The 60948-nt window shown below is 46.5% G+C and overlaps 4 protein-coding genes across 6 annotated transcripts in view; 2 read left to right on the top strand and 2 right to left on the bottom strand.

Moving 5' to 3' along the window:
• The first annotated feature begins 2896 nt into the window (after positions 1 to 2896).
• LOC142582908 (uncharacterized) lies at positions 2897 to 14830 on the top strand. 3 transcript variants are annotated; one of them, XM_075693031.1, is made up of 6 exons: positions 2897 to 3105; positions 7136 to 7223; positions 7318 to 7360; positions 8571 to 8639; positions 9639 to 9674; positions 14623 to 14830. In XM_075693031.1, the coding sequence occupies exons 1-5, from the start codon at positions 2912 to 2914 to the stop codon at positions 9668 to 9670; spliced, it is 426 nt and encodes a 141-aa protein (XP_075549146.1). In that variant the 5' UTR covers positions 2897 to 2911; the 3' UTR covers positions 9671 to 9674; positions 14623 to 14830. The 3 variants fall into 3 exon arrangements, with proteins under 3 accessions (XP_075549146.1, XP_075549145.1, XP_075549148.1); XM_075693030.1 differs by lacking the exon at positions 9639 to 9674; XM_075693033.1 differs by lacking the exons at positions 2897 to 3105; positions 9639 to 9674 and adding an exon at positions 4684 to 4852.
• A 1795-nt stretch (positions 14831 to 16625) lies between these two features.
• On the bottom strand, positions 16626 to 21839 carry LOC142582907 (uncharacterized). The gene is made up of 2 exons (XM_075693029.1): positions 21672 to 21839; positions 16626 to 18160 (listed from the first exon to the last, which is right to left on the bottom strand). The coding sequence occupies exons 1-2, from the start codon at positions 21726 to 21728 to the stop codon at positions 16904 to 16906; spliced, it is 1314 nt and encodes a 437-aa protein (XP_075549144.1). The 5' UTR covers positions 21729 to 21839; the 3' UTR covers positions 16626 to 16903.
• A 24258-nt stretch (positions 21840 to 46097) lies between these two features.
• Positions 46098 to 60948, top strand: part of LOC142582905 (beta-mannosidase-like) — a 301465-nt gene continuing 286614 nt past the window's right edge. Inside the window, exon 1 of the mRNA XM_075693024.1 lies at positions 46098 to 47417. The gene's annotated coding sequence lies outside the window, so the exon portion shown is untranslated. The remainder of the gene's footprint in view (positions 47418 to 60948) is intronic.
• Positions 48294 to 60948, bottom strand: part of LOC142582906 (uncharacterized) — a 197758-nt gene continuing 185103 nt past the window's right edge. Inside the window, exons 3-4 of the mRNA XM_075693028.1 lie at positions 55405 to 55729; positions 48294 to 50590 (exon numbers count right to left, since the gene is read on the bottom strand). Coding sequence (XP_075549143.1) covers positions 50499 to 50590; positions 55405 to 55729 — 417 coding nt within the window. The 3' untranslated portion in view covers positions 48294 to 50498. The remainder of the gene's footprint in view (positions 50591 to 55404; positions 55730 to 60948) is intronic.

Here is a 60948-nt window from a genome sequence, read left to right as displayed (position 1 = left end):
CACACTCTCGGATCATGGAAAAGCACCACCAGCGTATTGCGCACTGCGAAAGCGCTGCTGGTGCTTATACGTTCCACAGGCCTTAACGTGAGTGTGTGTGTGTTGTGTGTGTGTGTGTGTGTGTGTGTGTGCGCGCGCGCGTGCGTGTGTGTGTGTGTGTGTGTGTGTGTGTGTGTGAGTGTGTGTGTGTGTGTGTGTGTGTGTGTGTGTGTGTGTGTGTGTGTGTGTGTGTGTGTGTGTGTGTGTGTGTGTGTGTGTGTGTGTGCATGTGTGTCTGTGTATCTATCAGGCAGCACCTGTAGTAGCATGCGAGGCGATAAGCCAGGCTAACATCTCCAGTTTATAATTAAGGTCTCTCTCTCTCTCTCTCTCTGTCTCTCTCTCGTTTTTCTTTTGTACTTGTGTTGCATACACGCGTCCTTTTGTACCATGAGCCGAACAATCGTCGTTACGTATCCTCTCCTTTGGTTTTCCTTTGCTCTGGAAACTGAATAGAGCAGAACCCCTGCGATTTGGTTTCAATGCCACCGAATTGTTTATTGGACGGCGAGAGTGTTGCTGCTTCTTTGCCTTCCAGCGATGGCCGCATTACAATGTAGCTTGTGGCGCGAGACCAAGAGAAAGGGAGCTAACCTAATTAAACATGGTAATATCGCGCTGCGGCAGGATTGCGATCGAGGAAACTCAATTATCTTTGATGACGTGCAACGACGCAGGGAGCAAAAATGTGCTTCAGGCACAAAAACGCCAGAAAGATGAGGGCTTAACCATATTTGAAAGAGCGTGCAGCGTATGCTTCCCATCGCGGAAATCCAAATAAATAGCAAAGCTTGAGCGGGTTTTCGTGCTTGTACAGATTGCTTTGAGCAAGGTCAAAACTACTGTATTTTTTTGCCTATCTGAAAGACGGATCTAAGGAAAGATTCAGGAACCAAAGGTTCTTGATTTTTTTATTATGTGAGAAGGCCGGGGGGGGGGGGGAGGGAGTCCCGCTATTCATAGGGAAATAATGTCACTGGTGTTTCTTTAAACCATGGCTTTGGTGTTTTTAGAAAATTCTAAGAATCTGGTGAGGTATAACAAGACTGCAAGTGCGATCTTTGCGTGTGGGGAGAGCACTTGATTCGAGAACAGACGTCTTTTTCGGCATAGATCTCGAGCTGAACTCCGCTGAACAAGTGAAATAGGGATATCGCTGATAAGTACATGAAGCAAAATGGGAAATGGGATATGAGAGGTTAATAATCAAGACAGAACATTACACGGTTCCAAGGCATTATCGAACGTTGTTGCCTTTAGGATTCGTATTTCTTAAGTGATGATAATATATGGGTTTTAATGGCGCAAGGGTCAGGGATGGCCAAATAGCGCCAATTTCTTAAACCAATTTCTAAGATATGCGTACGTTCTTGCAAAACATGCCAAAACGTTAGCTGTACGTAACGGTTCTCTACTTCGATGTAGTGGACTGTGGGCTAATGCTCTTCTTGAAGATGTATCACAATGGCGTTGAAAACGTCTGGCAGCTTAAGCAGAAAATAAGTAACTAGTTCACTAACTCTGTCAGTGCTTAGTTACTGCTTGCTTCCACATTGTTTGGCGGCTTATAAGTGCTCTTCTTGTAATGTGCATATTGGTGACTGGCTCGGTGTTTTTCCAAGACAAACTGGCCGGCGACCTTTTCTTGTGGAGAGCTTTAGTACGGAATAAGCCGCAAAATAATAATAATACAACAAAATCTTCATTACCAAAGCTGATTCGAATATATCAATTCGAATAACCATGGTTTCTGTGTTTTTAGGAAATTCTAAGAATCTGGTGAGGTATGACAACACTGCAAGTGCGATCTTTGCGTGTGGTGAGTGCACTTGATTCGAGAACAGACAACCTTTTCCGGAATAGATCTCGAGCTGAACGCGGCTGAACAATTGAAATAGGGATATCGCTGACGATTACAAGAAGCAAAATGGGAAATGGGAGGTTAATAATCAAGATAGAACATTACACTGTTCCAAGGTATTATCGTACTTTCTTGCCTTTCGTATTCATTTAGCCATATTACTTAAGTGATGCTGATGTATGGGTGCCTGGCATATTGGCATGTTAGGTGCGAAGTATAGGTGTTTAAGTGTGATGTTACATCATCCAGCATTTGCTCACTTTCTTTTCACGTCAGTTGCCGTTTTCTTTAGTAATTCTGAACAATTTATAACGCTTTTCACAATATAGAAGTGAAATGGTGTGGCAAGAAACACATGCTTTTAAACTCTCCACTCGATCTCCTAGCTAAATGTATCTGTCTATATTCCTGCGTTCGAGCATTGAAAAACACTACTCGTCTCAAAGCTACCTGCAGAGACAACGACGACGACGACGACGACGACGACGACGACGACGACGACGACGACGACGACAACAACAACAACAACAACAACAACAACAACAACAACAACAACAACAACAACAACAACAACAACAACAACAACAACAACAACAACAACAACAACAACAACAACAACAACAACAACAATTTTTCAAGGCTGTTCGAGGTGTATTCCAAGTTTCAGTTCTGATACTGGATATTTAAGCATCAAGAGAACATTTTATGCGTACGCTTCTAGTATTATGCTAGCCAGCTGTAGGCGCACTATACAAAAACACACATGATCAATGATCTTCGCAGATGACACTAACGCGTATGTTGGTGGACCTTGAGCCCCACGCAGAGTTGTTCCTTTTTTAAATTTTTGTCATGAATCACGGGACAATATACGTTCTGAATAAACGGACCTCTCCATGACGTCCGCCCTTTATTGGCCCTGGTGCAGTGTACTCAGGTGCACGGGAGTAGGCTGAGCATCCGTCTTCTCGCAGAAAAAAAGAAAAGAAGAGAAAAACTATCCTGTTGGAGATGCGCACTTTCAATGTCACTGGAAAGAACGGCAGCCTCCTGTGCCCATGTTCGCAGAAGCTCAGAGGAAAGCCTGAACCTTGGCTGAAGGAAGGAAAAGGCTCGTTGCCTAAGCCCAGATTGCACGGCCCGGCATTTTCGGACGTTTCGGACGTCCCACTCAGCGACCATTGTTTCATAACAGCATTCCTTCAGTAAGTGTCATGAATAGCTCTTCCCGGAAATATGGCTGGCCGATTTGAGTATATTGACTCATAACTTTTTTTTTATTTACTCTGTCTCGGGGAGGCTTTCTTGAGCGCCTTCAAGGTCTGTATCCGACCAAAGCTCATAGTGCCAGATATAGTGCGAGGGTACACGCTATACGCTTAGGTGTTTCATCGCCGTAATCACCGATATTCTTTGCGTCACGAAAGTGAATCAGAGACCACAAATAAGTGACCCCGCGGAACGTTTGTTCGTGGCTCTAGATCAGTCCTTTATGAAGTTCCTAGAAATATTTGTGCCTAATTCTGCTGCTGAAATTCTCGTAGCGAAATTGTATGGCGGTATATCACTTCTGGTGCAGTTTTAGACAATCTTAGTCTCCTTTTGTGAAGCTTTGCCATAAAAGCACTCGACAATCGTTAATTATTACTTTTCAGACTGAGCTCATCAGCTTTACAACCAACTTTTCTTCAGTTTCTGATAGTTATTTCTTGTTGCTATGAATTTCATCGCAGAGTCAGCAACGCCAGCGGCATACATTAGTCCATGCTGTGATGGGCAGGGGAAGCTTCACTGAGGAATAACAGACATCATGAATTCCCAAAATTAGCGTAAATTATGAACTCCGTGATGTCATGCATTTCATGAATGACTGGCTTTCTAGCTCGAAGGTTTTATTTTTCTTCATTGAAAATCTTAGAGCGAGTGGTATTGCATGCTGTTTCCTTTTTCTAAAAGATTTCTACCTCTTGTTTGTGGATGGCAATACACATAATTCCTGCTTTTAACTCTATACGATTCGTTAGCTGATGGCGACAATGTGGAGCACTGCATAGAGAGGTTGTAAAACTTGATGTAATCTTATCTGTTGAGGCCGCTGAATAATTTATTCTGTGCACGTAATGCTTGTTCCAGTTCTAGCTACGTGTTTTGCGTTCGGACTGGCTTGTAGTTTGGCAAATGAGCATTACGTGGGACTAATTTCCGCCCATGTGACAAGAAAAAGCTATCACAATTGTCTGGTGCCAAAATATCGTAGCATATTCGGCTAAAAGAAAAGGAGAAATAGAGAAACTTCAGCGTTCATGGAACCTACCTGCAAAAGGCTTACGGGAATGTCAAGACAGAACGTCACAAAAATAAGACAGCCGAGAAAGAAACTCAGCATTTCAACTATTCAGCCTGTCGGAGAGGCTGCCTTACTTAAAAGACGCGTGTTACCGCCGTGGCTAAGGGCTGGGGCGCCTAGCGTGAACGACGACAGCACGACACCGAGAAACGCTGCGGGCCGGCTTTGCGACGTGTGGCTTCTTGTGTTCTTTCGGTTGTTTCTTTTTTCACAAGGGCGACCAAAACACATGTAAAACCGATGAACGTTGTACCTGGCACGAAAGGTGCTGTCCCTCTCTCTTTCTTTAGCCGTTCGTGTGCTTAACAGCAGCTGAAAAGTGCGTGTCCGTATGGCCGTATATTTTTCTTGACCCAAGTGTCTTCGCTGACATTTGCTATCCTGAGGGAGGGGTGAGATGAGTTGGTTAAAGAGGTGCGCGAAGAACGGCTTTATCTTCCGAGGTGTATGAAAGCGGAGCGAGGTGGTGAGCCACTAACAAAGATAGCACTTGAGAAGAGTTCGAGCTTGTAGCTTCTCTCTCTTGAGGGATACTGACGGGGGCTAGGCCCCAAAACGAAAATTCGTATATCTTGCCACGCTGCGACTCTCCTACGATCGTTCGGGTAAGTGACAAAACGTTTCGATAATCCCATTGAACGGTGTGCTTAAATTCAGATATCTATGACCAGGTGTGCGGGCATTCGTCCGTGAAATCAAATGCTCTGAATCCATTGTTTGTGAGTACGAACTCCCAAGAAAAAAAAAACGGAGGATACGTCCTGTTCGACCATCCACTAAGTTGTGAATTTTGTCCATTATATTAAGAAAGGCCTCGATTAACACTTTTTATACATTAGAGGGCTTTTGGCAGACATGTTCAAGCCACGGAAGGCAGCTCCTTATAACAATGAACAGGAATGTATATAATCGCGGTTCTGTGCCCGTACTAACGTAAATGTACAAACAGAAAAGAAGCAGAAAAAGTTCTCGAAGCGCCGCGAAACGAGCATAAAAAAGTGACGGACATAATAATAATATTAATCTTGTGGGGTTAAGCGTCCCGAGATTGTGCCGTTGGAATACACGAAACTTACGAACGGCATGTTAAAGAACGCCAGGTAGTCAAAATTAATCGCGAATCCCCCCACTAGGGCGTGCCTCGTAATCAGACTTGGGTTTTGGCATACAAAACCTTAGCATATATATTTTTTAAAATTGAACCACCAGGTATGATAACGTGGGTGGTGCGCCGCTCGGATTACTCACGAAACGCGGAAAAGAATAGCATAGGGATAGACTCGTCATCTTATCCCTGCCTTTCTTCTTCAGGCGATGGTACTCTCGATTGTCGGCCTTCATTGCATCTGATGCTGAAACTGAAATTTTAGTCTTTGCTAGAAAGTAGCTCGTAAACATTAGTGCGCATTCTATCTTTTTAGGTTCCTTTTTCATGAAACGCATTGACTAAGCTAAGGGAAACTTAAGAGTTCACGAAAGTAGCTTTTATTTGTTAAAGCGTTCAGAATATTAGGTCGAGAGTAAAATATCAATAGATGGATTGAAGCGAAAGATGGTCCCACATTCAAGCGCACCTGAAATCTTGTTCCCGCGAGGATGATGTATATTTTTCGAGAGAGGTAAACGCCATTAGTCGCCGCTTACTTGAACTAACTTGACAAAATTGGCAGCAGGCATGCATTGCCGGGACAATGTTACAATATTTATTGCAGTATAGTGAGCAAAACAATGAACTCCTTCTACAGGTGTACAGTGGCCATAGATATGAGAGGGAATAGCGAAATTTTGTAGAACGACGATAGCTCGTGATGCCTGAGTTCAAATACAGAAATTTGATACACAAACGTTTTCCTGTTGAACATTTAGTCTCATTGAACACATCATTGGAGAGCATGCGCGTTTAGCCCATACGGTGGCGCGAAAAAAGAAGGAATAGATGTTACCTTTCATGTTGATGATGACCGTATATTTTAGGAATGTACTGAAATACCTTGAAGTACCAATCTGAAGAGAATGTTACAAATAAATTTGCCAAATTGCATACTTCCTGTACACGCTATTCCCGCAGCAGATACTTCTGAAAAATTGTTTATTCTTCTACTTAGTACTGCTTGAATTCATTTACAGATCATTACGTTTGAGACTGGATTTCTAGCCGTCAAATAGCAACGAAAGACCCTGGCATGAGTAGCGAGGCCTCCCACAATTATCACATGGCTTCGAGCGCCTTTATATTGACCTTTTCACTTCTATCCTTTGCCGTTTAGTAATCCGGAAATTGAGTAGGATTTCCGGATTAACTCTAGCCTTTCTGCCTTATTCAAGGCAACTGACATGACACGCTGGCTGCTTCTGCACCAGAGGAGGAAATGCGAAACCATATTTGTTTATCAAGAGCCACCTTAGAGACTTGACCTTTCAGACAGCGTACTAGCATTTACTGTCCGTGGGGTGAAAAGACACATCAGTTTTGTAATGCGCTTCAAACAGGGTTCTCGGTTTATTCGCCTTTTTGGGTCCTCAGGGTGCATTCGCTTGCAGCCAAATGGCAGGAAAATGAAGATGTCCTGCCTCGAAAACTTGCCTTCTGTTTATATCAAGGGTGTGCTTGCATCTTACCGTTGTCACACGTTTGCAGCTTTGGTAAGAGGGATTTCGCTATCCACCACAGGTGATATCAAAAGAAAAGTGTCTGCGGAGCGAAGAAAGGTGGTGGCATATTTGGAACTGCCGTTACAGCTGGTATATTTCTTATTGCTTTGTCATTTTAACGAATTCGGAGAACACCCAGACTCATTTATTTACGTATTATTCGTCGGATCGCCTTAATAGACATCACCGGTGGTCATTAACTGATGCACTCGCGCTTAATAATCCCACTTTTACAGGTGTCATCACATCAATAACCTCAACATGCGGCGCTCTGCGTTGGTTGTGGTAATGGTCGTGCTGCTGATGACAGAATTGCTGTGGACGGTAAGCAGCTCGAGTGTGGAGCGCAATAAACGTGTCGCTTGAAAACACGGGACGAAAGTTGAAATTTTTGTCATCTGTTCTTCCTCGCGCACAGGTGCTGGCCGAGGACATTGAACGAGAAGAGCAGTACGGAAAACGTGCGTATTGTCTGTAACAATATACGAAGTTCTAATTTGAACCACTACTAGGTGGTTACTCGCGCTACGAGATAACGCTAACAACTGGACGCGTTCGAGCTTGCCGTCTCCATTAGAGACCAGCTGCTATTACCGTTCCTTTCGTAACGCAGCCTGTAGTTAATGTAACAGCAGGCCTTTCGCCACGACTGCGATGATGAGGCTCAACTTTATGCTCGTACACCTTGTGATATTAGGAAGTTTCTCGACGTTGCTGTCTTCCGCAGAACTGATTTTCCATATTCAGCCAAAGTATATAGCGTCATTCCAAGTTCTGATAATTTTGCTCAGCATCAGAGAAAACTACGCAGGCGTTCTCCCAGAATTGGTGGCCTCCCTCACATGATAGTGACTGTTCGTGAATGAAACAACCTGCGGTCATAGTGCAAAAATGATGATCGAAAAAGGCAGATACTGATCAAGAAAGATTTAGTCTATTGTTACTTTAAGTGAACAGCACGCACGGCTTCTTCAAGTTTGGTGCTTAAAAACAAAGCAGATATCTTAGCTTTCCTGTAGCTTGCGCATTTCGGAATATTTTGTAGGCAGTTACGTATTTCCATGTCGACAGAACACAGAACGATTGGGAACATTATTCAGGGATGTCATTAACAAAAACATGCGACCACAGCGCTTATTTCTGCTAGCTCCAACACCATCGTTCTGTCTAAAGCAGTGACTGAGCTAAGTGACAAAGAAATCTACCTGGCGAAGCTTCTTCAGCTTGAGGGGTGCTAATTTTTCTCTATTTTTGCCTGCATCCTCTTAGCGCGAAATACTATATCGTGAAGCAAGTAGAATAGGCTAAAAACACTATCTTTCTAAATGCGCCGCTTGAAACAGATTCCATATTTATCCGCTGTAGTGAATCGGCGGCTATGGCGTCCTCTTGCGGAGCATAAAATAACGAAGTGAGCACCCAGCCTTGACCACGATGCTCAGGTACCGATACACGGAAGTGCACTCCTGTTACACGAAGCAGAGGGTCCATTGCCTGTGCGCATATTTCGAACCTTAGAACGACCCTATCGATCAGTCAGGAAGATTCGATTTCACAGGCTGAGCAAGGCCGCTGCCAAGTTCTGGACAGTGAGTGATGGCAGTAGAAAAAGCTTCATTCTGCCTTGCCAAAACTCAGGCTGGCTGTCACATCGTGAATGTGGTTTTGCAGTTGGGTTCGGTGAAGATCAAGAGGAAGCTGGACTTTTCGGCAAGATAAAAGCGATACCGAAGAAGATCGGTAAGACTTCCGAGATTGTTTCACAAAAAATGCGCTGTATAAAGGTGTAACGCAGAGAAATAGACCAAGATCTGGATCTGTATCTACAAAAGCCTTTACAAATGCTATAACTGTTCGTCAGGGCTGGTGTCGGCGAGTCATGATATTCGGTATAATATTAGTGAAGGTGTTCCGGTCAATGGCAAACGACGAGAAATTCGGCTTCTGATTTGGAAACGTACAGGTGACTTATAGCTGTTCTTGGCCTTATAACGTGAAATTTTTATTTGCCTAAAGCATGTACAGCTCCACAAGAGATTAATGCTCTCACGGCAGCGGGCGTCGACCAACGCCATGGTCGTAACTGTGTCGCGGAGCGCAGCTACGAAACTAGCGATGGCGGTCGCATGCACACAGAGCCAAGGATCGTGTCCACGCATCTTGTAATAGGTTATTCCGGTAAGCTCTGCATCGCCCCTGCTGCCCACCCGCTTCCAACGCCAACAGAAATGCGGAAGCGTGCTCTTGCGAGCACAGGGGTTACAATAAGTGGTTGCAGACAATACATCAGCTTATAAACAGCAGGGGCTGTGCCAGGTTCAGTGGGACAGCGAAGCAGACGTTCCTCGGACATTATGGGACGCTGTCCGCGCATGCGCCGAACCTCGCTCCTTTCGCAAATACGCTTTGTGACGGGGCGTTGACTGACGTGCTGGTCAACACTATGCCGTGAGATTGTTAAAATTCATGAGAGCTGCACGTGATCGACGATGTGGGGGGAAAAAAAGGGAGAATACAAGAAATAAGATGCGAACTTTTCCAAAGCTGTAAACTTTACTGAGGTGTGTACGATCTACTGCATTGCAACATTTCTGATGCCGCGCCTAGCCTTTTCGCTACGCGTTTTCCGCTTACCTAGGATCGACCTTCAGGGTCAACTTTCTGTGCGATCGATCGGCGTTTCCTAGTGCGATGAACATTTGTTCACTTCAAAGTTTTGCGCTTTTGTTTGCGTTGTAGACTTTTCTAGGCCATTCGACGGATTCTTCTGAACACGTAAGTTGGGTTTTGACAGTCGCCTTTTTTATTCAGTGGTATGAATGTAATGTAGTCTACCGAAATTCTATTTTTCGTGTATACTGTTAATGCAGATAGAGATATAGATATAGAGAAATACAGCGCGGAGCTGGCGGGGGCGGAGCAAACTGGAGAGAAATAATAAGTGAAAAAGCAGTCTCAGTGCTTCTCTACCAAACGGTAACTTGGATGCGATTTAACGTTTAAGCAGCCGTAAGAACCCTGTACCTCGCAGCTAAAGGGTTCCAGCGCTCGACAAAGTGCACTTTCGTGGGACACGTTAGAAAAATTTGAGCAATTTGCTGCTGCCAACCACCTTTCGTCGCTGTCGTGATAAGTCCGGCTTTTGAATGCGGCGCAGTTTGCCTCAACGAGTTTCTCACAGGGTTTAATTTAAAAGTGCATGCAATCATTTACGTCTTGAAACGCTCTAAACGCAGTAACGCTTTATAAGCGTGGATATTTTCATAATTTGTTTGGTAAGCGGCGCTCTTTATGGCAAACAACGACGAAGTTTGCGCGGCTATGAATGTTTCGAATGGCTCTCATGAGGTGTAATCATCAGTGTTATAATTTAGGTTTCTGCAATATACGCTGAAACACCTGCGGTAGTCGCCATGTTATACATGATACGACATGAAATTGCTCAATTCTTGCTCCCACAAATTCTACAACTGATGTAAACTTCAGGCTTTGTTACACCAGGCCATTATCTATGGCAAACGGCCGTTACTTAATGCATATCAGTATTATTTAAGGCAAAGAGTATCGCTTATCGCTACAAATGTAAAATTGTGCACCTTTTTAAATGTTGCAGTGTGTAGAGCGTATATAATAATTGCCATGTTACAAACGGTAAGTCGACGCGGCATACAAGCGACAACAGAAGCTCGTCCCTCAGTTTGAAAATCGGACGACTTAGGCCATCGGTCGGATCGTGTTAGACAGCCAATTATTTTTCACGATCTAATACAGTATTTCTTGTTAGCCGGAAAGGTCAGGTCTGCGTGGAGGCTTTTGGGCAGGGTTTCCGCCTACGTGGATATTTTTGTTGCTGGCTCAATGCCAAATCGTATGAAATACGAGATCATTCTTGCACATTTTCCAGTAAAGAAGTATTGCCAGTCTTCGCAACGTGCTGTCCATTAGCGCAGCTTTTCGGCGAAAAAATCCTACAAGGTACTAAAAAAATAAGGCACATGCTACTATTAATTAGGCTTCTACATCGAGCAGCAGGGTATTGAGTTCTCAACTGAAGATTGTTCGAGAATATTAGCGAACATTTACTGTACCTGTTATTTACACTGATATTTTTGTGCTATATATTTTCACATGCCTGCGATCGCTGGTTAATTTGGTATGTAGTCTGTTTTCTTCATAACATGCGCTTAACTCTTAAAACTGGCGTGTTATTAGAATATAGGCCATTTGCCGCTGTCCGTGTTCTAGACAACGCATGTTTTAAATTTTCATTCTTCGTATGTCTGCTCATTATTATTCTTTGTGCCTTTCATGTAATGGGGCGAGCGCACGTCATTCTTACGTAGCTGGGAGAGATAATCGTATTTATTTTTACCTAACTAACCATGTTTTTATCGGTATGATGACCGAAAAGTAGAAGGACGCTTACATTTGAAGCAAGTAAAATTAATATTACGCATACCAATCAAGAAATATAATTTTCGTATAGATGAACATCAGGGTAAACTTTGAAAGTGTGACAATACACCGATGCATTGGTAAATTACTGCCTCATTCGACCGCTATTCGACATGATGTAATTCACCACAACGGCGCTCTGCAGTTCGAGCCGTTGTTGCGGCTGATTGTTACGTCACATAGTAAACAGACATCTGCTCATTCAAGCCTATTTTTGAGGCCCAAACTTAAGGGAGCTCTCCAGGAGATTATCCAGGATGCTGGCAGCCTCCATACTAAAAGAAATTAATTAAAGAAAAACAAAGAAACATAAAGGACTACAAAAATTCACCGATGATTGCGATACTCCCTAATGCGAAATTTCAGCGCAGCTATATACGTGTTTTCTTTTCGCGATATAGTTCGCAACTGTCTATTCATTTCGAGATCTGTATCATGTGGCACGTTGCAAACGGAGCGAAGCGTGGCGCGACTGCCCAGCTAATCTGAGGATCGAGAGAGCCAGCGCGTGGGTGACGCGTGGGCACGATTCACAGCAGCAGCTGCAGACAGGCCTCCCAGACGACGCGCGCTACTCTGGCGCGATCTCGTAGCCATCGTCGCCGCACTATGCTTTTCTTCTCATGCTTTCGCCATACCCTCCTCCTCCGCTTTCCTCCTCGCGTCTTTCATACCCGGCTGCGATCCACGTTCGCTCTTTCATCCTTCCCTGTGCTCGTTCAGTCGGTGGCACGGACGCTCGACGCAGCAACGGGCGCCTAAGAGCTGCGCTCTAACAGCAAAAACTCGGTGACACTGTTAACGTTCAGCTGTTTTCCTACTCTACTTGTAAGACCGACTACTCCTTTCTACGACTCATAGGGAACGAACAAGAGCGCGAAACGACGAGGACAAGTAAGCTACACACGCATGCGTTGTCATTCGTTCAATATAATTCAGAACCAACTAACGAAACTGATTTCTACGACTCGTCGCCATGACCAATTGTTATGAGTGCTTTGAGGCTATGGTAATCATGGAGGAAGGAAACAAGAGGAGGGAGCATGCCGCAGAGCGATTGAGACTGCAATCTGCTGGGCCAGTGATGGCCCAACACGTGATCACACGTCAAAGTGCGCGGTTGGTTTTAGGGTTCCTGCTATGCAGGCAGAGCCAGGGTAGGGCAGCTGAACAAGCGCGCACCGAATAAAAACTACTGGCATAGCTACTGGGAACTAAAGCCCCTCCATACACGTTTCCGCCGACCAGGTTAAGTACCGCCAACTTGCCCTCCTCCTCCACGCTCCTCTCCCACTCACCCCCTTAGCTTCCGGCGCCAAGCGGAACTTACGTAGCTGCAGCTTCCTGTTCCGAGTGGAAGTGACATTTTGTTTTTTAGCGTTGTTTACTTTCGCGTCGCCGGAGAGGCTTTAATTGTATCAGCTGCGGTTGAAACTGTGAATGTGATTCCATTCAAGAACAACCGCCTATTGTAACCAGCAATCTGCTCGTGTTCGCTGCTTCGCGTCAACCTGCGACCGGTTGTGGCACGAGCGACAACGTAGAGTGGAATGTAGTGCCTGGGCGCTTGGAGAACACTGCCGTTTTTCGTGCATTTGGAAAACAGTGACCGCGAACTACTACTTCAGCGGAATACAACAGCTTGTCTCCTTTGCATTCTTCTCATGGTGACTGCCGCAGCTCTACTAAGCACGCGCGGGCGTCTCACCATCGTCTAACAACAGTCAAAGCGGAAATTCCCGCAGCGCAACTCCAGGAAGCGGAAACGCCGGAACCGGAAATTTTTTAAACAGGAAATGCCGGAACCGGAAATACCGGAACCGGATTTGGTGTGAGGAGAAAAGGCGGCGCGCAACAAAGGTTGTCGCTACTTAAGAAAGCGGCGGTGGCGCGTGGATGCAGGGGCTTTACTGGGAACCAAACGTGTAAGCCAAATCTCAATTCTTGCTCCGTGATCTCGACACAGGAGGTCATGTATTGGGCCACCACTGTGGCTTCACGGAGCGTTGCTTACCAAGGCTGGCTGTGGTGACGTAATGCTCCCTGCTATATTTTTCCTTCCTCCGTGGTGGCAATCATATGCGAAGCTCGTGGTCTGTTAATGAAGATTGTAGCAGTTTTAATGGTAAATTATGGGTCGCCACACAGTGGGGAATCAGAGGTGATTTTTTTAAAAACTGGTTACAACAATTTATGAATACGGTATAGTTAGTGTGTCTGTCTAGTTCTGTATAGTACAGCACTTTTTTACAATAGGGACGTGTACGCTTGCTCTCGTTAAAGTTTCTGTCGGATCTTGTTACCTTGGAGTCGCCGTTTCGTATCCGTTTCTGAAGCTCTTGTACGGCGCCAATACAGGCCAAAATATCGCGTGTGAAATCCAACTTTGTGGCTGTTACGATGTTGAGTAAACAGACAGTGCCGGTATGGAAATTTCCTATCGTTACTGTTAGTGTTTTACAACTTCAGGGAGGGCTGAAACATTTGAACGATTTCCACGTGGATCGTCGAAACAAATATGAAGGACATCTTGTTATTGAAATGTTTATTAAAATTGAATAAATAATAATCAAGAAGTTTCCACACCCAGGAAGTGGATTCATCCGAGCGGTGAGGTTTCGTGACGCAACAACCCCTGTGAGAAAGATGAAAGAACGCATTCGAACACATCTTGTTCGAGCTTACAGTTCCGACACTTAGGGCGAGAAAGATGACCGCGTGGATTCGGATGAAATTGTCATCCTCATAATTAGCCGGTTTAAGTTCATTGCAGCATGAACGTGGATGACACAGAGGTCTCAGACTGGTTCCTTCTTGTTCCTGCCTGGGCCCATTCTATTCTTCCAAAATTTCAAGGACTTCATTGCTGAAGCCAGACCAATATTTTATGCCACATACTTTTTTCTGTGAAACTTGACTTGCCGCGGTAGCTAGCGGCTATGGCATTTTCGCTGCTGATGTCGAGGTTACGGATTCAATACCGGCCATGGCGGTCGCACTCCTATGAGAAGGAAATTCAAAAAAAATGCAAGTCTATACGCTTAGATCTAGATGCACGTTAAGGTACCGCAGGTGATCAAAAGTAACCCGACGTTTCCCTCTGGCGTGCCTCATAACGATCTAGTGGTTTTGACATGTAAAACCACGGAACGTAATTTTTTGTTTTTGTGTTATACTTGCTGAGACTTCCAAGGATGGTGCGAGTTTGTATGCAAGTATAGCATGGTTCTTAACAGTAACGAATTTATTATCTCTTCAAATTGCACAGGTGGCATGGTGGGTGACAAGATCAAGGCACTTCGTGAGAAGCTACCTGGATAAAGATAATATTATTCCTACTGTCGGTGATTTTGTCTTTTACGGCTTGAGGCCTCCTCTTTTCTCAAGTGGGAAAATTGTATTTCTATAGGGAAACGAAGCGCATGCTTCAATAAAATACGAATATTACGAAGAAAATAAATGTTCTACGCAAGTTAGGTACGTCGGAACGCCTATTTTTGTTGTCACATCATATTTCATAATATTTGTTGCACAGCAAGGATGCTATAGCGTATAAATATCCCAAAGTGTTTCTGTTCCATTTCTGTCATTAGCCCTCCACTAATGGTCAAATATTTTAGGACCGAGCTCACTTCGCCTGTGTGTCACGCGTCGTCATGAAAACTGCGTAACCTCCCCATGTGATGTAACAATCTATACACACTGATTTTATATGACCGTGCCAAACTAAAGAAGGAAGAAAAATCTTCTTTCCAATTCTATGCCTATTTCGCCATGAGCCCTCCGCTATTGGTTCAAATATTTTCGCACAGCGCCCGTCTGTCACGCGATGTCACAGAACCGCAAAAACTCACCACTTCCAAGTGATATGTACGCACTAAAGATGTATTAATACGCTGAGTAAAACTTTTTCGGAATCACCGGAAAGGGCCCCACTCCCAAAGGAATAGAACATGGCTGCCCGCCGATCACTCTCGCACTGACTATTTGGAGTTGCTGGCGAGAATTGATTGCTTTGCGTGTAATAAACATTTTTGCATAACAGTATAACGTTGTAAAGCCATTTCGGCACGTGTACGACATCAATCTGCTAACTCTTCTTCGCAGAGGATCCGTTTTAACGGCATTCTTAACCTTCCGTTGCACGCCGCCGCAATTTTTGACAGGCCGCCACTAAGATGAACAAGGGAAAGCGGACCAAGCGCATACACTGTCACTCCCCGTCTTACCCGATTATTTACTTTCACTGAACTGGCTCGGCCTCACCGAACCCTCTCCACTACTGCGCGCTCCTAGCCTGTTGTCAACCTCTTAATATAAAAGAGAGAGAGAGAGAGAGAGAAAAAAAAACTTTTTTGTTGCTCTGAAAAAAGGCTTCTCGTTGGGAGGAGTGTGGGTCGCTCCGGACATCCTTCTTCCAGTGCAGGGCCCCCACGGAGACGGACGCAGTGCAGGCTGTCTCCGCAGCCGTGCGGTTCCCAAGGAGTCCTGCATGTCCTGGTGCCCATAGTAGCTGGTGTACGACTCCGGGGCTCGCGCCCCCGTGTTGACGAATGAGTAGCATTGGCGTATATCTAATCCAACGCATGGCATTAGATAAAAAAAACCTGTCAAGGTAGGCAATGCTACTCTCTTTAAAAGTAAACGGAAGTGACCTACCATAAATGAGGAGAGTGTTTGATAGTTTAATGGAACGGTTCAAACAACGCTGCGGGTTACCGCCCAATGCTTGCGACGGCGGTTACGTAAATTTTAGGTCTGGATGTTGGAATAATATCAGAATGTAATAGTTTTACATTATTCGGCCCCCGTGCATGCACATTCAATGAGTGCATTTCAGTGGAAGATGTTCGATTTTACTCTCATACGAAATGAGGCGGCCGTATCTTATGCAGGCGATGTATTTATAGGAAACAACATTATTACCATCAAAGGCAATTAAAGTGAAGCAATGTGAGACTGACTGTTTCCTGACGTTGACGGCTGGTACTTTTACCGTCCACTAACAAAAGGTAATTAGTAGACACGTGGTAGCTTATGTGATAGATTTCTTGTTAGGCGTTGGAACGAACAAATTGTGTGTGGCCCCCGTCAGGGGCTGTGTCCTATGCAGTTGTCATACATATTTGCACAACGAATTCCTCGTTTTGCAATACCAGCTGTACAACAGAAGTAATGCTGTTGAGTGGCAGACGTTCCCCGTGTTTGTCTGCATAAATTCATGGAAATACCTAACAGTGAATGACCATATAGAAGCACATAAAATTACGCTTTCATTTTATTACTTCTTTATTTACTATACGCCCCAACAGGCAGTGCGTTACCTCAGTTTTCCATGCTGAGGTACCGGAACCCCTTTTTTTATTTCTCAAAAATACTCTTCGACAGGAAGAAAAAAAGAGACAATCTCTTCTTCCTCGTCTCTGGTTGGCAGGTATTACAGTTCGCGTGCACTCACAGCGGCCGCGATGTAGTTTTCTTTTCTTTTTTTTAAGGCTTGTGAGGCGGTGTTTTCGAACACGTATCGTGGTGGTGACTCACTGCAGTGGTTACGTCCCTCCGCTTTTTCCACTGTACGACGTCGTCACCTGGTGTTCGCTCATGGAAGAATCTCGCTTCTTGCGCAAGGACTCTGCATCCACGCCATGGTCGGTCGCGCCGCCGAAGGGGAAGCCCCTGCCCGCAGAATGGCTCGACGATGACGACACTTGCTCCCTTTTGCCTCCCCAGGGCCCGAACACGTCGTCATCCCTTTTTCCTCCCCAAGGCCCGAAGACCTTGTCCTCTTTCTTTCCACCCCAAGGCCTGAACACGCCACTTTCCCTCTTTCCTCCCCAAGGGTTGAAGGAGTCCTGCCTCTTGCCGCCCCAAGGGTTGAAAGAGTCGTCAGCACCGCGTTTGCCTCCCCAAGGGTTGAAAAATCCCTCCTTGTTTGAGCCCTCCCTCTTGCCTCCCCAGGGGTTGAAGGGTCCTTCCCGCTTTCCTCCCCAAGGGTTAAAACGGTCCTCACGCTTGCCTCCCAAGGGCGCGAAAGACGTATCCTCCTCGCTATCCCTTTTCCCTCCCCATGGGGAAAATGCTTGGTCTTCCGCGGCTCCCCTCTTTCCTCCCCAAGGGGCGAAGCTCCGCTCCTCGTCCTCCTCGCCGTCGCCTTGCCTGACCCTCGCAGCATCCTCGCTCCTGGCCAGCAGGCTTCTGCCAGTCCTCTTGCCTCCCCACGGGCTAAAGGCATTCTTTGTCTCCTGCTGCCGCTTGCCGCCCCAGGCGCTGAACGTTCCCCTCTTGCCTCCCCAGGAGCCGAAGCGGTCGCCCGCCGCCCTCTTGCCGCCCCAGGCGCTGAACGTTCCCCTCTTGCCTCCCCAGGAGCCGAAGCGGTCGCCCGCCGCCCTCTTGCCGCCCCAGGGGTTGAACGTCTGGTCTTTGTCCTTCTTGTCGTCCGCTCTTTTGCCGCCCCAGGGACTAAACGAATCGGCGTTCCTCGGGCTGCCCGTATGGTGAAGGCGGCGAACCTTGTATGACGCGTCCGCCGCCAGTTGGTGCCGGTGGCTCTGCTGATCGCCGGGCGAATCCAGCAGGGATTCGAACGCGGCGGTGTTCCGCTTGCCACCCCAGGGGCTGAACTGGCGCTTGAAGCTCTCAGAGCGCATGTGCTGCAGCGCGGCGGGCGATATATTCCAGCGGACGAGCGTGTCTGCACCTCTAGAAGTCAGAGAGTGCGCCTCGTCGCTGCTGCTCACCGCGTGCTGCGCCCAGGCATTCGACAAGAGCGCGATGACCACCAGAAACAGCTCCAGCATAAGCGTCTCCTGTGAAAAAAAAGAACATTTAATCATGGCAGAGCCGTAAAGGCGAGGACATGATGAAGCAACACAATGACGTACATAATGTCTGGTACAATGTTCCGCTGCCTGTTGCAAGCGGCGGTGGTACACAATATATGGCGTGAATTCGCTAGAATAAATATTTCGATGTTAGGTTTTTAGGTCTCGGAAACCCGCTTTAAGGATAAATTATACGCGGCTTCCGGGCTATGAAGGCACCGCTAATCAGGCGCACGGAACCTATCAGCACAGACAGAAGGACCAGCGTAAGGCTCAACGACGGGGTCATACATTGGTGATAGGAAATTGTGGCTAGTGGATTTGTGGAAATTGTGGATAGGAAACGATCCCGCAGGTGATGCGCAGTAAAGCAATTGCAGCGCATAAAACTTTTGCAACTGATGCTACAGGTGCGACTAGCTGTTGCCAGATGTAAATCATCATTTCTTTCAACGCTTCAATAGAAAATAAAGTAGGGAATGAAATTATGAAGCAGAGGAGCATAAAAAACAAAGTTGAATGGCACATATGGACAGATCTGTACCAATTATAAATTAAAGCAGCGAACATCGAGAACAACGAATGGCTTTGGCGTTATAGAGCGTGTAGCTGCTATTAACGTGTAATTTGCTAGACCAGCGCACTGAGTGAATGAGACGAGGCTAGTACGGTCTACTTCGAGACAATCGCAGTATTCGATGAGGGCTTTAACATATGTTCTTTATAGGCTATTCAGATTTTCGAGGAAGAAGTTGGCACTGCGATTCCTTGACTGTTAGGCTCATTTTGTGTGTACCGAGTGTGCGCCTAAATGCGATCACATTAGGGTAACATGACTTATTATTTCTGGAATTTCTGGAATAAATTACAGCACCATGTCTGGGTCGACCTGCTAGCTCATGTAGATTTCCGTTCCGAGCGTGCTTGCGGCTAAGTCTGCAAGCATCACGTCCTAAACGTATAACTTCAGTCTTATCTCTTTACTTGTATGCGAGTATATATAACTTAGCGTTTAACCCCTCCTGCGGCATGATCAGCTAAGGAACTTCGAAGCTCGAATGCCAAGAATAAATGAATAAAAGAACCTACTGTATAGCTTGTTACGATCGAATACACAAATACTTGCGCTAGTGAAACTCGTGAAATCATGTTGCAGTAGGAGGCTTATCGCTTCGAGCTGCCTGCACACTCGCATGGCAAGCATTACAACAGTGGCGACCGTTGTTGCAGACGAAACAGTTTATGGCTTGCTTCACCATGGACTTGACGGTTGAGCTTGCGTAGACTCGATATTATTTCCCTACACCAGGCACGCTCGACGTGGACAAGTTGAGCAATAACGGACGAGGTAAAAAACAATTTTTGTCACACGTCTAAGAGTGAAATGCAACGCTTCAATCCGAAACAATCTGACGCCCGCGCAAGGTAGGCCCGAAGACCGGCGTATCTTCCGTGAAGGGAGGGCGGGGCGGAGGTTACCGAACAGTCATGTAGCTGTACATCTGCGACAAAGGTACAACTTCGCCGCTTCTTAGAATCTTGTTGCAATGCGGTACATGTACGCACTCATTCAGCATTATCCGGCGAAGCAGCGTCCGCTCCGTACCTGAGGCAAATTTAAATGCATCTTGAAGCTTGCGTGCTTATGTCATGATAGTGTCTGAAAAATGCGCAACGGAATAAAGCGGACAAAAGTGCCTGAGTAGCACTGAGAATAGAAACGGCTGGATACAACTCAGTTTAATTATCGCGGATCTTCGACCGACAGCTTGAACTGGTGGACTGGGCGGAGAAAGCCAAGCAGGCCCAGGGCCTTACTCGAGCCCGATCCCTCAGCCACGTCCCCCTATACCCTTCCCTCTTTCAATAAGGTTTACCACCACCACCACCACCACCACCACCACCACCACCACCACCACCAGATCTTCGCATATTAGAAGCAACGAAGCACACAAGGTGGGACGCCGGAACAACCGAGCAAACTCCTTTCGTGAAGTAGTAGTGACTTTCCCCATACCGCGTGGTTTCCATGTATTACAACGGGACAACAACGGAAGTACTGGTGAGTTATTTAGCAGGAGTCTACATGGTATCTAACTACATTTCAATATTTCATGCATAGCGCACCACACTAACCCTACCCATGAAGTCGGTGCAGGTGCTGATTTAAGTAAGTAAACGTACTGCGTCGGTAAGTATGATAACTCTCTTAAGTCTAGCTACATTCGAGACAAGTAGTCACTAGGGCCTAAATTATCTGCCAGTACTCCATTTACTTTAGAGGGCAAACGTCAGCAAGATCGCGCTGCAACGTTACTTGACCAAAGTAAATTTCCCTTATCATGGGCAATCAGATCACATAATTACAAAGGAACAGGCGGGATAGTTCGTATCAAATAATTGTAACACAGTAGCACGACGGAACGCAAAACGCAGAAAAGACAAGGAAAATCTAAAAGCGATAGACACAAAAAGAATAGACACAAGCTGTCGCTTCAGTTTTGCCTTTCGTCAACGTGTCCTGTACAGGCACGTTCTTCAAGATTGCTAACACTGAAAGATAGCCTTTCCCTTAGACTTCAAAACTTTCTCCGATACGTCATCGCCATAGAAAACTGAGGGGACGCAAGCAAAACACACTCGCACAACGCGTAGAAGAACGATGTGCCTCTGCGCACTTCTCCAAAGAAAAAAAAACATTTTTTTTTGTTTACTGTCCTTTAGAGCCTAACTACACGTACGCCTGTCAGCGCGCGCAAGCTCACGCCCACGCGCCTCACGTATGAGCAGATGGTGCAGGACAGATCGTACGCGTCGATGCATGGCGCGAGCCCAGATATCTTATCCATGCAAATATCGGGGCTCTGGCTGCCTGACAAAAATACGAAACGATGTCTACCAAGGCCAACATACTGAGCCAAGTGGACTCGCGCTGGCGCGCTCTTGTAGGTTCACATCGCCATTACTCGCGACGCGCGGAAAAAGCAAAGCGCGTGGCCGCGATCTATCACGCGGCAGCACGCGTACGTGTACTTTGGCATTTGCTTCTGCTGGTGCAGCGGAAACATCAGTGCGACTCAGGCTTTTACGAAAAGCTGCGCCGTCTGAAGACATCTTGCCTGCGCGGTGTAAACGCGAAAGATGCGCTGATGCTCTAATCGAAACCTCATGCACAAAGACCTCAATGAGCCGGTTTCCCGCGTAAGAAACTAAAACGAAACAGAAAAGCAATATCAGCGTTCACGACGACGACCTACGAGTACAGCATAGCACCAGCATTAGTCCCAAGAAGCAAGCTTGCAAGGATGTATACACCGCAAAAAATGCGTCGGCAGATGTGTGCCTGCACACGGACCCGGACAGCGGGCATCCGCATTATCGAACATGTTCGCAAATTCCGTAGCGTTGACAAATGTCCCGCTTTCCGCAATGCGCGCACACGATGGCGCAGGCTCCTGGACACTCGGGTGCGTTATCCGTCAGTCGAGAAACTCACCCCGACGACAAAGGCAGCATCAGCGGCACTGCGACGGCGGCGCAGTTCCGTTCCCATGGCGGCTGTGCTGGTCACGGTGGTGTTGAATACTCGGCGCACTGCCGTCGACGGGACCACGAGTAGCGCCTGTTGCTCACTCTGTGGCGAGCATCCCGTCGTTATATAGCCTACTGCCGGAGAGAGCGCGCACCACCCGAATTCCCCAGAGGGCCCAGAGGCAAGTAATCCGATTGTCATTCTTCTAAGGCCCTCAGACGCGGCACGAGGCAGCGTCGGCTACTCGCGGGGGCAAAGCTTTTAGCTCTGTGGTCTGCTCCGAAGCCAAGAAAGCTCCGAGCTTCGTTTTCTTCGTCCCCACGCTCTTTACCACTCCGCTCATTTTTAGCGCGTTTCGCACATCAGACGAGTTAGGGCCGGCTCTCAAGACTCGCTGCGGTCCGTAAGAGGGCGGAGAGAGAGGCGAGGAGGAGGAGCAGAGGAGCTGGCTTTCAGCCGGTCCTTCTTGCGCATCTTGCGTGGTTGTCGCCGGCGCGAGTCATTGTCGCCGAGCCGTGCAAGTTGGCGGTAATGTGTCTCTTTACTCCCTTGTATTACCCCCCTCCACTCGCGTCTGTTACGTGCTTTCTGCACTCTGCGCTCTTCTTTTCTGTACTTATCCTCGTCGGTGGCGCGGACTAAATGCCACGCGCGCGCGCGCGCGCCTTGGGTTGTGGCACGTGGGACTTGTAGCTGTTTTTTGGGCCTTTAAATTGAGACATTTTGATATGTGTCTTATTTTGGAAAGCAAAATTAGGTTCAACCCTCCCCCCCCTTTTTTTTTCTTTGGAGACTCGCCTGCTTAGAAACATATCTTTTAAGCTTTTGGGAGCTCGGCTTCTTTTGTGCGCGCGCGGAGGAGGACGCGCACATTTACACGCTGAGTGGTCGTCGGTGCGTTAACGTTGTTGAGTAAACACGATTCTTGGCCTTTTTGTAATAACGGGCCAAACGCGTGGACCTGAACGAGGCTCCTTAGCCGTTGTTATCCTTCTTGCCATTGAACGGACACAATACAGATGTTCTTGTAATGCTCCAGTAACTTGAACTGACTCCTATACGCGACAGAGGCGTGACCAAATGCCCTGAGTGCGGCAAAGGGCGATACGACTAGAGTGAAGAAACCTGCACGAAGAACAATGCGATGACGTCAGACTGCTGTTCACTCGTCGGCAGGTCTGCTCGGTTAACATGTAAGTCATGCCTGAGAATCATCTATATTTGAGATTAGCTGTGCTTATATAAAAAGCAGTACGGGATGAACAATAAATCTGCATGCCATATGGAGCATTAGAAAAGCGACAGTACTTTTTTTCACCGATCTTATCTGCCGACGATTTTTCGGGTTTGCGTCATGGGTGCCATCGCAGTTCAAGCATTTTGTTGCCTTATCTGGGCATAAAAATTGGTCATCGCTGCCTGTTCAGCGCAAGCACACTGTTTTCTTAACTTTATTTCCACCTCTCCCCTTACCCACGTGTAGGGTAGCCGACCGGGCGAGAACTTCGTTAACCTCCCTGCCTTTCCTTCTCGTCTCTTTATCTGGCCAGTGCAGAGAGCGCTAACATGGCCCAACATTAAGCATTTGCGACACTCCCGTGGCTGGGACGCATGTGGGCGCACTGTATGCCTCAAATAACCCACTTTGACGCGAGCAGGCTGGGATTCTCCGTGGAAAAGCAAGCTTAACGCATATTGAGTGGCCGAAGCGGTGGGAATCAATTATCGTGTTTGGCGAAGACGACGGTTCTTGAAAACTCTGTTGTCGCTAGTGTCAATGGCGACCTCATAGATGACTCCGGCCCTTGTCCAGTTTTACCATGCGCAGTAAACGAGCGCACTTCAACATGCCCGAGTATGGCATATATTTCAGTTTTTCAAGGGCGACTCAATCGTTATTGTTCTCGCTGATATTAAACCGGACTTCCCTTATTCAGGGCATAGGCGGAAAGTTTTCATTTTTCCGAGGAGAAGGGAGGGGGGGCAGCTTTTTACGAATCCCGACTGTATGTACATATTACCCTTAAATAACAGTCGCACTTGAAGAAACATTGTGTGATCTTGAACAATTGCTCGCTGAAGGGACGGCTCTATATGAGAATCCACAAGACCTCATAGTAGGAGACGGTTAAATTTCACAGCCTGATGCCCCTCGCACTACCAAGAGACTGCCGTCTCTCGGATGAGCCATGTGACATGGGGATTCAGTTCAACACGCTAGGGCGTTATATGTGTTTTGCGCGCATTAAGTCATGCAAATACACATCAATGTTAAAAGCCATGTAACGCCTTGTGAAAGCTTTACTACGCAAAGATACATTGAAGAAACATTTTCCTGACGGAAGGTCAGTTGAGAGGATAACACATAATATATATAAAAATTGCGCAACATATAACAGTTTCTGAAGACGACTTATGACTAGAATTATTAGCATAAAGCAATGTGACTTCCTAGCGCAATAGTTTCATTACTTGTCATAGCATGCCTTATGCCATTAGTTCCATTTATTTCCTGGCAGCGGAATAAAGGGGCCAAGAGTTATAAATTATCAGTCATAGAAATAAGCAAGCGTATTAATAAATAAATAAATAAATAAATAAATAAATAAATAAATAAATAAATAAATAAATAAATAAATAAATAAATAAAGTCAAAGCGATATCTCAAAAGCCCGAACGGACACGAGAGCAAGTAAGAATGGTGTGCATTGCGTGTGCTGTCCCCCGCGCGCCCAGCGTTGTTTCCTTTGGTGCTTACACGGTGGAAAATACGCTTCCTTTTCAGCGTCAGACGGGTTCTGGTGAAGTATCAATAAACGACGGGCCCACTGTTGACTTTGTCGTTGGTGCTCATGCTGTGTTTGTAGCCAGTGCACACTGCGACGTCCGCAGCCGCGGCAGAAGCGAGCTCAACGCATGTTTTATATTTTTCATTTTATTGCGATACCAATTATACGGACGCTTCAGGCAAATTTTCGCTGTCGTCATCACCGTCATGTGATTACGACAGTGGATGAATGAACGACAGCCATGTGAATGATCGACCCCTACACTCTGAGGATGAGAAAAAGCACGTAACAGTGAACCGAAAAGGATGGCGGCTTGATGGGCATTATCTTCCGACGCGCTTGGCAAGGAAAGCGCGCGTCTTCTCCTCTATCTCTGCCGTAGCTGCGAATGAATGTGCCCGGCTGGCGATTACGTGGCCTGCGTGCCATATCTAATTGTTGGTAATCCTTCGTAAGTGCAACGATAAAGGGCGAGCAGGGATGGATGCTAATTTCATGCGTGCTGTCTTCCTTCCCGGACTGTTTTTCCACGTCCAAAGCGTTGAAGATTGCGTATTCTAAGAGAGAGAGTGGTAATTGGAGGTATCGTTGAAAGAGACCCTCTTGCAGTGCACATCAAACTAGGCAGATGATGATGATGATGATGATGATGATGATGATGATGGGGATGATGAATCTAATTTGCGGAGCCGTGGTGAATCATGCGGCTGTACGAAACATTCGCCCTTGCTGCCGGCGTTCTTAATGATGTCAGTGTTCTGACAGCGAGGGCTCGTGGTCAGCTAGCGATATATTTACAGGTTTACATGGTCCGTACTTTACGTAATGCTCGTTATTTTATTTAGTAAATGAATGCTAACTAACATTTATATGACCGACATAACTAGCATATGAACTCATGTAAGGGCCGCGCCTTCTTGTGGCGACCCAGCCATTTGATCCAATTTTTTCAACTACAGTGAACCCCCGTTAAGACGGACTCGGTTAAGCCGAATTCTCGTATATAACGTACAACATGGGAACGTCTTGGTTTTCGATAGATTCAATGCAAAATAATCCGCTCAGAACGAACCGCCTCAGACGTGTTCTTCGGTTAAGACGAACATTCGGAGGGACCGCCACTGCTACCGATCCTGGATGCTAGGGTGCCTCGATGCGCCGCGCCCGGGAGTGCGCGCATCAAGACACCCTGCTGGAGGCCTGCAGCGCACATCGCCCGTGGAGAGAAGCGAAAACAAGAGGAGGAAATAAAAAGAGACAGTGACGTTTCACTTAGTGAACGCGGGTGGGGCGCAAACGTGTGGTTGCTATAACACATACGAAGCTACCGGCACTCGGTGCGCCTAGACTGTCCGCATCGCAGCTCGTATACAAGACAGGGCTCGCGCGGCTGCGCCATACTCAGCAACCACCGATGTAAAACGCGCCTTGTAAACATTCGCTTACTAATTATATTAACAAGCCTGGTGTCAGCCAGCACAGGCAAACAGGAATTCTTCACACTTGATGACCGCGGACGCTCGCTGTCAAAACGGTGGCGGGAGGAATTGCGGCAGCGGCAGCGAGCGAAGTGACATTCGCGCTTTCTGTCGCTTCAGCGCAAACTGAGCGGCGAGAACACAGCGCAGCCAAAGCGACGAGTCATCGGCCCACCTTGACTATGCCCTTAAAGCAGATCGTGTTCAAGATAAAGCTCGCGCGACCGCGCGCAGCCGAAGTGCAATACCCTGGGGTCATGCGCACGACGGAAGACGGTGCGCCTCCCAACCCCCTTCCTCTTTTGCACAGAAGAGATTGAGCCGCCTTCGTCGGCTCAACGTCGCACGCTTTCACTAGCACACAGAGCGTAAGGCGCGCGAGGACGATGTTATCATGAGGCGAACACGGTACGTCCGTATCGCAAAGGAAACGTGTAGCAACTGCCAGAGGAGGTCGACCTAGCGCGCCTCCGCCTACCTTCCTCCTCCGCGACGCTTCGCCTCGTTTCTCCTTCCCCGCTTCGCTCAACGTCCCCTGGACTTTCCTCTCGGTTGCGGCTGCTTTGATGCGCGCTCAGCGCGCTCTTCGTACTTTCGCTAGCTCGAAGCCTGCACCGATGACCTGTGAGGCGGCAGCTGCCTGCTACCACTCAGTAAACTTTTTTGAGCAGCACGAAGGCACAGAAGGGTTTTTAAGTTCATTAACAAGCCATCACAGCGGAGGGCGACGAGGGCACTGTTGCAGTTTTTAAGGACAAGAGAATTGGACAAGCGGCTGTAGCCTGAACAGATGCTTGTAGTGCTACAAATGCCACTGTGCTGCGCGGTGACGGTATTGCGGTGACATTGACCGACTGTGATTGTATGTCTATGCTCCTTTCTTCATCTCTACTTTGCTATCATTTTACCTCCCACTCCCCTCTCTCCCCAGCGTAGGGTAGCAAACCGGATCTTCCCATCTGGTTAACCTCCCTGCCTTTCCCCTTTCTTCTGTCTCTCTCTCTCTCTCTCTCTTAAGTTCATTAGGTGAGGTGACATCGTTTGTGGTTGCTCGCCGCTTTGCACAAAAGCTCCAAACATCCATCACGGTCTGGATGAAACCAAGCAAGAGTACCACTTGGAAACAGTTTTCTATCAAGTTCAGCTACATAAATGCTTTATATGTCATTTTCCTCCGTCTTTAAGTCTGCTTCATTTACCGTTTTGCAGCAAGGTATTTGGATGCACCTGGCCATGATGCCTATTTTCTGATAAGACGAACTTCTGATAAGACGAACAAATTTTCATGGTCTCTTCGATTTCGTCTTAAATGCAATCTATTGCACCAGTATGAAATCCGCCGTAAACCACCGCGATCGCCTCCCCTCGCCATTTAGTAGAGACACGCGAAAGTACGCTGCGCTCGAAAATTCACTGTTTAGCGCGATTGGAATCAGCGCGCCGAACGCGACCGTTTCTCGGTTGGATAAAAAAAAAAATATACTGGCTGTAAAGTTCAGCATGCGTCACTTACGCGGGTGCCGCTCTTACACGGATTTATACGGTGCGGATCTTCCTTCTTGTAATTGTCGTATACTTAGCTATCACTAATAGGGAATCGCCTTTCCGGCAAAACTGCAGCCTTTTTTTTTTACTTTGAGTCCGAGTATAAGCGCTGCTCCCCATGACCACAATTGAACCTGATTTTTAGTGAATACGGCTTCGCCTCGTTTCGGTTACTGCGTGAAATATATATACAGGGTGTACCAGCTAATTTTAGCCAGAGTGTAAGAACATGCGAATGCCACGTATATGGACAGAACCAAAGTAATGTTGTTTGTCGTCGCTAGAAGACACTCAAGTTATTTATTTTCATTCCGCCTAATTGGATAATTAGTCTTAATTAACTAATCTGCTAAAGGCGACATGAGAAACTCCCGATACAGCTTTCTGCTGCTCAATACGTGCTACATAAAGCTGTTTTTCCAAGTGTGAAAGAAGCCCGCGAATGTACGCATTTGCAGTGCACAATCGTGGGCCCTCTGGACCGCCCATAAGTGCGCCCCGGCATCGGGGCTCTTGATAGCGGACAGCCACTTGTCCTCATTGATTTGTTCCGCGCCTCGAAACGAGGGGTAACGCCAGAGCACATGGTCTAGGCTAGCGAAGTCATTGCAGTGCTTGCAAGAACTAGTGGCATAAGTGTCGAGATAAAGCTTGTGGATTAAAGCCGGGCTGTGATACGAGCCTGTTTGCAATAATCTGAGGGTCAATGCCTGCGCTCTATTTAACTTCTTGTGATGAAGGGGAAAGTCTGTCCTGCCTAGATAAAAGTGCTGCGTAATTTCATTGTATGTGGTCGGTTGATCTTTGTTCTCCACCACCGCGGGCCGGCGGGGGAGTTCTTCATGGTCGCGGAAAGTGAGACCTCGCGCCTTGGAGTGGGCCGGCTCGTTGAGGTTTGTGGGGCCTCCCATGATGGATCCCATGTGAGCGGGGAACGACGTGAGACTGTGGGTGGCAATACTTTTGCCGTTGAGGGTGCGACATGCTTCCTTACACACGGCGCCAACGCTGAAGGCGCGTATGGCTGCCCTGGAGTCGCTGAAGATATTGGCATGTTTGTCGTCAAGGAGGGCCAAGGCAATGGCGACTTGCTCGGCCGCAAGCGACGACGTGCTTCGTACCGAAAAGGCGTTAGTGGTCGAGCCCCTGTGGTTGATCGACACTACTGTGAAATTGTTGCTGTTGTGATACTGGGCCACGTCAAGGAAGCAGCTGCCGCCAGGGAGTTCTCTCTCGCGCGGCGTAGGAGAGCGACCGCCCTGGCCCTCCTGATTTCTACGTTGCTCTGGGGATGCATATTGCGCGGGGCGTGGGATGTGATGATGTCTTTCTGCTCTTTCGGAAGACCTTGGTAGGCGTCTTCGACTGTGGCCGGGGTTACGCCCATCTCTTTTAGGAGTCGTCTGCCCGCCCTGGTGCCGGGAAGTCTGAAAATCTGTTCCCTTTCTTGTGCTTCCGCAATTTCTTCGAGGGTATTATGAATACCCAACTGCAGGAGTCGGTCGGTGCGTGTATAGTTTGGTAGTCCGAACCCGCTTTTGATCCCCCTCCTTATCATGGCATTTAGCTTGTCTCGCTCGGCCCTCTTCCAGACCTGCATGGCCGCCACTTACGTGAAATGGCATAACAAGAAAGCGTGGACAAGCCTTATCAGATTCTCTTCGCTCAGGCCTCTCCTTCTGTTAGCTACCCGCTTGATTAGACCGATGATGCTATCCGTCTTCTTTGCTAGTTTGGGAATGGTGATGCTATTTGTGCCCACCCCTTCGAGTGTCATTCCCAAGATTCGAATGGACGCGACTTTGGGAATCGTATCTCCGCATGTCAGTTTCAATGAGGGGTTTCCAGTTCTTTGGCTTGCGGCCCTTTCAAGTTGGGCTGTAGAGAAGGAGCTCCGATTTTTTGGGGTGCACCGGAGTCCTGTGTCTGTTAGAAAGCGCTCTGTAGTGCCAACAACTGAGAGCGGCTTCGACTTGTCCCTCCCTGCCTCGCGCGCACCAGACAGTGATGTCGTCCGCGTAGATCGTGTGACCGATGCCCTGAATCTTGCCTAGGTATCTCGAGAGGTCGACCATCGCGATGTTGAAGAGGAGGGGTGAGATGACTGGCTGCTGGGGGGTGCCTCTTCCGCCCAGCTACATTTTCTCTGATTCCAAATCTCCAGCCTTGAGGATGGCGCATGGTTTGCTCAAGAAAGACCTGATGAAGGCATGGAAGGACGAGCCTAGGTCGAGTTTGAAGATGGCGTCGAGAACGAACTCGTGATGGATGTTATCAAAGGCCTTCCAGGATTTGGATCTTGATAAGCTTCATCGCGTCCTGGGTGGAGAGCCCTGGTCTCAAACCTATCATGTTGTGAGGGAAAAAGTCCTTGGTCTCGATATACTTGGCAATTCCGGCATGGATGGCGTGCTCGGCCACCTCCCCTACACATGAAATCAGTTAGATAGGGCGGAGGTTGTCCAAGCTCGGCTTTTTTACCGGGCTTTGGGGTGAGTATGATCTTCGCCAACTTCCATTGTTCCGGTACAATTCCCTCCTCCCAAACGCGATTTTTCTCATCTGTGAGAAACTCGGTCGAACCGTCCTCTAGGTTTCTGAGAGCCTTGTTGTTAATGTGATCCGGGTCGGGTGCCGACCTACCATTGAGGTCGTGTAGGGCGCGGCGAGTTTCACTCACTTTGAAAGGATTGTCCAGCGCGGAGTTCGGCTTCCCTTTGTATACTGGGTATCCCGCCTCATCGGCCACAGTTTTGAGCGGCAGGTACTTCTTAGCTAGCATATCCAGCACTTCCTCTTCCGAAGACGACTGATTGGCTTCGTGGAGTGCTTTAGCGAGAACACTTCTCTCGTTAGAGTTATTTGACAATAATTTGAGTATCTCCAATCGATGGCAAACAACATTATTTTGGTTCTGCTCAGCTACGTGGCATTCGCATATATTTAAGCTCTGTCTAAAGTTAGCTGGGACAGCCTGTATATTTATGTCCTATGCATGCAAGTAGCGATGTTTCAATCCCAATAAATGTTGTAAATTATTAGATTTTTTTAATGAGTGGTTAGCCCTCCCTACTGAACTGGAAAGAGAAGCAATACTGAGACACATATCGTTCATGTGTCTTTCACGCGCCGTTGACAAAATACTTTGCCGAAGGGGTCACTGAAGTCCGCAAGTTTTTTTCAGGATCAAAAAGACAGGCAAAACAATTTAAAGTGAGGTGAACATACCGCAACGTATTCATTCTCTAGGCATAGACTATCCATACCATTAGAAATAATTGTAAGTTGGCTGCCTCCTTCTCTTGAAAAAATATACCAAACTTTGTCGTGTGTATATACTAAAATATGTTCACACTACAAATGAAAAAAATAATATGTTGAAGTGACAAAATAAGGATGAGTTAGCCGCCGCTGGGGCTTCTAATGCGCTTGTCCACCTATTGTCAGGGTTTGCAGAAATAAAGCGAAAGTATAAATTAAAAGCCTTGCACGTCTGGCGCCAACAATTATGCAGTAAGCTTTTAGCGACAATAAAATTTTAACAACTGAGAAGAAATCTCGAATGATGTCGGTAACATAACTCTGGCTATGACATTTGGGAGGAGGGTAGGCATCGGCATCGCCGGGGTTGGGGAGGGGGAGGCCCTGCCCTTTCTCCCCACGGAAGACTTCGGAGGGGTCTCGGGCCCGGAGCACCCCTCCCCCCCCCTCTCTCTCTCTTTAGTCGGCGCGTATGTGGCAACTTTTGAGCATGAAATACTTTTAGCTCCCGTTGTCGGCGACCTTCAAGTGACCTTGAGCCAAAAGCCGGAGTGTTATCCGGGCAATCAAACAGGATCCTCCGGGCAACCAGTCAAAACTTTATAAAATGCGGTCTCTGGCCCCCAGCCCTTTGTACAGGACCGCATTACATACGCTAGTTACTGCTCACACAAGTTACAAGGCACATTGCTTCCCTAATGTTTGTTCATTATATCACTGAAACTGTAACTTCTGGTGTGTTGAATTTTTATTTGCCATGTCCAAAAGCGACGTTCAAGAGGCAAACGCCGGCCGCTACACACATCCTTGTCATTTTTTGGTGCTGAGCGCTGAACGCCCGCGGTCCGCGAGTTCCGCGGCGCGGTTTTTGCGTCATCTCGAAAGATGCGCTTCTACCTGCCGCTGTGGCTTAGCGGTTATGGTGCTGCGCTGCTAAGCACGAGGTTGCGGGATGAAATCCCGGCCGCGGCGGCCGCATTTCGATGGAAGCGAAATGCAAAAACGCCCATGCTCCGTGCATTGCGGGCACGTTAAAGATCCCCTGGTGGTCAAAATTAATCCGGAGTCCCGCACTACGACGTGCCTCATAATAAAATCGTGGTTTTGGCACGTGAAACCCCAGAATTCAATTCATTCTTCTAGCTTGGCAGTGTGCTCTCTCTCCCTGGCGTCTGGGACTACTTCGGTTTTTGAAAGCGACGGGAATGGACAAGCGGCTGTGATAGTGATGTCACGTACCACGCAAGAGTGATGGACTCTAACGGACGATCTGTGCGCTGTGCTATGTGCTCTCTCTCTCTCTCTCTTCCCCATCTTTCATCCCCCCCCATCCCGCTCCCATGTGTAGGGTAGCAAACCGGTTAAGCTAAACTGGTTAACCCCTCTGCCTTTCCTTCTCCACTTTTTCCTTCCTTCCTTCCTTCCTTCCTTTGCGGCCTTAAGTCGGTTTTCTTCTTTTAGCTGGGCAGCGCCCACATGGACGAGTGCATAGTATGGCGTGGCGTGGTGTGGTGTTGTGGTGTGTGCCATTGCGAACAAGCACTACACCTATTTTAAGATTGTGGTTAGTATCATCTCCAAGCAATCTGCTTGGTCGGTTGCCATTTCATGCTTACATCTACTCTCGATCACGGGAGAGCCAGCAGTTTTTTTAGGCAAGTATAGACGATACGCCTGTGCATAGAATTCAAATTCCTCGAAGTGTCCAGAGGCACGTAGCCTATCATGTAAGTCGGAGGAAGCGCTCCCGAGGGACTTGCTCATTCACGTCTTTAATCTCCTGCGATGTTTCTGCTTGAGCCTTTTACTTTCTACGGCGGTGAAGCTGCTGTCGGCGTCCATGACCAAGCATGAGGGCAGGGAAACTTTTAGAAAGACGTGCTGATGTCTTACACTATCGCACAGGAGCCGAAGTTCGCAGAGACGAGCTCGATTACAGAGGTGGGGTGCCCTTCCTCATCACCTCGGATGACTTCCAGCCCGAAAAGCGTAATTTGGGCACCACTACGGCAGGAACTGTCGCAGCGAGACTGCAAGCAGCTTTAGCTCACTTTCCCTGTTATTGAAGCGTCTTGAAATGGTCATTGGGCACGAGTACTGACCTAATTTAATCTGAACAAACAGTAGAGACATAAATGCTCAGCTATATCATTCTGTTTTAGTCATTGACGAGAGAGAGAGAGAGAGAGAGAGAGAGAGAGAAAGAAAACAAGAGCTGAAAGGCAGAGTGGTTAGCTGCCGCAATTGTCCGGTTCTCAATGACAAGATTATTACTAATGTTACGCTGGTGACAGCGGGACATCTAAAGAACCTATTGCCAGCCTAGTTGGTATACTTAGTGAAGAATAAAAATTACCACTAGAAGGACGTAGTCGGAAACAAAGAAAATACACGCCACTATAAATATATTTCTTTCCTTGTGTGGGTTCATTTAGCGGCAGTTATTTCCCTCAGCGGGGAATCTGTTTAAGCTGGTGAGTAGCGCTAAACGAATAATAATTCATGAAACGGTGTGGGATACAAACCTGATGGGCTGGAAACCAGTTGAATCGAAAATAGAATACGTTTCGTCTAGTTTCGAAATGAACTGTTTTTTATTATTCTTACAGAACTGGGCCGGTAGAATGTCACGATTTTTTTCAGCACTATTTCTTTTCACCATTCGTTAGTGGTCCAAGCTGCGCTCTGTCCACGTTATCACCGGGATCTGTCGCCCGCGAATGGTGGATGACAAGAAAGGAATAAAGTCAAACGAAAGGAATCCTCAGACTACACCGGTCATGCGCCCATGTCCCTATATATACATACAGGTCAGCAAATTTTTGTTTTTAGACTGCACGACACAAAACATGGTTTCTTGAAAGCACATATACAGTTTGTTCTTACGTGGAGGATCATTCGTAGCACGTGGGGCCACGCAATATCAGCAGGAATTTTCATAAAGCATGTTGGCCTTGTGAAAGTTAACAAGGCATGCATGTTGCCTGTTAACGCCCTGGAGTTCTTGAATAAGTAGTTCACAACAAAGGCGTTAATTAACCCATAGGCTTCATACTCCACATATGCAATACCCATAACCTACGCCTTACTTTCACGAAATCTAAACAGGGTGCCTCGTTTAATTTAGCAAGGGCAATGTGGCAACGTACTATTAGCATTCTGTTACGCATACAAATATAGGCAGAAAGCGAGTATTCAGCAATTATATGAAAGGTCGTATTTAAGCCAGGAACGTCCAACTTTCTGCACAAATTATCATTAGCCAGGCTCTCAATTTCACTGAATATGAGGTTGGTGTCACGGACAGTTCTTCCAGGACTCTAGCAAACATTGCGGATAACTACCGTAGAACGCTTTCGTTCATTTTCTTAAGAAATGTTTTGCAAAGCGTATGTTTAACTAACCTTCTTGAAACTTTGCCCATAGAGCACTCATACAATTCTCCCTTTTTTGGTTAAGATGTTAACTTTGTGCCACGTTTAGTTTTTTCAGTACGGGGGCAAACTTCCAAAGCTCATCATAACATAAACTTGTAATGCTCTGGAAAGCTCATATGATTAATTTGCTGCAAACGCTGTATTTTATCTACACTCGTCAAACTTTCTGTACTGGTCACTTAGAAGTTGGCCTTAGTTCTTTCCAAATATAGAATCGCTGCCGCTTTGGTTCCCCCGGAGCAGCGGGGAAAAGCATTGTTTCACACAACGACTCCAAACAGACAAAAAAGGAGGATGTGACAATTTTAAGTTATCTCCTGATTAACTCAGACACTTCAAAATGTGCTTGCGCATCACCTCTAACGTGCCCCACATTTATTTCAAATATAAAATTGGTGAATAATGTAGCGCTTATCTTCCTGACACCCTGAAAAAATGTATTTAACGTTCTCAAGCGCTTCTAGTCGCACCATCAGCTTCATTTTAAAAGGGGCGTCTTAAGGGAAGAAAGCACCACTGCAAGAGCTCGAACCGTTCGATAGCTGTCGTGCTCAACGTTTTTTTTTATAAGAGTTTGTTTTTCGGCGAGAAAGGGTTCGCACGTGTATCTTGTGGATTTTAGCTCCGGTTGTATTGCCCATTTCGTTCTATAATTTTGTGTTACTTGTCAACTTTGTCCCGAAACACCTCAGCGGAAACACGCGCTAAAATGTTTTACGGCCTCGTCGGCTTAAAGAAAACGGAAGCTACGGATGTCGCGTGTTTTGACGACCTCAATCCTAAACAAACTTCTTTGTGACAAGTGGCAGAGAAGGATGTCTACCATCCAGATTTTCTTCCAGTGCCGGTTATGTGTGTTCACGCTTAACACCTAGACAATCATAAACCAAAGCACATTTCTGAGCGATAGGCAGCAGAGAAGGGTGTCTTGCGGGCAAGCCTTTCTGCAGCGTAAAGAAAGCGCCGTCATGCCTCCACGCCCTCGACATCCCAAACCTAAATGCCTTTCTGGGCAGCAGGCGATAGAGAAGGGTGTCTACCAGTGAAGCCTTCTGCCAGTGCCAGGTATATGAATTTTAAATGAACGATTTGACAGCCACAAAGGTAAACACTGTCAGCAACGGGTGGCTAAGAAGGGTGTTTAAGTGCCAAGCTTTCCGCCAGTGCCTGGTATGTATGTTTACGCTTAGGATATGGTATCTACAGACCGGATGTTTAGGTATAAAAATTCTGTTTCGGGCTCCTATAAGAGACACTAAAGCTGTCATTTAAGGCGTATATAGGAACCAAATCATGTGCTTTAGTGAATGTATACGCTCAATTAATAAGAACTCCCACTGTGCATCTGAGGATAAATCATAATTTTCTAAGGAACGCCGTCCACTAAATCCCTGTTTTGTGAAATTTATTTTTACGATAAAACGGAATGATCCAAGTTACATAGGTTACAAGATTTATCTGAAATCTAGTACGACTAAAGACTATGAGAAAAGTTGAGAAAGCAGTGACAAACAAGCAACATCTCATTACTGGCGAGTTTCGTAGTGCGCCATTTTCATTGTTTATTATTATTATTATTATTATTATTATAATTATTATTATTATTATTATTATTATTATTATTATCCTGAGGGTTTTCACATTACAGAGGGTAAGTGCATAGAAACACACGTTTGTTTGTATGCAGTAAAGGAACGCTGAACATCCCACCTAAGTTATAGGCACATATCTGTGATTTGGAATGTTCGATGATCCAGCGCCTTCTGGAATCATAGTACGTTCACCGGTCAGAACTTCTCACAGTTTTCTAGTTTTTTTTTTTTAGAACCCACAAACCAGGATTTCAGCAACAGGTTCATTAGGGATGTCAGCGAACCTTTCCTGCACGTCCGAAATGAGACCCACACTGCGGGTCAGAGTTGCGCCCGTGCATTCAAGTTTCTGGATGATGCCAGCTAAAAGCGCGAAGTAAGCGCACAAATGCGCTAATTCATCTTCGAGTGTATCATAGCGTAGCGCAGTTAGAACCCTTTCCACAGCGACGCTCTCGTCTGCTGCAAAGTTCTCAGTAACAGCACAGTGTTCGGGGTAGTAATCAGCCGCCTTCAGTCAAATTCCGCAGCGCCAGATAAACAAAATAAGGATAAGACAAAACAAGAAGAGAAAAGTATTTTTAGGCTCCGAAAATTATATATAAGCATTGACATCAAAATAGGCATTTATTGGCACCAATAAAAGTGGCACTAAAATGTTTCTAGGCCCGTAGTTCGTGCTCATATGTTAAATAGGCACAATAAGGTCGTTAGAGAAGACGAGGCGTTTTACCTAAAATTCCGGTGTCTAGTTACGACCTCTGAAAGACGCCGTTACAACCTGAAATGCCTCTGGGTGCTAAGTGCTGCGATCGTAAAGTGCAAGCAACATTTGTGTGCTTGAAACAGAACATCGACTAGACGTGTACGTAAGAAATGACATGTAATTAGTTATTCGTGATGAATTAAATTTTCTGAAAGATTTGTAATGGGTCAGTCACTTGGTTGCTCAGTAACGCACATTTTAATTTGATTACTTTTTTTCAGTAACCCATTACGTGTATTTAGTTACATTATTGAGAAGATAAGCTGCAACAGGCGACACACCTTTGAGCACTTCGATTTGGCAGAAACTACAATAGAATGCCCGTGGTCGTGTCACGCAGGAGCCTGGCGAAGGCGTCTGTTTTGAAAGGCAACCCCCCCCCCCCCCCTCCTCCCATGCGTGTGGTATTTGTTTGCTCCTCTCACCATTCCATCAGATATTGGTAAACAAATTAAACCGGAGCTGCTATCGCTCGGTATCGACAACCACTTCGGGCTTTGATGCTAAGAAACCGCCTACAACATTTCCCAGCTTTTCATTGACCCTGCCGAGAGCGCCTTCTGCGAGCCCTAGCAACAATGAAGCAATGCGCTTCATACAGGGCCCAGACAAGAGCATCGCGGCATTGAGTAACCCCACTCTTGTGCGCAAGGTGTTCGTAGGTTACAACACAGCACTTCACTCCAGCACGCACATCGAGCGAGTTTTAAGTTTCGCCACAGATGTCTTCAAAAGAAAATAAGGGAAATGACCGACGAAAGCTTTAAAAAGCCATTGGTATTGAAGACAATGTGGGAAGGGCTGCAGATGGTGAATTGAGGGAGCCAGGGCCGGTCGTTATATTTACTGTATTGGTGCAATACCAATGATAGTTGGGAGTTAAAGTAATGTAAAAGTAAGCGATTACTTTCGCGTGACAGTAACTGGTAACTGCAATCAGTTACCTTCTTGAAAGAAGTAATTGTAACCGATTACTTGTGTTCTTTAACGCGCACAAGTTCGACACCGATGACAGTTGCTGTCCTATCTCTGTCCTGTGTCACCTGTAGTGATCGATCTATGGCGATCCTCACTTCGAGAGCCTTAATTGCGAACGAGCAACACCTCCTGGTAAAGGAAGGCATTCGTGCTGTAACTGTGACGTAATCAGTGAAGGCCGGCCCACCTACTGAAGATCCCGTTTTGGACGAATGATGATCGTGCTACATATGCCCGCATCTCTCACTACAATACGCGGGCTGTTAGCCTTCTTTCGACACGTCACAGCTCAAAGCACCGTAGGGGAAAAAAACGAGTGCCACCCAGAATAGGCGCGCAAATATTGGGGCTTTTCAAATCAAAATAAATTTAGCGAATATAGTTTACATAAATTCTGTTCTCAGCTTTACATATCCTCATACATCGCAATATAGATGAATTTCTACCACAGAAGAAAAGGCACCCGTTAAGCTGCGCTGATTTCGGGCCTTTATTCTATTTATATTATTTCTTGGTGTACTTACGGTGTTTTCGCGTGCGTGGTTGCACAACCTCTATTATGTATGTATTTTAATGATTGGGGTAGGGCATGAAATAGATGGTAGCTGGCCCATGCCGTCGTCCAACTTATTCACACTGAGGGCGTTGTTGAAGGGCGAGACTTGTTCTCATCGAGGATGAGGAATATGGGATTTATTTACAGTATCTACATGAAAACGTTACAGTTCATCAGTCTAACATGACTGAAAGAGGAACGCACACTGAGGAGCCGCCAACGGCTCCTTAAATACACTCTGTCCTCCCTAGATCCCTAGGTGCGGAAAAACGGCAGTACACCGTCGCCCAATTCGGAGCGTCCAAAGTCATCTCAGCGGACCCGCTTTTGAGGGGAAGGGTTTACACACTCACTTCCGCACAGGTTTCACTAACCACACCGAGGTGAGTGCGTTCTCGCAGACACGGTGCTGCCCCGAGCAGGCGCCTCTTTATCCCAGAGTCGACTCCGCAGACAATGGCCGCCGCGTTAGTCCATTGACTGACGACTTCTAAGCTGCGTGAGAAGGCACCGCAAAATATCTTCCAGGAGCGCCGCTGCTCCAAACAGACCGTGATGGTGTCGGCGTACACACTAACAATACTTGCTCCGCCTACTGCGTCTAGACTGCTCTGCTCCATTACATTGGGGACGCGGCGCATTGTCCTCCTTACAAAACGAGTCGCCGCCGCAGCCATGGTGGCGCCGATGGGCTGGGCACTGACTTATTGTCAGTGCCCGCCACCCTGTCACTGACTTATTGTCAATGACAGGGTGGCGGCTTTCCGTCAGTCGCTTCCCCGAAGATCGCCAGCCCCTGCCGGTCGAACGCAACAGTGTAGACTTTCCACATTAAATGATTTATTTGTCTTTGGCAAATAGCGCAATGATCAATGTGTGTAAACTGACTATACGATTTCTGTTTTATAAAAGCGTTTTGTTATCTAGAATGCATTCAATAGGTGATGGTGGATGAAGTCGGCGATGGCTGTCGGTCGCTGACTGCCATGTCTGTCGCCTACCACCAACATCAGATCAGCAGTGTGGGGCTGTGTGGCGCGCGAAAGGCAATCTGTGGCGCCACCATTGCGGTCGCCCAGATGCTCGCCCGATTGGCGTGTCGTAGAGAATCATCGTAATTGATCGGAAAGGTGCCTGCGTTTTGCTTTCGCATAGCAGTCATGTAAGCACAGAAGTCTTTTGCATTGAGGCGGCAGCGAAACAGCCAGTGCGTTCTACCATTCGTGCAGCCCGAAGTCAGAAGGCAAAGTTTTGCAGCCGACAATCTTTACGGAGAGATGTTTTACATGCTGTATATTCGACGTGATTCGAAATTCCGCTTTAAAGACTTTAAAACTCAAAACAGGCAACGTGACGTAATTTGAATGTGATTGCCCCTGACTGCCAAGATGTCAGCTGAAGCACGAAGCCAGTTTGCATTTGGAGTGCATTCTGATTTGTATGCCGTAAAATAAATTATTTAGTGAGTGCCTTGTAGCGTACTCGACGACGCTATGCTTCATAGGGAGTAAAATATGTTGACAGCTACGTAATAAAGAAAAAAAAAACATCCTTCGTAGATGTATGCCAATCTGAGCAACTGATACATCAAAGACAGCGACGCTGAACAATCTAGTCCTGACACCCTTCGTCAAAAGTACTAGGGGTCTGTCTTTTGGTTGTTCTTGGGGTGACTCATCATCGACGCCCTCGAAGGGCATACAGCCGCTTTGGGGATCCCACGCAAGTGGCGTTGCTGCTGTACAAACTCCTACTGGCCTCCAACGTATAGAACCCGTAAAACGTGACGGGAGAAACAAAAATTACGGATTAATAGCTGGCAAAACCATGTAAAGAAGATTTTGTCTGTTCGAGTGCGGTATCCGTAAGTCAGCTTTTGTTTCATAATCTTTAATAATTGCATTTAAAGGGAAGAGTTCGGGATTCCGACTCCAGTTGCATCGCTGGCTGTTTATTTTTTAGATTTGGAGCACGTCATCACACTAAGATGGCTGGGAAGGTCCCTTTAACATCATCGTCACCCTCATCAGCCTGGTTACGCCCACTGCAGGGCAAAGGCCTCTCCCATACTTCTCCAACTACCCCAGTCATGTACTAATTCTGGCCATGTTGTCACTACAAACTTCTTAATCTCATCCGCCCACCTAACTTTCTCCCGCCCCCTGCTACGCTTCCCTTCTTTTGGAATCCAGTCTGTAACCCTTAATTGGTATCCAGTCGTAACCCAAGAAAAAGAAATGGGCATTTCTTTTTCTTGATTTCAACTAAGATGTCATTAACTCGCGTTTGTTCCCTCACCCAATCTGCTCTTTTCCTACCCTTAACGTTACACCCATCATTTTTCTTTCCATAGGTCGTTGTGTTGTCCTAAATTTAAGCAGAACCCTTTTCGTAAGCCTCCAGGTTTCTGTGCCGTACGTGAGTACTGGTAAGACACAGCTGTTATACACTTTTCTCTTGGGGGATAATGGCAACCTGCTCTTCATGATCTGAGAATGCCTGCCAAAGGCACCCCAGCCCATTACTCTTCTTCTGATTATTTCAGTCTCATGATCCAGATCCGCGGTCACTACCTGCCCTAAGTAGATGTATTCCCTTACAACTTCCAGTGCCTCGCTACCTATCGTAAACTGCTGTTTTCTACCGAGACTGTCAAACATAACCTTAGTTTTCTGCAGATTAATTTTTAGACCCACCCTTCTGCTTTGCCTCTCCAGGTCAGTGAGCATGCATTGCAATTGGTCCCCTGAGTTACCAAGCAAGGCAATATCATCAGCGAATCGCAAGTTATGAAGGTATCTCCATTAACTCTTATCCCCAATTCTTCCCAATCCAGGTCTCTGAATACCTCCTGTAAACACGCTATGAATAGCATTGGAGAGATCGTATCTCCCTGCCTGACGCCTTTATTTATTGAGATTTTGTGGCTTTCTATATGGAGGACTACGGTGGCTGTGGAGCCGCTATAGATATCTTTCGGTATTTTTACATATGGCTTGTCTACACCCTGATTCTATAATACCTCCATGACTTCTGAGGTTTCGACTGAATCAAACGCTTTCTCATCATCAATGAAATCTATATATAAGGGTTGGTTCTATTACGCACATTTCTATATCACCTGTTTGATAGTGTGAATATGCTCTTTTGTTGAGTAGCCTTTACGGAATCCTGCCTGGTCCTTTCGGAATCCTGCCTGGTCCTTTACGGAATCCTACCTGGTCGTTGTTCCTGATTCTATTTGCGATCACCTTGTATTTGCGATAACTTTGCAGCAACGGACAGTAAGCTGGTCGGTCTACAATTTTTCAAGTCATTGGCTTCCCCTTTTTTATGGATTAGGATTATGTTAGCGTTCTTCCAAGATTCCGGTACGCTCGAAGTCATGAGACATTGCGTATACAGGGTGGCCAGTCTCTTCAGAACAATCTGCCCACCATCCTTCAACAAATATGCTGTTACCTGATCCTCTTCAGCTGCCTTACCCCTTTTCATAGCTCGCAAGGCTTTCTTTACTTCTTCTGGCGTTACTTGTGGGATTTCAAATTCGTCTAGACTATTATCTCTTCCATTATCGTCGTGGGTGCCACTGGTACTGGGCAAATCTCTATAGAACTCCTCAGCCACTTGAACTATCTCAGCCATATTAGTAATGATATTGCCGGCTTTGTCTCTTAAGGCATATATCTGATTCTTGCCTATTCCTAGTTTTTTCTTCACTGCTTTCTTTTAGGCTTCCTCCGTTCCTGAGAGCATGTTCAGTTCTATCCGTATTATACTTTCTTATGTCAGCTCTCTTACGCTTGTTGATGAACTTCGAAAGTTCTGCGATTTCTGTTGCATAAACAAGCCTGGAATGCGGCCGGATTCCGGTGACCAGAACTGATAACGCACTCCCTCACCAGAGCAGGAGTGGCCACCCCGGTGCAGTACTTGACCACAACCTCCGATATGAATACAACAATCAAACCCCGGCCCTCAGTCCCCAGCAGCTGCGAAGCAACTGACCACGGCTGCGGTCAGACCTTAACCTGGAAAGTTCTGCCAGTTCTATTCTAGCTGTAGTGTTAGAGGCTTTCATACATTGGCGTTTCTTGATCCGATCTTTCGTCTCCTGCGATAGCTTACTGGTATCTTGTCTAACGGAGTTATCACCGACTTCTATTGCACACTCCTTAATGATGCCCACGAGATTGTCGTTCATTGCTTCAACACTAAGGTCCTCTGCCTGAGTTAAAGCCGAATACCTGTTCTGTAGCTTGATGCGGAATTCCTATATTTTTCCTCTTACCGCTAACTCATTGGTCGTCTTCTTATGTACGGGTTCCGTTCCCTCCTCAAGCCTAGGCTAATTGGAGTTTTTACCATCCTGTGGTCACTGCAGCGCACCTTGCCGAGCATGTCTGCATCTTGTATGGTGCCAGGGTTAGCGTACAGTATAAAGTCGATTTCATTTCTAGTCTCGCCATTCGGGCTCATCCACGTCCACTTTCGGCTATCCCGCTTGCGGAGGAATGTATTAATTATCCGGATATTATTCTGCTTTGCAAACTGTACTAATAACTCTCCTCTGCTATTCCAAGAGCCTATACCATATTCCTCCACTGACTTGTCTCCAGCCAGCTTGTTGCCTATCCTGGCATGGAAGTCGCCCATGAGTATAACGTATTTTGTTCTGACTTTACCCATTGCCGATTCCACGTCTTCATAGAAGCTTTCGACTTTCTGGTCATCATGACCGGATGTAGGGGCGTGGACCTGTAAGACCTTCAATTTGTAGCTCTTATTAAGTTTCACAACAAGTCCTGCCACCCTCTCATTAATGTTATAGAATTCCTGTATGTTACCAGCTATATCCGTATTAATCAGGAATCCGACTCCTATTTCTCGTCTCAGCGCCAACTCCCCGTAGCACAGGACGTGCCGAATTTTTAGCACTCTATATGCTTCTTTTGTCCTCCCAACTTCACTGAGCTCCATTATATCCCATTTACTGCCCTCTAATTCCTCCACTGTTGAACTCGCATCACTAGATAACGTTCTAGCGTTGAACGTTGCCAGGTCCAGATTCCAACGGCGGCCTGTTCGGACCCGGTATTCCAAGCACCCTCTGCTGTGTCGCAGGTCTGACCGCCGCCATGGTCAGTTGCTTCGCAGCTGCTAGGGACCAAGGGTCGGGGTTTGATTGTTGCATTCATATTGGAGGTTGTGGCCAAGTACTGCATCAGTGTGGCCAATCCTGCTCTGGTGAGGGAGTGCGTTATCGGTTCTGGTCACCGGGATCAGGCCGCACTCCTGGCCTGTTCATGCAATTTTATCAACGTGTGGATTTTTTTCATACCGGTGGAAAAATTGTGCGGCACCGGGATTAGAACCAGTGTCCTTTTGCACGCGAGGCGGATGCTCTACCTTTACGCCACCGCCGCGCTCCTGCACGTATGTTTCAACAGCTTTAACAGCTTTGCTATATAAAGCGTCGTATCTATTCCTTTAGAGAATCCTAGTAGCAACTCACAAACCTTTCCCTTTCCCCCTCCATCCCCCAAGGCTCCTCGTCAGTCTCCCTGGTATCCAGCAGGGTGCAGCAAATGCGTGGCTACAAAAGATATGCGGGGCTTTTTCGAAAGCATGAAAGTATGGAAAAGTTTTCTTTTTATTTGGTGCTTCATTGCTGGCGTTAAAATAATTAAGCGACATCAATGACAGTGTGACCCATTACTCTTGAGTACACGCGCGTCAGGTTTTGCATAATATATTGCTGCTTTTCATCGCGTATACTGGTATCCCGTGAGGAAATGCGGAAGACGTAGGTTATTCAATCTTGTTCTTTTCCGGTTAGTGGAACAAAACAGGACAGATACAACAGAACGGCGGGGTCCAAATGGCGCGAAGCTTGTTTGTGTAACAGCAGTAGCGGAAGAAACGAGCACAGCCTCTTCTCCTGTGGCTGTTATATCTGTGTGCGTGTCAGGAGGACGCGGACAACGTATGGTGCTGGTCGAGGGAGGAGTATTCGTGATATGCGTATGGGCACAGCGAAGCATGACACATATATCTGAATATTTTAAAGGCTTTTATACCCCTTAAGTCAAGGTGACACATACCCAGTGACACACACCCAGTAGACCAAGTAGTGTAACTTACTACCGCTGTGCTTTTGTTGTCTAATCGTTGTTGTTCGCTCGGCAACCTCCAGGTCAGCTAGAAAGTGGCCGGCAGCAAGTTGTCTCTTCGGCACATAGTCATTGGTTAAAATTGTATACTCGGAAAAGAAGCAGCAACCGCAGCAAAAGCGAAAAAAAAGCGAGGGGGGGGGGCGGTAGAGGCAAAGAAGCTTTGCTTCAATTTGACAGATGAAAATAGAAATACCCCTCCACCTCTGGCCAATTCTTCACAATACTGGCGCCTTGCCCTTACCTGTACACGACACCCTGTACGAGTACGAAATTCTGCTGAAAGATTCGTCACTAAGGCGTAGAATTAAATTCCAAATGGGAGGAGGGGTGTCACTAGCTGCAGACGGTCTTGGTTCTGCTAAATCTCAAATTGCTCCGGCCGAGGTTTAGCGATCAAGGATGGTAGAGTCGAGCCCGTAAACAACACGCACACATGCGCGTCGAACAGTGTATTGAAAACAGGGACCGGCAGCGGACGGTCTGCCGTGGCATTGCTGACTGTCAGCATAAATAACAGTACACTGCGGCCACTTCAAAATAGAAGATCGTTTTATTTGAAGCCTGGAACGGGAGAATTACACTCTTTGCAAGCCTAATGAAAACGAAAAGAACACAACAGGGCAGAAATTGGCTGGCGCTGTAGGATACGGAATGGGGATGTCCGGTTTCCTCCTTGTTGCACGGGCAGGCTTAATGTACACGCGATGTAATTATGCGCGACAGCAGCAGAACCATGTTCTCGTGGATATCGCGGCACACACAAGCTAAGCTCACACAAAACTGATATGTTTCTTCTGTTCCCCACGCCTACCCTCACGGTGGTCACGTGGTACCCGTCTGCTCAGCGACATGGACGAAACAAAGGGGAAAAATGTAATTGTGCACCACGACAAAACTCTTTAAACACGAAATGTGCAGAAAAACAAACAACAACGAAACACTGTAATTGCGCACACATTGTGCTCGAGAATACAGGTAACACAACTTTGCGGCTCGATGAATGAAAAAAAAAAGAAAAAAAAGGCTTGATTTTCAAATTATGAATCTTTGTCATCTTAAGAATAAGAGGCCACATGGTGCACATTATTGCGAAACCTTTTCTTCTGGATGTCACAATAACAGACACAATAACAAGACGCTTAGACGACATAAAATGACTATATCGTGGCAAGAGCTTTTAGCTGTGAAACAAACAGCAAATTTTTACGCAGTATGATTAACCACTGCAGCACGAACACGCATAGAAAGCAGTGTGCCGAAAAGAATTGCAATTTTTCTTTCCACGTTTAAGTTGACAATGCTTGTTTCCACAAATATATGTGGCATGGCAACGTCCGAAAGTGCCGCTTGCCTCGGCATGTTTGGTATGTTTTGGTGGCATTTGTGGTGCAGTAGCAGCAAATAAATATGCTATAGTGAGCTTTCAAAGTGGACGTATGTACAACATGCGCGTCTGATTTCTAGCGTGCCTTGCGTGATCAAGAGTGTGAAAGTCTGGGTACTTCCGCAGAAAGAAACTGTAAGCTTTTTTTGTCCGACGATGCTTTTGCTCGCTCCAAAAATAGTATCACTGAACTCTTTCCGCGTGTTTTTGGAAAGTGTGTTCGCCGCTCGTATCATGAGTATTGTCGGACCTCTAACTCAAACGCGGCGCTCTTTTTTCAGACTGCGGGATTTATGATGACGTTAGTCTTACTCTCAACGCAGAGATGGCGCCACTGCAAGGTACCATCGGTAGAAGTCCATTGACGCTTGGATGCAGAATCGCTTTCTTCTTTTGGTTCCGCTATTATTATTATTATCATCATTATTATTTGGTTTTGTTTGTAAGAAGTTTAGCAAGACGAACACTAATCAGCTTGTTCAATTAGAGCTGCCTTAAGAATTTTTCGACGCCGTTTCTGAGTATCGAGCCGAAAGTCCAGCAACAGCTCCCTCCAATTCAATGGAAAGAGCTTACTTAACCACTCGATGAATATTGCCGCATAAATGCGGGTCACGGGCGAGAACCCTCCCCGATTTACTCTCGCAACAAATTGCGCAATACGCTAACTTTTCTGGAGTGATTTTTGTGGGTTGAGGGCGCTGATACGAATGTCAACGGAAACGACGTAATTAGCGATTACGAAAACTGCGACAGTCAGAACGTTTCTACGGCGGTCAGTATATAGATTCACTTCTGCCTATGGAGCCAGTTACTTAAGCCTGTGAAGTATGAAGTTGAAGAGACTTTAGAATCAGTACACGTTTTTATTATGAGCCAATTGGGGAGAGTGGAAGTACTCAAAGGTCTTCAGCAAAAATACATTGATATTAACGGCTGCATTCATCTCCGGAACCGGCCTGAACGGACCTTAGTTAATGCGGATCGATGCAATGCAGTGCATAAAAAGAAAAAAACGAAGTCACGGTAACGCTCAAGTCTATTTCATAGTAAATAATGCGGGGTTAACTACTTCCTGCTTTTACAAATGACCACGAGGATCTTGCTTAAACCATAAACGCAGATTGTGGAGCACGAGGACGCGACAGAACAAAAGCGTACTTACGCACGCTCTCAGTCTGTGAGCGTACAAGCTCGGCTGTTTGCGTTGAAAATATGCTCCATAAAGGAGCGATACGGCTGCGGCTTTCGCGAAGCAAAGCCGAAACACAGCGGGTCGGCACGATTAGCGGAACACTGATTGAGCGTGTCATGCTGTTGTGGCGGCTCGCTTTTCGATGCCATCAACTCGGACAACCGAGCCGGTCCATAACTTTCGAGACTGACTGCCATTACTGGCACGCTTGAAAAGCGAACGCCGCAAGCCGCGCGATGCCGATAAACCCTAGACAGCGGCAGCTTCGATCCCGGCATTGTTAAGTAACCGACGCCAACAATGCTTTTATCGAGCTTCTGTTCGCGTACCGAGGAACAATGGGGGCCCCGTACGGATAAGCGCCGTCTTCGCGGCGGTGAAGTGAAATACGCGCGTCAAAACGTGGCGAGCGACGTTTGTGTTTTCAAAGGTGTCTGTGTGTGAGAGAGAGGGAAGTTGGGTAACTGGCGAGGGAGTAATCTTCGAGGTTGACTTCACTGGGTTGGAAGAGGACGCGAGGTTTGACGGTTCCGATATCTGCCTTCATCCAACGGTGAGAACATGTTCGACTCTGTCTCGGTCAGCGTCTGAGTATCCCTGCATGCTTGAGGCATGTTTCAAAAAAAAAAAAAGAAAAAGAAAGGAAGAACGAGAATGATATCGAGATAGTTAGCCTCGTCAATAGCGGCTTAAAAATTTTCTTCACCCAGTTCCTCTTATTCCTCGCCCGTCTGAACAGCGCTGCCTAACGTTGCAGAACCCCTAATCTCGCGTCATCCCATCCGGGGACTGAGTCCGCTGTACTTTTCGCAAAGACGATTGTACGTGACAGTACCACTGTTGGACGAACGCATGGCGGCTGCCAATATTGTGGCTTGTCCCAGCCGCACTATTACAAAGCTTTCTCACGTTCGAAGAGGTTGAGGAATTTTACGTTGGTGTGGCATATAGGTATCACTTTGGATGAAGATAGCTTGGCGTCATACTCTGTCACCCAGTAAACTGCAAAGAAATTGCGGAATAAAATGTAAGAGAGTTTCAGCTGAAACTCTGTGCGCGAAGGATACATTCCATACTTATTTTTATCTGGTACATTAACACGTGGGTGTTGCGAAACCGGAGGGCTTGCGTGAATGCTAAAGAAATAAAAAAAAAAAATGAAAAGCAGGCACACGAAGATAGAATGACGTGCCAGAAGGAGAAAAGGTTGACGTTTCTGTTCTAAACGATGAAAACTTGATTTTTCGACAATTCATAAAGATTATCTGTTCTGCTGCACAAAGATTATATGAACAGCGCTGTGTGTATATCTGTATAGGCCTTCTATCGTTCGTTCGATTGTCAGTTTTTGTAAACTTCTCGCCGTACGACATCAGAGAGCCTCGTCGTAGCTGCTTCTCGGGAAGAAGTGATGGGCACGTGAAACGAAAATGCTTTCTTCTTTTATTTTAGTCGCACTGCATCAACCCACGCCATCATTATTATTTTTTTATTTATTGGCACCTGCGTGATAGTTGTCATCCTCAAGCAATAAGTCTGTTCTTTTTATCGCTCACTCTGCAACAGTAGTTTCGAAAACAGCTTAGCTTTGGTTAATCCATAACGCCACCACGAACAGAATAATTTATTTGTACACAGCTCATGGCATCGTTGTTGAATTTAAGACCGTTAGTTAATTGCTTGACCTGCCGGTAGTTCAGGGCGTCGTGAAAGCGCCAATGGAATAGTGTCATAGAAGCGCTCAAGCCTCAAAGTTCTAAATCGCCTTCTCTTTACCACCATTTACGATACCAACTTACAAAGCACGCAGTGACCAGCACCGTGTCAGTCGCTTACCAGTTGCCGGATTGAGATGATGGTCATCGTATGCTTCAACATGATAAAGCCTCCAGCCTTCTTTAGCATGCTACAACTATTTATTTGTCTTGCCTGCATCTTTTGTCAATCTGCTCAAAAAGTAGTTTTTGGAACAAGGGTTTATTATATTAGATAAAACATTCTCGTATGCTCACACGCAAGAAGCATGCTTGGTTAAAAGCATAATTTCTGTGGCTAGTTATGCCTGCACACATAAGTCCTTTTGTTACGGTCCTTAGATATGCTCGCCTGCAGAAGACCTGTTTTCCGTTTTAGAACAAGGCGAGAATTACCTTTATTTTTGTTTTGATCTAGTTACGGCTTTCATTATTTATGATAGCGATGTGCCGGAAGTGCGACACCCCGCTTCCTCGAAAAAAAAGTAACGTTACTTTCGGTTGATCCGGCCATAATTTATAATTTTTTTGACACATAAATTTCTTGACACATAATTAAGGTGACGCTCAGTGCTCGCACTAATGGAAGCTTTCTGTGGACGATGGTCGTGCCACTGAACTCGGCTTGCTGATGTACAGTCCTTATTGTGCTGGAGGAACTGCATGTTAAGAAACATTACAAGGCGTGATGTTATGGCAGGGGCCACCAGGCGCTGCACACGTTTTACTGCTTTAGCTTTTAGTAACAGGTATATTATTGTGACACCACGCCAGCTGATTTAATGCGCGTAAAATGTATGGAAGTTTAGCCGGTACACGTTCTATATTTATTCGACACGCCTCCGCAAGCCTTACACTTCTTTATTGGCTGGTCTGGTGGACACTTCCTGAACCCAACGTATTGGCCGCTCTGGGCCAGTGAGCCACTAGCCATGATAAAGCTGTGTCGCCACCGCGATATCACAGGCAAGTGGCGCTACGTTGCACGTTGCTCTAATTTACGCAACACAGAAAGCAGCTGCTAGAACTGACTTAGACGCATTTCGCATCTGTTATATGTTTTTATACGTTATTTAAACCTTCACGAGGCGCTAAACGACCGGCTTGATGATTGCTCGGCTGATGTGTGCAGGTCACCTGGAAATGTGACGCAGCCGTTTACACTTTCCTTTTTTTTGAAACATGAATTTACAGTGAAACAAATTACCATGTGGCCAGGGCAGGCCGCCTGGAATATCAGCCGTTCAGCGCCTATATCGCTTAAAACAGGCGCAGGAGGAACCTTTGCTTTCCTGGTTGCCCTTTTATTCATCGAGAGAAAAAAGGACAACTTTCCGTGTGAACGCCTGTATACATACATTAACAAATCAATAATTGTTGGGTAAACGCGTTGTTTGCACAAAGGCCCACCACAGGTGAATTCCAGCCGCCAAAACTACCAGCGAGGTAGGGCAATACTAAAACAGGATGAAGCACAAAGGAGATCACGCAAGCGGGTCTAAAACCCCCCAAAATGGAAACGAACAGCGCTCTGCCTGTGCCCTCCTTGGCATACACGTGACAGCCATCGAGTAGGCCCAGCGGTGCGCCAAACCCACGGCGGTGACAATCATCCCGGTTGCGACGTCGCCGTTTCGGGCGCACTGTACGCCTTCTTCTTCGCTCGAGAAGGACGGCTTCTTGGATGTCTCCGATGTCGTCGTCGGCGGTCGTTCCGAAGTGGCGTGGGGAAGGGCGATTGCGCGAGGGCTTTTTGCCGAGTCCTGGCGTCCGGGGCGGCGTACGTGCTTGATTGCGCGGGCGAGAGACGGCTGCGGCGGTACGGTGGAATGCGCCGGGACTTGAGGGTAAGGAAGAGGACGTGGAGGCGGGGAGAACTCCTAGAAGAAGGCCTCGGCTGGAGGCTCGCCCGAGGCCGACCTTCGACCTCGCGAGGCGACGAACTTTGTCCTCGAACTCTTGTGGCCGCTACCTGCGCCGCAGTACAAAAAAAAAAGAAAAGAAGGATGTTTTTCGGCAGTCAGCAACGGCAGAACTTGAATAAGGAATCCCATAGTGTCTCTTAAATGGGCTACCAAAAAAAAGTGTTCCTTGAGTTATTTTTTTCTGAGCAAAATAGCTTTTACGCTAAATTGTACTCAGAAAAAAAAAACCGCTCTTAGACAAGTTTTTTTATACTTGCGGAAGCCATTGTGGTACAAGTAAGACAGGCACGAAAAATGGAACTGAAGACAGGACTGCATGGGTGGGACACTCATAATTGATTTATTACAGCCCCTATAGAAGGCCAGAAACATATACACAAAAATGAACACGTGCACAAGTGCATCATGGCGAAATACATGAACAAAAATCTAAATCTCGCTTTCAGAGGTAAAGGCGACGTGTGAAAGGCCTCCGAAAGTTCGCTTGCGTTTGTTTGTTTGCTTGCCCCCAAAATCTGTCTCATGAAACCGAGGTTCACGCTTGAGAGTCGTGTAACGCGCAGGGAGAGCGCCTGTATACTTATTGGAAAGTTCTATTATTACACCAGTCCATAAGCTATCATTTGAACACACAGCACGTGAAACTTGCCATGATTCCAAGTATAGTTTTGTATTTTTTTGCGAGTAAATCCTACGTTTTTTTTTCACCTTGCTCGCTTGGCGGCACTTGATGTCAGCCTGCGTCTCTGCAATAATATAATTTCTTGGTTGTTTCAGTAGAGCGGAAGCCGGGCTAGTTGAAATTGATGCGTTCTTTGGATGAGCGCGTGTAACGTCGGCTTTCCTCCCCTCCCTTTCTCTATCTTATCTCTCTATTCTCCCTTTCCCGTCCCCTAGAATAGGGTAGCCAACCAGGCGCATTTCTGGTTAACATCCCTGCCTTCTCTGTTTATTTCCTCCTCCTGTTCTTCCTACTAACACAAACGAAGTAAGCAACCCCGTAAACTCGCACCGTTAGAAAAAAAGAGAAGGGTTTGTTGGCGTGTGTTGGCCTCTTTCAAATGAGTAAACCAATTAATAGAGAATTCCAAAGGGCTTGACAACAATGGCGGCCTGTAAAGGCACCCTCTGTGGCGCTGGATGTCTTTTCTTTTTTTAGAAAAATGACGGAAATCACCGTGATAATTTTGCAGCATGATTTCGTAGCAACATAATTTCAAGTAACGCTTACATTTCCCTCTTGTAAGGTTGCCAGAAAGGTAGAGGGAGCTGATTCACACCGCTAGCGAACAAGAATTGAATCGTGAAAGTGATCTCCAGAGGAAACGCTAAAACCCAGGTCATGCCTTCAAGTCAAACACAGTTGTGGCCGCCTAGCATTTCGCGTGCGACTCGCGCTTACCGCGCGCTAGTTTGAGCTTTCTTTCCTGTAGAGCGTGTCCGTGTATGCAGCGAGGTCGCTGAAGCGTGAACAATCTACCTGCGTTACCGTATTCTTCGCTTATGTTTGCTTTCCATCCCGCTATGTTGGCTCATCGCAGCTTGTCTCGACAACGAACTCTGGAGGCGACGACGTACGCACCATTGTGCTCGGACCAAACGTAGCACATGCTCGCAGCGTTTGAACAATAGAATGCATTTCCTCGCAATATCGCAGCTACGCAAGCTGGGCAAATCGATCAGCGCTGGCTCGTTGCTTGGCTCTGGCGCGCGACCACCTTATGAGAACAAAGTCAAACATCACGTAGGTGACCCGAGGGAAAGGATGTTTGATGTCGAGGCCAAATCGGGAGTTGCCCAGGGAACGGGCGCTTGCGTTTTGCCGAACAAAGGTGAGCACCCACAAAGAAGAGCGTGGAGACTGAGATAAACAGGCATGCTTGGTTAACAACGAGGAGCTTTTAATGAATGCGGGAGGCGTCAGCCTTGTGGGAGAAACGGAGATTGCCACTTGACGTGGCGAAGGTCATTACTAAGCGAAAGCTAATCATGGCCACTTATTGCTGCGTGTGCAAAGCAATGCGAAAACGTGGGTATCTTATGTGAGCAGTGATCGTGTTTATGGGCTCCCTGGCTCTATTTTTCCTTCTTATCTTTCTACTTCTTCATCCCCACTCCCAGCGTTGGGTCGAAAACCAAATTTTTGGTGTGTGTGTTTTGGTTAACCATCAGGAATTTATTATTGCTTTCATGTCTCTATCATTACTGCCCATTAATCAGTGGGAAATCCAGAGGTAACACTGCATAACCATTTGGTACAGCTTAAGCTTGTGTTTATTTTCTTCGAGACACTCGCAATGCTTGAGCGCGTCATTTTTAAATATTATTTACTGGTATAAGTAAACTGCTCGAAAGAAAAAAACCATACTGAGAAAAACATTCAGCAATCAAAGTTTTTGGCCCAAACGATAGCGACGATAAAGAGCGATGAAAAAAGATGTCGGAGAGATTCTGAAAAACCAGAGGAAATCACCATCGAGTGAAAACAGGCCGAAAACAATTAATTTATAGACTTCTCTACGCAAAGCTGCAACTACCAGCCATACATGAAAATGAGGCCACCATGTTCTGCCTAACTGCAGGTGCGCTTGTTAGCCATCGCGGTGAGATTGTCATGCACTGTTATTGCACTGTGGTCATTGTGATCTTTTTTTTTCTTTTGCCACGGATCACACCGCGTCTGAATATACGCGTCTGCATTCTCGGAAAAAAATTAAAGTCCATTGTTTCGCGACTTGCGCTCCATGCTTCGCAAGCGAGTACGACTAGCGCCATTCTGGCTGGTCGTGCACCCCTTGCAGCGTGAATGCGATTTGGAGTCGGTCAGGCGGGCATCTTTCCACGGTGGCACATTATACCTCCTGTTGTTTTTTTCTTTTGTTTGAACAAATTTTCACGAAATGGCCGGTGTCAGATATCGTTGTTCCGCCTTCTCAGGTTCATTTATCAGAAATGACCTACACGTATATCGGTGTACACTGTAAAATAATTTACACCCTAAAAGTGAAAAAAGGGTGTAAATGTGTATATAACTCACACCCTTAGGGTGTTATCTGTATAACGGACACCCTTATGGTGTGAGTTATAGACACATTTACACCCTTTTCTCACTTCTTAGGGTGTAAAATATTTTACAGTGTATGCACGCTAAACCAAATTGGTTGGCAAACACAGCTTTTCCTGTGTCGCTTCCTTGTCCGTACTTGTTTCGCGCTGTTTTTCACCGATGGCTTCGCACCAACTAACTCGCATTCACACCATTTTCAGTGAAATTGTATATTGGAGCGTAGCGAAAGGACACTTTGAGTAAAACTGCGACGCCACATATATCATATCGTAGATCGTTGTCGACCTAGCTCTAACTGCTCCCTTTGTGAAGTAGAGGAGTCCCGTTGCGCGCTCACAGTGAGATAACTGCGTTGTAAAGGCCTAACATTTGTCCAAATAGTGCATCTTGAAAAACTTATAGACCAGCGGAACCGACAGAAACACAAGACACGTGAGACATCACATCTATGGTGTCTTCTGTTCGTATCTGATGTGGTGGTTCAGCTGGTTTAAGCTTTTTCCAACAGCGTACTAAAACTGGACTAATCTCTTTAACCACCTTAACCAACACGGATGCAAGGACAACACACACGCAGCTCATCCTCGAACTAACTGCTGCCGCATCCTCTCCTCTGACCCACCGCAGTGGCTTAGCGGCTATGGTGTTGCGTCGTTAAGCACGGGGTCGCGGGATCGAGTCCCGGCTACAGCGGCCGCATGTCGGTGGGGGCCAAATACAAAAACGCCCGTGTTCCGTGCATTGGGGGCACGTTAAAGATCCCCTGATGGTAAAAATTAATCCGGAGTCCCCCACTACGGCGTGCCTCATAATCAAATCGTGGTTTTCGCACGTAAGATCGTACAATTCATTCATTCGTCCTCTCCTCTGTCCATTTTGATTTCGCTGGTTAAAGAAATGTTGGCTTTCTTTCTTGCAATAGTGGTGTATACGGCAGATGGCATTCCCCGCTATCCAGTATCTCTCCTCTGGACGTATTCGTTGAAAGCAAGCTCACAGCATCCTCGTTCGTTAGGTTAAAAGTTCAAGATTGGGCGAGTTCGTATGGCTTGCTTGCAGGTAGATAGTGCAATAATCACACGACTCAAAAGAAGGGGCACTTTTATAGCTCGCTCACTTGCAACTGAAAGATATTATTTCCAACCCTTTGGAATAATAATAATAATAATAATAATAATAATAATAATAATAATAATAATAATAATAATAATAATAATAATAATAATAATAATAATAATAATAATAATAATAATAATAATAATAATAATAATCACGCTGTTTTTATGTCCATGGCAGCATCAATGCCACTTCGAGTGATCTTCAATTACCCATGTCTTGCGCTAGCTGATTCCAGCTTTCGCCAGCAAATTTCCTAATTTGATCACTCAGCATAATTTTTTGTCGTCCTTGACTGCGCTTCCCTTCTCTAGGCACCCATTCTGTCACTCTAATGGTTCCCTAGTTATCTGCTCTACGCATCACATGGCCAGCCCAGCTCCATTTTTTTTTCTCTTCATGTCAACTGGAATATCGGCTATCCCCATTTGCTCTCTGATCCACACCACTCTCTTTCTGTCTCGTAACATTACGCTTTTGGAGTAAGTACTCATCACCATATATACCGCGCCCTAGCACGTGGCCCCCTTCGATGATACGTGCGAAATTGTCGCGGGCGCGACAAGAAAGACCTCGTGCCATGTCCCTGCGGCATGCATGCTCGAGACCTTGGAGTATACAGCCGTGGCTGCGAACCGTGCGAGGTGGCTATAGAGTCGAAAAAGAGAGGGCACTCACGCATCTGCCTCTTCCCGCGCATGCCGAAGAACCCGGAGCCGCGTTTGCCCTGGAGCACGGCGCGGCGCAGCTGTGCGATGAAGGAGTCCACGCTGGCCGGCGCCAGGAGCCGCTTGCCGCGCATGGCGTGGAAGGCGCGCTTGTCCTCCGAGTCCCAGGCGTCGTCGTCTTTCTTGCCCCGCATGGCATGGAATGCGCGCTTGGTCTCCGCCGCCGCCTCGTCCAGCTCTTCGTCGGGGCCCTCGCCCCACGACAGCTGCTCCTCCAGGAGCACGTCGCCCAGCTGCCTGCCGCCGCCGCCGCCGCCGCTGGCCACCTCGGAACTCTGCGAAGTATAGGGGGAAGAGGCGTTACCGGTGGTTCATTCCGAGAGCACTTACGGGCTAAGTAGCGGATCGAAGGTGATGAAAGAAAATAAAGTCAACCAGGTTCAGGGTTCCGTTTACAAAAGGTCTGACTTACATCAGCATATATAGTTTTTTGTGTCTTTATTGCGCGTAGCGTCTTTTGATTTGATTTGTGGGGTTTAGCCTCCCAAAGCAACTCTGGGGCTATAAGAAAAGCCGTGCTAGAGGGCTGCGGAATAATTGATAATTTTGACCACCATGGGGGGGGGGGGATGTTTTTTAACGAGCACCTAAATCCAAACACACGAGAGCTTTCGCATTTCGCCTCTATCGAAGTGCGGACGCCGCAGCCAGGAATGGAACTCGTGACCTCGAACTCCAATCTTTGTTTGCAAGTTCACTTGATTCGTTTCGTCTGCATATCATTCACTCACTCATTCTACAAGCATTTTGATGTGGAATACTCCCGTAGTTTCTTATTTTCAACTAGGCTTTCTTTAAATAGGCTGGTTGAGCTGGCGATATTCTGCGTCTTTAGCGAGATATTTAGAGAGAGAGAGAGAGAGAGAGAGAGAGAGAGAGAGAGAGAGAAAGATGCTACGTTTATGTGCTTCTGCATAATATAAAGTCTCTGACTGTCTGAACTAGCTTTCTAAGTTTCAACATCCTTGCTCATCGTCCTTGGTGAGTTCTAGCGGAGAACATAACAATAAGTACGGAGCGATGTAAGCTATCTTTGGTCGGAAATAGGGCGTTCTACATTCGTCCATGGGGTAAGACAACTCCTTCCAGTGTACGGCTATTGGCCTGTGCGCTAGATGGTGAATATGCACAACGCGAATTCCGCTCGTGCTTTAGTAGCCCCGCCTTTTTCATTACCAGCACACACTTATTATTCTATTCGCGCAACAAGGGAACGCCACTGCGCACTTCCAATCGTCAGTATTTACGTCAAATGTGAAAGCCCGTGGTGTCTTGACGAGCGAGCATGACAAGTGCTAGAGCTATAGCGTATAACTACTAGCTGCGAAAAACATGAAATTTAAGGCTACAGCTCCACGTCAGGCCTCGTCGTATATTTATAGCCCAAGGACCACTTTGGTGGCTTTAAATGACTCTTACTATTTTCGGACGCGTCCCGCCCCCCCTTTTTTTTCTTTTCTATCAAATTTACCACTCAGAGACAACGTGCGACGCCAAAACCATCGCGTCATCACACCTCGTCGGGATTCAGCCAGCTCGTGTTCGCGAGAGAGTCCTTTAGCAAATTGGAAACACCTCGTGTAGTTCCAGCTTCGGCAAGCAGTCCAGCACGTGTAGAGGACAGTGAGCTCTGAGAGTCAAAAAAAAAAAAATGTCGCCCCGGCACGCAGAACAGACCAGAGACCGCTCTCAAAGACCTCATCTATACGCCGTGCTCGGACGGCGTCCGATAAATATGTACGCACTCCCGCAATAACTGCTCGCACTCCCCGTGCAAAGATCCGTCGACAGAGCCGTGCTCTACAACCTTTCTTTTAATATTTACTCAAAGACTTATCTTTCTTGACTTGCTTTCCTCGCTGTATCTCTCCCTTTATTTTTCATATATTTTTTTTTCTTATTTTGCTCACTCCCGCTTTCCACTTTCTTTTCACGCATTTCGTCGCCCCCGCCGCAGATCGCGTCGAAAACAAGTTTGGTCGACACGTGGACGAGGGAATATTTTGACCAGCCTCTCACGCCCGTGTTCCGTATTTTGCATGATACCCGTCAGCGTCGTCGCCTCCGCTTTCAGTTCGCAGAAGCCTCTCCCTGGAAGAGTCAAATGCCTGTGTTGACGGAGCGTGTTGGAAGAGAACGCTTTGTACGGTGCACCTAGCTGGCACGTGTATCGCTTGAAAAAAAAATATTCATCGCCAGCCACGTAGTTCAGACTGTGCTCAACCTCCGTCACGTTTATGCACGGCATCAGGGCCAGGATTAGAAGTGAGAGGAGCTAGACAGGTGCGTGGGTCACGGCACGGGCACATTTGGCATTACTTTGTGTGCACGTAAAGACGCTTTTTCAATTTGAGCGTTGTTAAGCTTATGCTATATATATATATATATATATATATATATATATATATATATATATATATATATATATATGGCCTTACATGGACTACGCGTAAGAAAGCGTCTGGGAAACAAGCCGCAACCCCGAACTTGATGTTAACGCAACGAATGTTTCTCTGTTTCTTATTATTTTTGAAATGCATAAGGTTAACAACGCTCAAATTATATATATATATATATATATATATATATATATATATATATATATATATATATATATATATATATATATATATATATATATAATTTGAGCGTTGTTACGGACTTACTGATTGACTGAATGATTGATTAACAGATGGATTGATTCGGTCAAATATGCTAAAGGAATGTTCTGGCTATTAAACACGGCGTAGTGCGAACTCTGTATATGTTTCCGCCTTTCTTATGCGACAACGACTGTACGACACCATCTCTTGGTGCTTACGTCTGCCTATTTAGTCCAGTCAATACTACTTCGTTGCTGCTGTTAAATGTCAGCAGGTGCGTATCCTTATAGTGTACCCAAAGCTAAGTAAATTAGCATTTTTGCAGCCAACCTTCGCAGGAATGCGGCCTCGTTGGCCGGGGATCTAACCTGCTACCGCACGCTCAGCAGCAAGCCACCGTGGAAGGCAAGTGATGAATGGAAGCGACGCTCTCCTCCACGTGCCCCTGTTCGGGGCCGTAGTTGCTAGCTCAGAGAGCTGTCACTGCTGCAGTTCTTGATATCGACTCTGATGTGGCCGTCCATCGACATAACGTACAGCTTGGGATGTGCGCGTACTGAAACATCTCTTGGCTTCGGTCTCTATTTGCATCCGTCTACCACATTTCTCACGTGTAAGGTAGCAAACAGGACGTGTTTCCTGCGCACCGGCCTACTAGTTCACCGATTTTCTTTCTCTCGAAAGAGATAGGGGTATTTTGGAGCAACACTGGTGTCGGCTGCAGGCGTTCGATCAAGTATAACTTAATGTGAGCAGTAATATTTGAAAAAGCAGAGCGGACGACGCGTTGACCATCACGACAGCCAACAATACCGTCTTACCATGCAGGATGTACTCTGAAGCAGGATATGCTTTTATAAAAGGCGGATATATATATATATATATATATATATATATATATATATATATATATATATATATATATAATTGGTATAAATGGTAGTAGACACATCAAGAAAATTCGCTGGCGATTTAGTGGTATACGTGAGAGGAATGCTTTAGCATTACGTTGCACTCTCTTTGAGGCCCCAGATCCATGATTTAAACCGCGTTCACCACATTGCGAAGGGCTTTTCAGGAACTCACTACATAAGTACGTACATACATACATACATACATATATACATACATATATACATATATACATACATACATATATATATACATATATACATATATATATACATATATACATATATATATACATATATACATATATATATGCATATATACATATATATATACATACATACATATATACATACATACATACATACATACATACATATATACATATATACATATTTACATATATATATATACATATATACATATATACATATATACATACATACTTGTGCCCGTGCCTCCCCCCGGCAACATGAAGCTACTTAACAGGCAATCTGTGTCAATGTCACTGGAAGCCCTAGTGCGAAACGAAATATCGGACGTTCAAGTGAACATCCGAAAAAATCTAGTGGCAGTTGCTGTCCAGCATGCGGCTGCTATGACCACTCTACGCAGCGTAACGGACCTTGACGGCATTCAGGTGCGCTCTTACATCCCTCTGGGATCTGACGTAGTCACTGGCGTTATCTACGACGTAGACGTTGCCACACTTAATAAAGACTTGCCGATTCTTATCAAGCCAGCCAATTATGAGGTCATCGTTGATGTTAAGCGGCTAGGCAAGTCGCGCTGCGTAAAAATTGCATTCAAGGGTAAATATATACCCTCGCATGTTAAGGTGGGACACTTCAGACATGCTGTGCGGCCTTTTATTGCGAAGCCTCTTCATGCCGCACATGCTTGAAAGTGGGACACGTGAGCAGCGTCTGTGAAAATCAGGCAGTATGCCCCCTCTGCGCCGAGCCCCACGCTGCAGATAAATGTGGCGCGACTGTAATGAAATGTCCAAACTGCGGTGGTTCACATGAAGCTTCATCGAAGAAATACCAACATATCAAGAAGAAAATGGCCATCTTGAAAGAGATGGCGAGAGATCGTTGATCGCATCGTGAAGCCGCCGATAAAATCAGGAAGCGACGTTCCCGTCGCCGGCGCTCCTCAATGAAGGCTGCGGCCTCTCCGACGCGCATGCCACTTCCTACAACACCACCTCCTCCTTTACCGCCTAGGCCAGACACTGTGGAAAGGACCGCGAAGAGCAAGGTCACTGAGAAGACCACATCTGCAGAATCTTGGCCGGCTCAGCATCCACCAATAAACTCACAGCAAACTTTTGCTGGACAACCCCCACCGCCTACTGTCGGTGATTTGTGCGACCAAGACAGGCAGGTGGCCGATATGCTGCAATCGCTAATTAATACAATGCGCATCATACTGAACAAGCTGGAAATACCAGCAGCTCTAGGTGCTCTGCAAATACTGGATCACTAAATCCAGTGCTTGCTAGCATCTTTTAAACATCATGGCTCGACCAATAGTCCCCTTCCGCACTGAAGGTAAACGTGCGTTGATCTTTCAGTGGAATGCCAGTTGTCTGCGGACCCGTATAGCAGACTTTCGTCAATTCATTTTTGCAAATCGCATCCCAATACTGATCATTTGCGAACAAAATACATCAAATCCACTCAGACTGCCCGGTTACGAATATTTCGTCTCGTCCACATGCAGTGCGAGCGCGAAAGTAATCATCTACATCCACACGGACTTTACATTTGTCGCTAACGCGGTAGAGCCTCATGACGACAACCAATATGTATGCCTGAATGTTCAAAAGAAGAATGTGTCATTTACTCTAATTGGAGCCTACATATCCCCAGCGGGTCACTTCGACGGCGAACGACTGAAGAAACTATTACTAAAGAACAATGGCCCCTGGTTTATCACAGGTGACTTCAATGCGCATCACCAGCTATGGGGCAGCA

The sequence above is a fragment of the Dermacentor variabilis genome, chromosome 5, assembly GCF_050947875.1.
Source record: "Dermacentor variabilis isolate Ectoservices chromosome 5, ASM5094787v1, whole genome shotgun sequence".
NCBI lineage: Eukaryota > Metazoa > Arthropoda > Arachnida > Ixodida > Ixodidae > Dermacentor > Dermacentor variabilis.
This window is presented reverse-complemented; position numbering and strand designations above follow the sequence as displayed.

Excerpts from the sequence above, each read along its gene's own strand:
- LOC142582908 (XM_075693030.1), top strand. The coding sequence starts at position 2,912 with ATGCGCACTTTCAATGTCACTGGAAAGAACGGCAGCCTCCTGTGCCCA. Across the intron at positions 3,106-7,135 it reads TTCATAACAGCATTCCTTCA|GTGTCATCACATCAATAACC; the intron begins GTAAGTGTCATG and ends CCACTTTTACAG. Across the intron at positions 8,640-14,622 it reads AGCGATACCGAAGAAGATCG|GTGGCATGGTGGGTGACAAG; the intron begins GTAAGACTTCCG and ends CAAATTGCACAG.
- LOC142582907 (XM_075693029.1), bottom strand. The coding sequence starts at position 21,728 with ATGGGAACGGAACTGCGCCGCCGTCGCAGTGCCGCTGATGCTGCCTTT. Across the intron at positions 18,161-21,671 it reads ATGCTGCCTTTGTCGTCGGG|GAGACGCTTATGCTGGAGCT; the intron begins GTGAGTTTCTCG and ends TTTTTTTCACAG.